The sequence below is a fragment of the Macrobrachium rosenbergii genome, chromosome 21 (assembly GCF_040412425.1).
Source record: "Macrobrachium rosenbergii isolate ZJJX-2024 chromosome 21, ASM4041242v1, whole genome shotgun sequence".
Lineage (NCBI taxonomy): Eukaryota > Metazoa > Arthropoda > Malacostraca > Decapoda > Palaemonidae > Macrobrachium > Macrobrachium rosenbergii.
The window spans coordinates 57,437,931-57,510,019 of NC_089761.1; the positions used below are offsets into that span (position 1 = coordinate 57,437,931).

Genomic DNA, 72,089 nt, shown 5'->3' on the forward strand with positions numbered 1-72,089 from the left:
TTCAAAATGAAAGGTCACTGCTCCGAGGAGTTAGCAGGATTAAGTCTATAATTGAAGGGAGCATGATATCATCCTACTTCTTTGAATCCGCAAAAACTAATAACAGCATCAATTATCACCGCAGATTTTCAGATAATATACTGTATGTTGAAATCATCAATCATGTAAGAGAAATTGAAGTCAGTTTGAAATTGGCAGTTAAGTATTGTAATTTTGCTACTGAGGGCTGTTAAAAAACATTTATCGTAGAGACTGTTGATGATTGCCTCGTGACATTCTCCATGGAGTAGAAATTATTGAATGTAAAGATTTCGTTTGTAGTGAATGAGTGCAACGTTTTTTTTATGTATAGTTGTAAAAGGCAGCCGAAGTCATATGAATAAAATACGAAGTTCGTTGAGGCCAGTTATCTAAAGCGCATGGGTGGGTAACGATATATTGTGTGAGGTCGATTAGACTAATCAGTGTGTGTGAAGGTCGGCAGGGTCAGTTGCATATTATGATTATGTTTGTCATTGAGATCAGTAGTGAAATAAGTAAAGATCAGTGTGATCAGTTGTGAAACTGTTTGAAATCTCCAGTCGTCTTCATGCCCCTGCTACTTTCACCCGTAATGATAATTAAGAATGATTGTAAGAGTATAATCTCTCTCTCTCTCTCTCTCTCTCTCTCTCTCTCTCTCTCTCTCTCAAGAGTATAATCAGTCTCTCTCTCTCTCTCTCTCTCTCTCTCTCTCTCTCTCTCTCTCTCACACACACACACATTTATACTCTTAAGAGTTAGGAAGAGTAATTTTTAACTTGACTTAAGAGATCAACAAGTTTGTTAATACGAAAATGTCCCCGTGCAAAGGAAATCTCTCATTTGCGAGATGTCCATTGCACGTGGACATTTTTCAAGTAATTTTATTATAATATAAATTCCAGTAAATCTCTACAGGTGGAGGATTACCTTTATTATTGTTGTAGTTTATGAGAATGTTTATTTTCATTTTCTCTGTTCCTTCTAGACTAAAGTAAGCACAGGTGGTATGCATATGCAAATTGTACTTATGTTTGTGTTTATTACCTATCCATTTTATAGGTCTATAAATTCTCTACACGTAATTTACTTTACAGGACAAGTAACATCTACATGTATTGAGACGTCATAAACATATGCCGATGAATATTAATTACCCTCATCCTCTTCCACCAGGACACTTTTCTATTAGTAATGATACTATATAGACAAATTGATTATGCAGATTAGCATATCAAACTACTGTATTTAGGACATGAAGTTGAGGTAGAGGTGCATTTTGTTGATGTCCAGTCTTCCACCTATTATTAATTTATATAAACAGAGGAAAACCCTTTACAATGTACATTTTTATATTAAAAGCTCGTAGGTGATACATTTTTTCACTGACTGTTGTTATTCGTGAGGTTATCCTCAAGTTATCTATGAATTATTCGCGCAACGTGTAATGGAGATCGAATCAGTTATTCTTTAGGGGCTGTACAACTGGAGCGTAAAAGATTTAATGAACTTCAGTATTTGCGATTTGTTCAGATAAGTCGTTAGTTCTTAACATTCACAGATTTGGTGTTTTCTTCTGGTGCCATCTGTTTGCTATATATGAACAGGATTTCTGTAGTAGTACCTGATACTTGAGTTCATTGAACGGGTAAAAGAATGTTTTCCACATGGTACAACTTGGCTCCAAGACCAATAGCGTTTAAACGATTTTTTAACTTCGAGTATAAGTAGGATTTTAGTTTAAAAGACCACTGAGCTGAGCGAGCGTAATATATCACTATAGAGTTGGTTGTCACGGTTTTACTAACCATTATAACCCAACTTTACTAACCATTTTGACTCAACTGTACTAATCATTATGACTCAGCTTTACTAACCATTATGACCCAACTTTACTAACCATTATGACCCAACTTCAGTAACCATTATAACCCAACTATTTTTTTTGTCTTTCTAAAATGTTGAATACGTTTCGGTGGCTTATAAATGTGTGTGTTTGTGTGTGTGTGAGAGAGAGAGAGAGAGAGAGAGAGAGTGAGAGAGAGAGAGAGAGAGAGAGAATGATACATAGTAGCAAGTTTTGCTGTTTGTTTTAATATAGAATGTAAAATGAAAGATGACAGAAAGCGCGCACCGTTCTTGGTGATTTTTCACTACTTTCATAATATGAAAAATTGCATTTTGGTATTTGCGTTTTAATAAGAATTCTTTGTGGGATCCATTTCCAGTTTATATAATTTTGACTTCGATCTTATTGTTGTTAATATAATAATATGAAAGAGAAATGCGGAGTTGCAACATTGACAGGTTTATTAAATTCCTGTCTTCAGAAGCGTGGAAACTTGACTGCATATTTTGTTCAGTGAGCGAGGAAGAAATAAATAATTTTCGATTCAGTTTTCATCATGTCTATTTTCCCCGCCTGGCATGAGATTACGGAATGACCGTGAAATGCTGCTTATATCAAGAGCGTATGAGACCGCAAACCTCGTCAAGACTGAGTGGTCAAAATCCCTCCCCACCAACCATTCCCCACATGCCCCCAGCACACCCAAAAAAGCTCCCTTATTCACATCGCGATCTTCACCACAAATTGCAAGTCACAAGGTGTAACTTGTATCTGTCACCTTTAGTGTGTATGTCGGTAGATCTAAGTACTCTATGTAACAACAAAGAGACCTGTTATCAGCATTTAAATTTGAAAACCACTGATAAGTGTTAAAGGTTAATTTGCTCGCTCTTTAGTGGATATCTAGATGTCTAAGAATGATAATTACTAAGTTCCAGTTATCTTTGTATTTCTAGATTATGATTAAAGCACTTGGAAGCACCGTCACGTTTATGCATGTTTATATAATGTTTTTTTCCGAATTTTCTTGTTTGTTTGCCTGTTTGCTTTAGATTAACTTTGATAGATTTTGTGTAATAAAGAAAAATGGATCGCTCATATTTTTAAAGTATTATTCTTTTGGGTTCGTTATCAATATCAATGTTTCGCTTGTCTGTTATGATCGCTCGCGAGCCGCGCATTGATAGATGAAACATTATTTATCGTGACGTTGACGTAAATAATTGATGACCAATAAATTTGCTTAATTACCTAAGGTATGAATAATAAATCTGCTGATTTGTGTCTGTCGTATAAGGTATGATTATTTACTTCAATTAAACTACTTCAGTTAAGTTGCTGATTAATCAAGAGTATTTTATTTAAATGTCTTAAGTGTTGGTATTGTGGTAATACATTAATTTACAATCACCTGTATCCTACAGGGATGACTATGATGGATACTACATTTTGTAAATCTATGACGCCACATTTATTTACTGTAGGATACATTCAGTTTTCTGGTATCAGTGATAGGCTACCAGCAAATCGAAATATTTTCAAACGGTAGGGTGCAGCCTTGATGAATGTATTACTTTGAATGATTTTCATGTAAAATCCATGGATATTCCATAGTGAAGATACTACATATGGGCATTTATTGTTGGTATAACGCTAGTAGTGCAGTCGAACCTGTAATTATATAAGGGTAGGTCACTGGTAATTCCGTATGGATTTACCTTTTTGCATGGACCTTCTTCGGTGTAGCTTCAGATGCAGGTATTTGAAGAAGCGAGATGTTCGTTTTCTCCTCCTCTTCATAATTCTGTAATTTGGAGGTAAAGTTTTGATCATGATGTTAAGGTGCTAGAGTTCTGTCCTTATTGTTAAGTATACCTTAGTTTTGCCAGATTGACAGTTCTCCTAGGGCTGGCCCGAAGGATTAGACTTATTTAACTTGGCTAAGAACCTTACTGTATTGGCCCGCATACTGTAAGGTATGAAGTCTCAGCTAGGTGGTTCAAACATCGAGTTAGACGACCTGAGACCTTTTCCTGAATAATCCTTTGTCTCTCAGGTTGCAGGTTAGTCGACTTTAGTGGAGGGCATAGGATTGACAACTTGTTCTGTACAGCAAGGATAATGCTCATTGGAGATAACTTTATACACACACACATACCCCCACACACACACACATAAATATGTATATATATATTTTATATACATTTTTTTATATATATGCACATATACACAAAACTGGAGGATTTAATAGAGCAGTCCATGTCACACAGTTCTGAAGTCTGCAGTTATTTTGGACCAGACGGTAAATGTTATAGAATCTAACTTCAGAAAAATCGCACACACACACACACACACACACACACACACACACACACACACACACACACACACACACATATATATATATATATATATATTATATATATATATATATATATATTTATATATATAATTTTATATATATACACACATATACACAGAACTGGAGGATTTAATAGATCAGTGCATGTCACACGGTTCTGAAATCTGCAGTTATTTTGGACCAGACGGTAAATGTTATAGAATCTAACTTCAGAAAAATCGCACACACATACACACACACATATATATATATATAAATTTTTATATAATATATATATATATATATATATATATATATATATATATATATATATATATATATATAAATTTATATATATATTTTTATATATATATATACACATATACACAGAACTGGAGGATTTAATAGAGCAGTGCATGTCACACGGTTCTGAAGTCTGCAGTTATTTTGGACCAGACGGTAAATGTTATAGAATCTAACTTCAGAAAAATCGCGAGCGACAATAAACGAAATCGACGACGTTTGCTTGATATCCAATTTTTTATGTGCAGCTATTTCCAGGGGATTCAATTGACAAAAGCAACACTCGCTTTGGAGGGCAAACATTTTGATGAATCAAAGACAAGGGACAGTAAACAAAGAAATTTCTTCTTTTCCTGAGTGATGTAAACGCAGCATGGCAGACACAGAGAATGCTCAAGAATTGGATACTGTAGTTTGCCTGTATGGCTAAGCCTCGGCATCTGTTGACATGTAAAAGTCAGTGCATATATATATGTATATATATATTATATATACATAGATACACATTTATATGTGTATTCATATATTAACACACACACACACACACACACACACACACACATATATATATATATATATATATATATATATATATATATATATATAATAAACATCAGTTTTTGTTTGGCAACAGGTACAGAGCCTCACGTATAAAGCCGTGTGTGTGTGTGGGTGTGTGTACATGTATATATATATATATATATATATATATATATATATATATATATATATATATATATATATATATATATGTGTATATGTATATGTGTGTGTGTGTGTGTGTGTGTGTGTGTGTATGTATATTTAAATTTTATATATATATATATGTGTGTGTTTATATCTATATCTATATATATATATATCTATATATATATATATATATATATATATATATACATACACACACACACACTTGTGACATCCATGAACGCATGATTTGTAAATGGGCAGTTATAATTTGCTTCAGTAAAATGTATGAAATTTCCGCTTTAAAAAAGGAATTCATTGCCAAATAGAAGTTATGTCGGTTAATGAAAATAAAACGAACTTTATAATAATACCAAAATTTAAGACTGTTTAATAATTCCCTTTTTCCTGTTACAAAGAATGGAAAAATCTTTCTCCAAGAAAAAATCAACTTTGATATCACATGAAAATTTTTTCAAGTCGAGTGTAACGGTTTGTGTGCTAACTCAAATTCTTGTAATGTTAGTTTTATCCGTTGATGCAAGAGGGCCTAGTCCGGAAACAGGTACAAAATTGAATTTTGCATACTCCACTCCAAAAGTACACTAATGTAACCATAACCTGCAGGTTTGCTGGTTTTCGAGTCTCTCAAATCAGTGTTATATACCGGTACCAACTTTTTTTTTTACTAAATGATTGTCAGGAATCGTTGGCTCCTAAGACTAATCACAATTAATTACTTTGATTTTGATAGGCTGCCGTGATATAATGAATAATGTTCTCATAGTCTAATTTGCAGAATGTGAGACAAGTCTTCCCCAGGCCCCATTCAAAAAGATAAAGATGGTGTGTAGTTAGTTGAAGTAACAGATTTTCTTGTTTTTACATATTTTCGATATTATGTTAGAAGGCGCGGTGGCCATGAAAAGAATATGTATTTATATATGTGTATGTATATATTGTAAGTTTCGTGTAACTGTTGCATATTTTCAGTGTCTGCTGGGCTTAGTAAGAGTTTTTTTTTTTTACACAAAAATTAAAAACACATATATTACACATAAAAATTAAATTTATATATATATATATATATATATATATATATATATATATATATATATATATATATATATATATATATATATATATATATATATATATATATATATATATATATATATATATATATATATATATATATATATATATATATATATGTATAGAATTATATTATAGCTGATATATTTTAACAGGGTTTCAGATTACTTTCGATTCCTCCTAAAATCGGGAATATAACATTATGCAGAGTTGTTTGTATTTATACTCCCAATATATATTATTATCATTAACTTTAAGATAAGAAAAATTATATATATTATATATGTGTGTGTGAATGTGTGTTTATGTGTGTGAACGTGTCTGAGTAAACTTAGATTGAGAATTGTCTTAGCCAACTTCAATTTCCATCGGAATGCCAATTTTAGACGATCATTAGTCAGTGATACGCTTCATAATTTTAATAGCTCAAGTATGAAACCCAAAACTTGTGTCAACGCCGTTTGGGGCTCGGATCGCTTACATTTATGTAATTTTTTTCTTATATATGTAATTATGAAATGGAAAGTAGTTTTGCAATACGATGTGTATAGATAGTTTTTCTCATTTTTTTTTATCTTAAAGTTAGTGATAATAGTAATTCTTTTTGGTTTGGGTAATGCTGTGTGCTGAAGTTGATATTTGAAGATACGTTTTGATGACAGGGTTAGCACTATATTATATTTTTTACCCTTCAGTTCTCATTTCTCTTGCTGATTATTTGTTTTTTGCACTTGATTTTTTTTTTTGTAACGGTTGAAGCTCAGTAGCATCCTTTTCGGCTGGTCCCATACAAATGTATAAACGTAAATAATAATAATAAAAATGATAACGGGGAAATCATAGTAGTACAGTTGAACGGATAGTTTACTACAATTTTATATTTTCTGAAAAACAGAAGGTGCTGGCTGGCTTATTTGCCATAGCCAGAGCCACTACCTCCATGACCGCTCCCACTGCCAAATCCACTTCCACCACCATATCCACTGCCGCCACTGCCGAATCCACTTCCTCCACTGCCAAATCCGCTACCACCACCATATCCACTGCCTCCACTGCCGAATCCACTTCCTCCACTGCCAAATCCACTTCCTCCACTGCCAAATCCGCTACCACCACCATATCCACTGCCACCGCCACTGCCGTGAGTTGGTTTGAAGGTAATGGCTGGTCCGTATGTCTGAGGATGCTGAGCTTCTCCTACGTAGCTGACCTTTGCTATGAAGCCGTTTTCATGATCAGCCGTGTACTCCACCTGCAACAATGATGCAGAGTCGTTAATTGGATTAATCAGACTTTAACGTAATGGAGAAATATAATTTTTTTAATAATTTAAAACATCTTTTTCCCAGATTTATTTCAGTCAAGATTTTTCATTTAAAAGTTTTCCGTCGTATTGAAGTAAGTTTCTGGAGAAAACTTTTACATTTCTTTCTTAGGAGTTTGAAAGTGCTGTTGTGAGGGAATGTGGAAGGACCAGAATTTTGATAAAACGACAAAGTTTCTTACATTTTGCTTTCGCCCGTCAGGCAGAACGATGGTGTAGGATCCAAAGACTACATTCCCGTCGGACTGTTCTTTGTGGCCGAAATTGAGTCCTTTGTAATCATCATTGACATTGTAGTTGAAATTATACGGCATGGGTTGCTGAAAGGACAAATAAGCTCATATTATTATGATAAATCATTAGTTGTCAAGTTCTCAGTTCAGTTATGTTGACTTTTTATAATTTTTTTAACCCCACAGTGTTTGTTCTCGTGTTTTCTAATGTAATTTTCCCTTTTGAGCAAGACTTCATTTAAAAAGAATGTACGTCACTTACGTTGTTGTAAGTTGCTTCAGCAACTTGAATGAATGTGGCGATGCAAGCCAAGATGGCAACAAGTACTCTCTGTAAAAGAAGAAGGAAAGGTTAGTTACTTGTAACGGAAGCTTTTCCTGTAAGCCTGTAGACTGCTATGGTAAAAAATTGTATCCGTGTACTTAGAAGTACATGTGTGAAAGTTGAATTGTTGCAGATTAACAATATTATGTGGTATATTGTTAGCTACATTGATTTTGTGTATATTTTTTTCATAAATGGGCCAAGCTTTAAAATTTCAGACAACCTGTTTGTAGGGATTTCATTTTTAGTGAATGTATGATCATTTAGTATCACAGACCTGATTTCCAGTTGCATATTGCTAAAAATTTGGAAAGCTGGGTAATCTTCAGTTACCTCCTGTTTTTGGGTTGCAAATTCATCTTGTTGAAATTTAGGTGTAGAAGTACTAGTATACTCGGAATTTAAATTTGTTCTGTCTGGAATTTTATTTGCACCATAAATTACGATTTGCTGGCATATTAAAGGATGTAGAATGTGAGCTGTTTTAGGATACTGTAGGATATGTGTTTCACGGCAGCATTGAAGTTAATGTAGGATTTTCATATGAACAATATCCTGAATACTATTCAGATAGATGTATAACAGATAAGATAAACTTAATACTCATGAAGAAAGAATTGTGTACAGACTTATGAGTATTCAGGGAAGAGTGTCACTGTTGCACAGTTTTTTGCTAATGAGGATGGCAAAGAAAGCAGTAGACCATTGTATATCAGTCTTGAGTGGAGGTAGATTTTCTTTTAATAGGATAATCAGATGGACGCTCCTTGTTATATTCTGAACTATTAGCCCTCTCATAACTGACTTCAATCAAGAGAAGAATTGATGACTGATGATGCCATCATGGCAACAGATAGCATGAATGCCTTAGTCCCTGAGAACAAGGAAAATAAAATTCTACTTAAAATTGAAGAGAGTTGTTGCCCTGTGAGACATGCAGGAAAAATGCGACGCTAATTTGGGCGCCATCTTTTACTGGAGAGACGCTAGAGATAAGGAGACTCAAGGAGAAATGCACACCAGAAAGAAACACTGAAGTAATGGGAGAAAATCTCAAAGATTACAAACACCATAGATTTGAGTATGTACAACATACTGAAGATGAAGAGTCGATATCTTTGAGAGGTGTTACCAGCAGCCATGCCTTCAGAAACAAGGGTTTAGCTACGTATAGATTAATAAAAAATAAACTGAATAATTATGGCGTGTGAGATAAGGAATGTCTAACACTCTTTTTACAACTAAATGTCATTTTGGACAATCAGATGAAATTCAGCTTGTTGCAGATTAAGATGTGGAACAGTTATGGACTTAGTATCAAGATTTCAAACCCTGATTTCTGTCTTTTACCCCCTTAGCTTCATGTATGTCACCATTTGTCCCTTTACTACCATGCAAAGAAATTTCAGTGCCAAAGCATTAGCAGTGTGAACTCTGGTGGTACATTGAATCGACCAGTCGTATTTATCCGAGGAGCTACTGATGACAATGCCACCCTTATTTCATCGTCTTCGTCTTTAAGTGTTCCTTGTCTTTGCTTATATTGCCACTAAAGTAGAAAAAACACATTCCCATGGATATGGCCTATAAGGGCAGTTTGCGATAAACTGCGGTCTTTCAATGACATGGGAGTATACCCTTACATCAGCATAATTTTAAAACGTATAGATCGGGCATAGTGTATATTCCTAATTTATGTACGATATATTTATCCCACAGCCTATTTGAGAATTGAACGCATGCATATTTGTTCTGCTTTATTATATTCAGTAAAGTGTTCTATTTTGAACACAGACATCCACAGCTACACATGCACACACACACATATGTATATGTATATATATATATATATATATATATATATATATATATATATATATATATATATATATATATATATATATATATATATATATATAAATATATATATATGCATATATATATATATATATATTATGATACAGTACACACATATTATCTGTTACCATGATTGCCCTTTGCTTGGATCTTCCTATCTGAAGGGGAGTGGAAAGTGGACTGTGGCAATTCGACGGCACCGGATGCTTTTATATCCAAAAATCGTCTTGAGTGTCGTCAATAGATGAATGGTGTCAGTCATGATTCAGTAATTAACTTTTATGAAATTCCGAAATCACTCGCTGACTATAAATTAAGTGTTACAGTTCTCTTTTTTTCTATGTCTTTCACCGAATGCGTTGAGTATAATTCACGTTACTTCATGATTTCTTGATTAAGGTTAATTTCCCGTCGTATAGATTATGTTACGGTTTAGAATTGTTTCTCTCTCTTTCTTCTATATATATATATATATATATATATATATATATATATATATATATACATATATATATATATATATATATATATATATATATATATATATATATATATATAATTATATAATTATATATGTATATATGTCTATATATACATATAAACACCTAAATATAACTTAATACAAATACACCTTAATATCGAATTTGCATTGCCTTGAGAATAACGCAAAAGGAGAATTATAAGTGGTAAGTGCATCTGCCTTGGCTAGGATTTGAACGTTGGCCTTTGCAGATGCACTTATCAAATACAATAACATTTGAGTGGAAGTTATTTCAAGGTATAGTGAATTTATGTAATACACACACACACACACACACACACACACACACACATATATATATATATATATATATATATATATATATATATATATATATATATATATAATGTGTGTGTGTTTTGAGTGAATGGATAATGTATGTTTGTATACATGCATGTGCATACGTGCTTCATGACGTATAATAGTCAACTTAAGAAGTTTCGTTGTATTCAGAAATCCTACTACGATTTTAAATATATTATTCAGGAGCATAATTAAATTTAGCTTCTCTTTGATAGACTTAGTGTGGCTCTTCACCTAGGTACGGGATGCAGTCTTGCTTAACTAAGATTTTTTCCGTTATAGAGTTATATCAATTTGATATATTGTAGGTATGAACGTTTTATGTATCTGTATTCCTACTTAGCTTACTTTTGAACCAAAAGTTCTTGGAATTTTTCTCTTTCTATCTATATATACATACATATATATATATATATATATATATATATATATATATATATATATATATATATATATATATATGTATGTATGTATGTATGCATTATACATGTACAGTATATAGATAGATAGATATATCGTTTGTTGAGTGGAAATGCCTTAGTATGGGATTATTTGGTGGGTATTTACAATGTTTTACCACCTCTCTCTCTCTCTCTCTCTCTCTCTCTCTCTCTCTCTCTCTCTCTCTCTCTCTCTCTCTCTCTCTGAATGTGGATGCCTACAGAAAGGTTACAATTGAAAACGTTATAACATGTCCTATCCTTGAACGTTAAGTAGATTCATAATCAGTGGTGTATTCTTTTCCACTTCCGGTTACTGATGTTCACTGTCGTAGTGTGGCATTCATTCTAGAGCCTCTTTATAGAGTATTTGCCATTTCAGCGTCTTTTAATGTGCTTTTCGCCGTCACTTCCCTGTGACCTTCCGCATGCTATTTCAGTATTCGTGGTCTGTCAGTTTTTCTCCCGCACTGAAAGCTTACTTCTGATATTCCTTCCGAAGTCGATTTGGTTCTGAGAGTAAAGAGCATCACAGCTACTTTGCATTATTTATACATAGTGCATTTTGTGGATGGAATGATCTAGAGTTGGTATACAGTTTCTGTTTTATAATTGCTTTATGTTATTTTTAACCTCTTACTTGTATTTAGTTTCAACTGTCACTATTTCTACCTACCTTAGTCTTTCTTTTTATATATGTGACTTATTCCCTACTTTGTTAATGTTATTTTTTTCGGTGGAAAAACCAAATCTGGCAAAGCTGCCCTGAGCCTCGACCAACTAACTGTTCAGACAAGTCCGAACCAGCAACAGTGTGCTAATGGACTTTACCCTTTAAGGTTAATAGACTCAGCTTTTATAGTCAGGTTACATAATTCAAGAAATACAGGAGAGGTTAGACAATTTCTCATTATTTAAAACAAACACAGCTTTCATTGAGTCAGGTTACATGACTCAAGAAACATTGAAGAGGTAGACAATTTCTCATTATTTATAACATCAGACACGGCTTTTATTGAGGCAGGTTAAATGATTCAAGAAATACTGAAGAGGGTAGATAATACCCCATTACTTAAATGAATTGCGTGACATGTTCATTATATCTATTGACCTGTGAGTTAAAGTGACTTATACCAAGTGCCAGTGGGACGTGAATCCTGACATTTACAACGTGGCCGAGAGAGTAGAGATGATACGCAGCCAAGAAGCCCTTGTGGCAGTGCCCGAAATAATATCTATAAAACAGGCGGAAGAAGGCGACCTGATAACGGAGCTGAAGTGAATACAAATTTGGAGAAATAGCCTGGTCAGTGTTCTGAAGGGATGCGTTTCATCAACCCTGCAAAAAGTTTTTGAACCTTCCTTGATGTGAAATCAAAGAATTATGGATAGGTCATAAGTGAAGCTGTTGCTGGAGGTTAATGTACAGCATTCAAAGAGCCCACCCAGCATCCTTAGCTAGTTTCAACTACGCAAAACTCTTATGTCATTTGCAGACATGAGCAATGTACTCCTTAATTCAGTGTAATATTTTACCAACTGTGTTAAGATTTCACTTGCTTATGCGCCGGTATACTTTTTGTTAAAAGATCCAGAAGATCTTAAACATCGTAATGAAAACTGTATTTTGCATTAAGTAGAGGTATTTTATGGTTCTTGAAATATCTGAATCTTCCTCGGTAGTGTAATAAATGTTAACACGTGTTTCCGCTTTGAGAATGTTCCGTACTTATGGCAACCGTTCTTGGTACATTACTCTTTAGAGATGGGTATTGACACACTTTGTGTACCTACTTCATGTCTCAAACATAATGTAAGGCAATTTTTTTTTTCCATTTTAACCATGGTTGTTAAAATATAACTGTATAGCATCAGAAGCTTTTGCGTGTATATGAGTCCTGAGTAATGAGTTAGACCTTTTTCATTTTGATTTTGGGTTAAATTTGATTCTTATAATCTGTGTTCATTCATAAACTTGGCATTTCAAGTGTTTATGAATTGTATGTATTTCATTGCGAAACATGCCAGAGCAGCTTTTTCGTACAATGAACTTCATTTTGTGAATTAATTTTACATTCAAGCCCAAAATATATAAAAGAAAATTCGTTCCACAGTTTTTCAAAACTACATAGAGGCTGCTTACATTAGACGCTCCGCTTGACTGCTTCGGTTATTGTTAAATCAATCAATCTTTCTTCTAGGTAGTTAAAAAACAGGTTAAATTTTTTCATCCCTGAACCTTGTTTACAAACTGGTCCAAGAAAATAAGGAATTTATCTTGTTAATTAATGTTAGAAAAGGCTATGCGGATTTGAGCTTTCGGTATTTAGGTTTTCAGATTGCATAGCTATGTTTCAGCTCACTGAGGAATGTTAGTCGTTGTATTTAAGGATAAATAATGGCATTTGAGTTTTCAGGGTTAAAAAAATCTTGTTAGGCAAAATAAAATTTATTGTTGTGGCATGTTACATTATTTGCAGCATAAGCACATTTATCACACCCTGTACATATACCCACTACTCATACTACTGCCCGTGTTCCCATTACCAAATCCATTATCACTGTTCCTATTTCCTTGGCTACCATACCCAAGTCCATTACCACTTAGGCCATTTTCATGCCCACCAGTGCCAAATCCATAGCTTCCAGTGGCGCCAAAGCCAAAAACATTGCTACCTTGCCCGCCGTGACCAATTCCATTGCTTTCTTGACCACCATAGCCAAATCCATCGTTTCCCAAGCCACTTCCTTGGCTGCCAGAATTAAATGCGTTGCTTCCTTGACCTCCATATCCAAATCCATCGTTTCCTAGGCCATTTCCTTGGCTACCAGAACTAAAAGCATTGCTTCCTTGACCTCCGTAGCCAAATCCATTACCCCCTTGGCCATTTCCTTGGTTGGTATTACCATAAGAAGACGGAAAAGTGATTGCTGGACCGTAGGTTTGAGGGTGCTGAGCTTGGCCAGAATATGAGACCTTGGCCACAAATCCTGTTTGATGGTCTGCTCTGTATTCTACCTGCAAAAGATATGTTTTTGGTGAAGCGTTAATTTCTACTTCTCTTCTCTCTCTCTCTCTCTCTCTCTCTCTCTCTCTCTCTCTCTCTCTCTCTCTCTCTCTCAGTATATATATATATATATATATATATATATATATATATATATATCTCTATATATATATATATCTATATATATATATATATATATATATATATATATATATATATATATATATATATATATATATATATATATATATATATATATATATATTATATCGTCTGAATCACAGGTTGAATCCTTTGAACAATAAACTTTCAGTATCAGTGGCATTATATACTTTCACAGAAGAATGATTTTACCTTACATTTGACACACACACTCACAAATATACATATATATATATACATATATGTGTGTATATATATATTTACATATGATTGTGTCTGCGTTCGTGTTTGTGCACGCGCGCATGTCATCATTAAATTGCAATTAAAGGTAAATCTCTCACCAATAAAAATGCTATTAGGAATTTCTCTGATGACAGTAGCAGTCACGTATGAAGACACTGAATGTCGGTAATGAAGCATCCTAATTTTTCTACACATCAACCTGTAAATATTATACAACTAATAACTTCACGTAAAGTACAAGCACCAAGCACCATTAGGTAACTCAGAACTCACATTTTGGATGCGACCGTCTGGAAGAACGACTTGGTAAGACCCAGTAACAGCATTCCCGTCGGATTTTTCCTGTTGCCCAAAATCTACTCCTTTATAGTTGTCCTTAACATCGTATGAGAATTGGTATGGCATAAGTGAATTCTGAAAATATGAATTTCATTAATATTGTCTTTATAGTTGTCCATGCGTTTGATAACTCCACCATATGTCGAGGTAATTGAAGTGGTGTTTGTAAAATCAGCCATTTTTTGAAAGAAAAATGACGGTAGTTATTGTTGTTAGAATATTCCTAGTTTTCATTTCTTTCATTGTGGAAATGGTAAGACACTTACCTGTCCATAACCAGACCCGGTTGATCCCACTGCATCGGGAAAGGACAGGGAGCAGGATATGCAAACCGTCAGTAAGAGGGCTGCTCTCTGTAAGATTCAGCGAAGGAAAGAATTGTCTAATGTAGTCTGCTCGCTTGTATGAGTGTTATTTAACTTGGTAAAAGTTAATTGTATTAAATCTCTCATTCACTTTTTGAGATAAACTGATTCTTTTTGATGGACATTTTTACTCTGTAGATAGCGGTAATTAATTAATCTATGCGATTCCTCACTATGAAATTACCTCTCTCTCTCTCTCTCTCTCTCTCTCTCTCTCTCTCTCTCTCTCTCTCTCTCTCTCTCTCTCTCTCTCTCTCGCATATTTGGATTTATTTTTAAAGTGTTTTATACAAAGCTCATAATTATAGTATAGTTATTCTTTTTCATTTACAGTTGTAATACTTACATTTCAATGAACATTTAAATTTCATTCCGGTGGTTTCAGAATTATAGTCTAATCAAGATATATTATTGTTATATTCAGGTATTAATAGTAGAACTGAGTTTTTGCAGTATAAAAAATTTTGGAGACAAAGAATTGTCACATCGTTGTGATAAATGGTCAGATCATTAATGCTTCATTTTGTTTCATGCAACAGCGTAAAAAGCAATCTAGAAAGTGGAATTATCTCTAAGTTATCTTTTTATAAAAAGAAAGCAACATAAAAGTTTTGGAGAAATTTATGAATTATTATTATTTATTTATTTTCTTTTTGTCTGCTCCAGTCATCTTAGTCAAGAGATGAAAGGATAAATGAAAATTATTACGGAAAATCTTGTAGAAGGACTTTTGATACCTTACCTTAAAGGCCACCATGACTCCCTGTTTATGGTAGGTTTTCGCACGTTTCAGAAGATTGACTGTTGAATGTGTGCAGACTGATGATGCTTTTATATTAAAGTCTTGTGGCGGTGCAAGGTCAGAGAGGCCGGTCATTTTACGTAATTGAGCTTTTGACCCCTTTTTGAAATCGCTGACTCTCACTATCAGCATAACTTGAGGTATGTCGTATGTTGCAGTTTCATTGGATGAGATACACCGGATTGGCAATTCAGTAGTAATTATAATAATAATCACTTGTAATCGTTTCTTCCCGAGGCGACAAAGCTTCAGCGCCTCAGAATCCGTAGTTCCATTGAATTTTCTTCTTTATCTCATTTGTGTCAGTATCATGCCTGTTCATAACTGCATGGTTTCCATGTTTCTTGTGTGAACAGCGATAGTCTGAATGTTATAAATGCCACTTACAGACTTGCCGTCGTCCAGGCAGGTCCAGATTTTCTCACCACTGGCCCTAGCGCAAGTACGTTGGTATGTCTTATTAAAGTAATTTGGTCTGCACTTTTGTATAGTAAGTAACCTCTAGGGTCGGGACTTACCGATCTGGCCCTATCATGATAAGGTCGTTTTCACGGCATAGGTAAATTTTTCCAAACTAGCTACTAATGATGTAGCCTGTTCGTTGGAAGATTAATTGCCGAGCAACTTTCATTTGCTTGCTACCCTGTTCTCAGAGCGTAAGCATCTTTATTCCACAAGGGCACACTGCTGACTGCTAAAGGTGTTTCATTATCTTTATTGTAAAATTGTGGAACATTCTTCCTGTCCGGGGTATGGACATTGTTAATGGTTCAAATGTATTTTTATGTTGAACATTTTATACACAACTAATTATGCTTCTCTTTTCATGTTAGGATTTTCTCATGTAGTCTGTAAAAATTTGCTCAGTAAGTTAATGGCTGCTGTAAATAATAAAAATACTATTTGTGATTATTTTTTTTAGCAAGCATTGGGCATGCAGTATCTGCATTTTTTCATCTCAATCACCAAATATCCACATCAGTGGTCATGTTTATTTGTATCAGAATCAAGGATATATTTTTCTGTCTTTTGTAAGACCAACATTTTTCATATTTCCTTTATGAATAGGAGAATTTCAATCCAAGAAATGTCAGATACGGGTTGTAGTGATGTTCTTATTTCTAAAAAGTTTATTTTCTCATTGCCGTATTATCTGATGCGTCATCCAAAATAACACTTTGATAGTGGTAAAATACTGACTGAGTGTTCTGAGAATCTAGATGCTTCCTATTATGGATCCGGTTGCGCTATAATACCGTTCCAGACTCTGGCCCAAAAAGTCTGAGAGGTTCTTTATCGTACCCTGGAAACCTACAGGTCAACAGTACTTCGGATATCTTGATGTTAGAGTGCTAGGGCATGATAATTAAACTTTCAGAGTCGTACGCCTAATAATGAATTAAGTGTGTTACAACCCATGAGGCAACTTTTTCCCCATTCACATTGTGATTATCCTCGTAAGGAATGCACGCGTCACTGACTCTCCTCTACTGCCAAGCTAGGAAATTCTCTTCATGATTCTTATGTACTGACTCATATATATATATATATATATATATATATATATATATATATATATATATATATATATATATATATATATATATATATATATATATATATATATATATATTGACAGGTCTGTTACTTCAATTTTGGTGAAAAATTTCTTCGGGCTTGGTGTAGAGAGGGCATTAGGTTGTTCGTCCCATTGGCCTTACGCCTTGGAATTTGAGTTGAGTACACCTAGATTCCGTGGTATTCGTTGGGGAGAAACAGAGTAACATTAGAAGTTGAAACGATGCATCCAAACGATGCTGGTCTAAATTTACTACATACGAAATTCCAGTCAGCTTTTGCTGCCAATTGGAACTAGTCTTTTTTTAGGGAAAAGGAACTGATAATTGTACTTTTACATACCTTGGGTCTCCTTGCTTTCAAGAGTAACTGCCTTCACCTAATGAGAATGATTCGTTAAAACTCAGTATGTAGAAAAAAAAAACTTTGTTTGGCATTTCCATTATGCTTGTTAGAGGTAAACCCAGCGGATAACTTTGTGCGTTAGTAGAAGTGGTGAATCTCACAGAACGACCCTGCTGGGGTAAGTTCGGTTTAATCGAACGAGGTATCCAGACCCTTTGCTTCGTGGAAATGCGCAATCGTTTCCATTCTGCTGCCGCCTCTACCTTTGCTGGTCAGTCCAGATCGACCAATTACCCATTTACAACTTGGTAGGCTGATAATGGCTTGCCTGGGTTTGAACCAGTGAAACTCTGACCATGGAATTGAGCAAAGCAAGCTGTTCCGTCGGCTTCCTTATGGAATGGCAAGGTTGATTTGTTTGTTATTGCGGGATGCGTATTGTAACCAGTTTTGGGTATTTGTTTATTATTGCAGCAATGCATATAAAAGAATGCTAGCCGTCTTATGTGTGTGTTTAAAATTTGGAAAAGGTTAGAGGCCATCATCTAGTATCACCAAAGCACTAAGGCAGTGGAAGTTTAGTTTGCGAAGATTTTATCCGAAAGATAAGTTTAACTAATTTTTAGGCTCACTGATTTTAGTTTTTTCACTTGTGTGTTGTTTATATACTGCATATTTAAAGATACAAGGAATGCAGGATTTCTGTGCGATGACACCTTTTTGTTTAAAGTGGTAAACCTTAGTTAAGATGCAATATTTACCATGAATAATACTGATTTACATTCAAGCACTTCTGTAGCTTCAGGTAACTAGTCTTCTGTTAGACTAAGGATAAATATGTAAATAAAATATTTTCTCGATATTCTCTGTATAATAACTTGTTTAATGAATTTATTTCGATAAAACAAAATTTTCTGCGTTTATGCAGTTACTGAAAACGTTCATTTTTAAGTAATGGGCCAATTATAGTAATTGCTCTCAGATAAAAGAGAAAATAACCATTTTTGAACGTTCCAGATACTCTGCATTTGTTATGACATTTGAAATATAAAGAGCTAATTAGAGCCCATGAAAATTTGCATATGTTGTGTTCATAGGCAGTGTAATTCTGTAATAAAGTACTCTAATATATAAATATATATATGTGTGTGTGTATATATATATATATATATATATATGTGTGTGTGTATATATATATATATATATATATATATATATATATATATATATATATATATATATATATATATATATATATATATATATATATATATATATATATATATATATATATATATATATACATGTCAACAATAAGTCACAAACTGCACGTGACAAATATATACGTAGACGACCATGAAAGGTGAAAATTAAAGACCAGGTACCAAGCGCTTTCGTGTATTGCGTACACTTCTTCGGGGTACAAAGTAAAATAAATAAAGAGAGACATAAACAAGAAAACTTCACAAAACAAAGATCAAAGCCACTAACAAGCTAAACATCATTACTGAATGCAATCACTAGTTTGAAGTTAAATTGTCACATACGAAACAAAAAATACTTTAAAAATACTTAAGAACTGAAACTACAGTTAGAACAGGCTATTGCTAAAAGGTAACATTGTACTTCCCTACAATTTTATGAACAAGGTAACTATCTAATTTAAAAAGACCCGAACTAATATTCATAAGTTGATTGTTAAAATGCTTAATAAAGGCAGATTCAATTATATTTCTCTTAACAATGTGGTTACAAAAATTATCTCAGATGAATTTTTCCAGTCTATACAATGGTTAAAATCATTCATATGTACAAATAAAGCACTTGTCAATTGGCCTGTTCGAACTGCGTAACGATGCTGTTTTTAGACGATAATCTAGTTCTTTACCAGTTTGACCAAGGTATTTATTACTACATCCAGCACAAGGAATCGTGTAAATACAGCCATTAATTTGTTTTGGGAGTTACGAACAATGATATTCTGAAGTGTCCCTGAATTCTTGTAAACAACAGTTATCTTGAAAATTTTCAGTAATTTTTAATGAAACAAAGATTTTACGTTATATGGAAGTGTCAAAATATTTTCTCTCACCAAAGGCTCCCTATTGTTATTGGAATAAAAAATGTTTCTCGCTTTCAAAAAGATTTGTCGATTAAAAACTTTGGGTATTTAACATAATTCCCACGTCGTAAATTTTACAAAATTCCGAGTCTAAAATTCCGGGCTGCATATTTAATGCCCTTAAAAACATGCTACAAAAAACTGAGAGTTTTACATTAACGTGGTGATCTGAATAATAGTGGACATAAGAACAGACGTTGGTAGGTTTCCTGTAAACATCAAACACAAAAGTTCTATCCCTTCTATGAACCAAAACATCTAAAAATGGTAATGAACAATTATTTTCCTCTTCAACTGTGAATTTAATAGAAGGTACCAAATGATTTACCTTTCAAAAACTGTTCAAATTTTTCGCACATGGGCCAAACACAGAATATGTCATCAACGTATCGAAACCAAAAAGAACCCCTTAGGCAAAATAGCAGGCAATATTTTTACTTCAAAAACTCCATATATAGGTTGCTAAGAACTGGGAAAGGGTTTCCCATAGCCATCCCAAACTTTTGAAGGTAATAATTTCCGTTAAAAACAAACTTGCAATCTTAACACATAATTTTATCAATTCTAAAATTTTGTCAGAAGCTAAGGTAAATCATGCCTTGTTAATTCGTCAGCTAAAAGGCCAATAAATCGTCAACTGGGACATTGGTAAAATAAAGTTACATCAAAACTGACCATTTTAAAGTCGTAATTTATGCAGCCTGAATTACTAATTTTTCAACAAAATCTGTATTATTCTTTATATGCGATTGGGATATGTTTCCGACAATAGGCGTGAGAATCCGAACCAACCATTTAGACAGTTTATATGAAACGCTACCAACAGAACTGATTATTGGGCGGACAGGATTACCAAACTTGTGTGTTTTAATAAGACCATACATATACGGTAAAGTTGCACACTGCAGAAAACTGTTTGATTAGAGCACCACTTTCTTTTGAGACAGTTTTTAATTTCCTATTGAAATTACTCTTAACAGTAGCTAGGGTTTTTTTTTCGTAGTTCTGGGTAAGTTACATTGTCTGACAAAAGATTACACATTTTCTAACATAATCATCTTTATCCATTATCACCCAGAACCTGGGATTTATCAGCCTTCGTAATATGAGGTCATTATCATTTTTCAAGTCACTGTAACACTTGATGAAACGTCTAGGAAACTAGTTGGTATTGGTTTCGACAGGGCACCGTAAACAATACCTTTGCAAATATTAAGCTCATCACTAGACAGACTACAATTCCTTTCCAGATAATTAAAGGAGTTGGCAACATCTACGTAGTCAACATTTTCTTTAGAAAACGAAGCTTAATCCGTAACCTAGAGCACTTGAGACATGTTCCTGTAACGGTCTACTTGACAAGTTTATCACAAAATCGGGGTTAGCATGATTATTCCAGTCACTGTTTTCGATCAAACCCTTCAGCTTTCTTTCTAGTCTGTTACTTACTCTGCGGCATAAGTTCTCAGGTTCCTATAACAATAATTCATAAGCGGATGTTTCAATCTACAGGAATGAGCATATGAAAACTGCGTCGTTTTTCACTCAAATTATAAGCATCTTGAACATCTATTTTCATATTTCAATATATTTCTGCAAGATTAAGCGTTGGTAGTCATCAAGGTCGGTCAGCCAATTTAAGCAATCTTCGTGGAATGAACGATTTTAGCACTACTTGTTCAATAAGCAGTTCCTCAGGAATCTGTAACGAAGCTTCAGCTTGTGGGCCCTGATCAATGTAGGAGCAGAAAGTCGTCACGATAGCCACCAAAGCAGGATAGTATACAGCAAAGTTGTAGAGTTCACGCGTGGCTTCCATATCAGCAATAAGTCACAAACTGCACGTGACAAATATATACTTGACGACCACATGAAAGGTGAAATTAAAGACCAGGTAATGCTTTCGTTATTGCGTACACTTCTTCGGGGGTACAAAGTAAAATAAATAAAGAGAGACATAAACATTTGTTTTGTGAAGTTTTCTTGTTTATGTCTCTTTATTTATTTTACTTTGTACCCCGAAGAAGTGTACGCAATACACGAAAGCGCTTGGTACCTGGTCTTTAATTTTCACCTTTCATGTGGTCGTCTACGTATATATTTGTCACGTGCAGTTTGTGACTTATTGCTGATATGGAAGCCACGCGTGAACTCTACAACTTTGCTGTATACATCCTGCTTTTGTGGCTATCGTGACGACTTTCTGCTCTACATTGATCAGGGCCCACAAGCTGAAGCTTCGTTACAGATTTCTGAGGAACTGCTTATTGGAACAAGTAGTGCCAAAATCGTTCATTCCACGAAGATTGCTTAAATTGGCTGACTGACCTTTTGATGACTACCAACGCTTAATCTTGCAGAAATATATTGAAATGGCGAAAATAGATGTTCAAGATGCTTTTATAATTTGAGTGAAAACGACGCAGTTTTCATATGCTCATTCCTGTAGATTGAAACATCCGCTTATGAATTATTGTTATAGGAACCTGAGAACTACATGCCGCAGAGTAAGTAACAGACTAGAAAGAAAGCTGAAGGGTTTGATCGAAAACAGTGACTGGAATAATCATGCTAACCCTGATTTTGTGATAAACTTGTCAAGTAGACCGTTACAGGAACATGTCTCGTGCTCTAGGTTACGGATTAAGCTGTTTTCTAAAGAAAATGTTGACTACGTAGATGTTGCCAACTCCTTTAATTATCTGGAAAGGAATTGTAGTCTGTCTAGTGATGAGCTTAATATTTGCAAAGGTATTGTTTACGGTGCCCTGTCGAAACCAATACCAACTAGTGTTCCTAGACGTTTCATCAAGTGTTACAGTGACTTGAAAATGATAATGACCTGCATATTACGAAGGCTGATAAATCCCAGGTTCTGGTGATAATGGATAAAGATGATTATGTTAGAAAATGTGTAATCTTTTGTCAGATAATGTAACTTACTCAGAACTACGAAAAACTTCTAGCGACTGTTAATAGTAACTTTAATAAGAAATTAAAAAGTGTCTTAAAAGGAAATGATGCTCTAATCAAACAGTTTTCGCAGTGTGCAACTTTACCGTATATGTATGGTCTTATTAAAACACACAAGTTTGGTAATCCTGTCCGCCCAATAATCAGTTCTGTTGGTAGCGTTTCATATAAACTGTCTAAATGGTTGGTTCGGATTCTCACGCCTATTGTCGGAAACATATCCCAATCGCATATAAAGAATAATACAGATTTTGTTGAAAAAAAATTAGTAATTCTCGCATAAATTACGACTTTAAAATGGTCGTTTTGATGTAACTTCTTTATTTACCAATGTCCCAGTTGACGATTTATTGGCCTTTTAGCTGACGAATTAACAAGGCATGATTTACCTTTAGCTTCTGACAAAATTTTAGAATTGATAAAATTATGTGTTAAGGATTGCAAGTTTGTTTTTAACGGAAATTATTACCTTCAAAAGTTTGGGATGGCTATGGAAATCCTTTCCCCAGTTCTTAGCAACCTATATATGGAGTTTTTTGAAGTAAAAAATATTGCCTGCTATTTTGCCTAAGGGGGTTCTTTTTGGTTTCGATACGTTGATGACATATTCTGTGTTTGGCCCATGTGCGAAAATTTGAACAGTTTTTGACAAGGTAAATCATTTGGTACCTTCTATTAAATTCACAGTTGAAGAGGAAAATAATTGTTCATTACCATTTTTAGATGTTTTGTTCATAGAAGGATAGAACTTTTGTGTTTGATGTTTACAGGAAACCTACCAACGTCTGTTCTTATGTCCACTATTATTCAGATCACCACGTTAATGTAAAACTCAGTTTTTTGTAGCATGTTTTTAAGGGCATTAAGGATATGCAGCCCGGAATTCTTAGACTCGGAATTTTGTAAAATTTACGACGTGGGAATTATGTTAAAATACCCAAAAGTTTTTAATCGACAAATCTTTACAGAAAGCGAGAAACATTTTTTATTCCAATAACAATAGGGAGCCTTTGGTGAGAGAAAATATTTTGACACTTCCATATAACGTAAATCTTTGTTTCATTAAAAATTACTGAAAATTTTCAAGATAACTGTTGTTTACAAGAATTCAGGGACACTTCAGAATATCATTGTTCGTAACTCCCAAAACAAATTAATGGCTGTATTTACACGATTCCTTGTGCTGGATGTAGTAATAAATACCTTGGTCAAACTGGTAAAGAACTAGATTATCGTCTAAAACAGCATCGTTACGCAGTTCGAACAGGCCAATTGACAAGTGCTTTATTTGTACATATGAATGATTTTAACCATTGTATAGACTGGAAAATTCATCTGAGATAATTTTTTGTAACCACATTGTTAAGAGAAATATAATTGAATCTGCCTTTATTAAGCATTTTAACAATCAACTTATGAATATTAGTTCGGTCTTTTTTTAAATTAGATAGTTACCTTGTTCATAAAATTGTAGGGAAGTACAATGTTACCTTTTAGCAATAGCCTGTTCTAACTGTAGTTTCAGTTCTTAAGTATTTTTAAAGTATTTTTTGTTTCGTATGTGACAATTTAACTTCAAACTAGTGATTGCATTCAGTAATGATGTTTAGCTTGTTAGTGGCTTTGATCTTTGTTTTGTGAAGTTTTCTTGTTTATGTCTCTCTTTATTTATTTTACTTTGTACCCCGAAGAAGTGTACGCAATACACGAAAGCGCTTGGTACCTGGTCTTTAATTTTCACCTTTCATGTGGTCGTCTACGTATATATATACATATACATATATATACTTATACTACGTTACACTTCTAAACCGAGCTAGAAACATATCTTTATTATGAAATTGGTTTTCACCATTATTATTAGTGTTAGTTTATCATGTTAATAATAATTTATTATTGTGTTTGGTGGGTCGCCATAGAGAAAAAACGAGAATGTTTGAAAAACGATATTTTTCCCCCTCTCCGTAAACTTATCGTCTCTATGTGCGTAGAATTTTCATTTTATGTAATTATTATTCAGGATGATTGTGACTTTATTTAATTACTTTTGCTTCTTTTTGAACTTGAAATAATTCCCTAAGGAATCGCACGTTAGAGCTGTAATGTCTCAAGCAGTTCATATTGGAAGAAATGAAGCAAAACGTAATCACTTAGATTTAGCAGTCATTATTTATCGCCATTCTGAGAAAACGTTAGATTTTTACTTTCCACGTGTGCACATAATATCTCAAGTTCTATTTTTTATGTTTTTTGTCGATTTTGTGTTCTTAAACGACTTCTTGTTGACAGTAGGTTTCTGAGAGTTCACGGACCGTTTTCTGTATATTTTTCACAACTCTTTTGAAGTGAAAGTTTCTAAGGAAGGAGAATTTTTTCTCTCATTAAGTATCTAACTTTAACTGGTAGGTTATTTTACTGGGCTTAGGGAATGCACCTTTCAGATGACATTAGCATTAATATTAATTTATAGTCGTGTGGAAAATAATGAAGACACTTATGAAATTTCATCTTACTAGGAGCTTTTGAAAACATTGGAAGTACAGTTCGTATGGAATTGTACATGAAAACCTCATTTAGATCGACTGCAAATTACATCATTACCGTATGCAAATAGTATTTCATCTAAATTACTGACTTTCAAAATTTCTGGTTAATTTTGCAGAACAATTACTTAAAAATGATGGAAGATGGGGTCGGAATTCGTTGACAAAAAAGATGAAATTTACATTTTCACTTACAGATAGGCATGTAGCCTTGACGATTGGGTCATTATCATTCTTATTGGGGTCAAATGATCAGGTTCTCATGTAAAATGGAATCATAACAGTAATACCTTGAAAGATGAACTTTGATAATAATTTCCCAAAATCTGAACTTCAGTAATCCTAAAAAAAAATCATGTAAATTTTGTGTTCAACTAATTCCCATTTTATTAATTGAATAATTGTTAAGGATCCAGTTCCTATTTCAGGATTTGCATTATTCGCGATTATAAATTTTCCTTTAATGATGGCGGGAGAAGATAAGATTATTATGCAAAACTGTCTGGAGTTTTCTTGATTTTTATGCCACTGTATTTTGAAACCTCGTATGTTAGAAAAACGATTTTTGGGGAGTGTATATTGTTTATTATTCATTTTACTTTGCATTTTTATTTTTTTTTTTTTTTGCCTAAGATTTTTAACCTGCATCCCCATTTACACCATCGCTATAGCTGGGGCCTTGTCCTCCTTGGTTATATCCGAAGCCACCATTGCCACTTCATTTACCACTGTAGCCAAATCCACTTCCTCCCTGGTTGCTGCTCTGTCCTACAAGGCCAGATCCAAAGCCTCTGTAACCAAATCCATTTCCACCGTCGGCAGTCCCTTCTCCTGCATTGCCATATCCAAAACCACCATCTCCACTTCCTTGGCCTCCGTAGCCAAATCCATTTCCTCCTTGCCCTTGGCCAGCATTGTTCTGAGATGGTCTGAAGGTGACAGCTGGCCCATAGGCCTGAGGATGCTGAGCTTGACCTTCGTAGTTGACTTTGGCTATGAAGCCTGTTTGTTGGTCAGCTCTATATTCTACCTGTGAAGGCATTCAAGTTCATTTACATTAATTTGCCTCTGACTTCATCTTGTAGTTAATTATCTGTAGTGATATACACTATTTTCAAGGGATTTATATGTTATAATGCATGCAATTTTTTACTGTAAACACGATAAAATTAATACAGTATAAATAAAGAACAAAGGAAGCCAGAATACTTACGTTTTGTTTACGCCCGTCCGGAAGAGCAACATTGTAGAAGCCAGTTACGACATTCCCGTCGGAATGTTCCCTGTGACCAAAGCTTAGACCTTCGTAAGGATCGTTTACGTCGTAGGCAAATTGATATGGCATGGGTGCCTGTCGGTGGTAATTATTGTTCTCCTTGTGATTTTAATATTAAAGTAAACATTTTGTGTCTATTCTTATTAGAGCCTAATAAAATATTAAACTTTTTTTTTTTTAAGATTGGACTACATTCAGTTGTACTGTATAAGGATAAGCTTGAAATTAAACCTATGCCCAGTTTTATGGGAAAGACGTTAATTATATTTTATTATATGTTAAGACTTACCGGAGAAACGAGGGTAATAAGAAAAAGTAAAATGTCACATACCGATTGGTAGTCAGGGTGAGATGAAACGATGGCAATGCAAGTCGCCAGCAACGTTGCGACCGTCTGTTTAATAGAAGAGGGGACTGTTTTAATTCCATGTTTTGGTTAATGAATTTTGTAAAACTAATTTTCACCTATGCATGTTTATTTAATGAACATTTTACACGTTCAGATTTTGGTCCTAATGCCACTCGTGTAAATGGGTTCCACTGTTAGTTTCATTTTTTATTTTCTACCTACGTAAACAAGTTATGAAGCCCAGATTAGGTTTATACTTGTCCAGATTTTAAGAATCTTTGTTCAGATGTCTTTTTTTCCCAACGGTAAACATTATGAGCTGAAAGTGAGTAATGAAGTAATACCGATAATGTACAATTTGTCAGAGATGAATAAATATGGCTCTGACATGTTTTAAGATTTAGATTTTTTTTTTGTGCCTGGTATCTACGACAGAGTGGTTCTTTCAGAAACCTCTGTTCAGTGGGATTTGCTCACATTTACCCCCCTGTCACTAGATTGCAAATCTTTGACCTTAATACAAGTTCCTCGTTGGGAAGTGGGTTCCGTTCTCAGCTAGCACTCTGCTGGCCGTGAGTTCGAATCTCCGACCGACCAATGAAGAATAAGAGGAATTTATTTCTGGTGATAGAAATTCATTTCTCGCTATAATGTGGTTCGGATTCCACAATAAGCTGTAGGTCCCGTTGCTAGATAACCAATTGGTTCTTAGGCACGTAAAATAAAATTAATCCTTCGGGCCAGCCCTAGGAGAGCTGTTATAATCAGCTCAGTGGTCTGGTTAAACTAAGATACACTTAATTTCTGACCTTAATAGCCATGGTGAGTTTCTAGGCGAGCTTTGTCGTGGGTCACGGAGGTCGAATATAATCTCTTGCTTGGCTGGAAATGCTTTTATACCTAAAGTCTTTTGACTTCGCTGGTCACTGAGGTCAGCGGTCATTTCTAAATTGAGGTAATTGGAGAGATTTAATTTCCAGTCATCATCGATATGAGGACTGTTGTAATTGTTGTGCATCTTAAAATGTAATGATTGTGAATTTGCTTCATTTGTTATTTTCAGTGTTATTACATAGTTATACTTAAGGGTAAACTCATGAAAAGGTGATATCTTCTCATAAGCACGTGATTCATGGATACAACCCGTATGAACTTCAGTAGTTAGTAGCGAAGCGTTATTGGTATAAAGAAAATATAAAATTTGTTATATAATGGTATTGCAGAGTGAAAAAACATGTGGTAATCAATTTGTCTGCAATTTTATATAACAAGGTTTTTTACGTAAAAATATCTGGAGGTATTCTTTGCGAAAATGGTAGCTCTAATGACAGAAAGTGTGAGGTTTCAAGTTACGGATTCGGTAAAGAAAATTAACCGATCATAGATAATTTTTTTTAATTAAATAAAAGGTTTTTTTCAAACATACATTTCAACAAGAGTTCATAAACTATTAAGGAGAACCCATTGCCCCCCACCCCCTATTTTTTCACTTCAGTGGGAAAGATGTAATCATTTGTTATTTGTACTAATCAGCTCAGAACGGCATGGTCTTGAATAGTGTCAAGAAAATAAGAAAAACAAGTAATTTAGTTTTCTTGTAAATATCATGAAGAGTATTGCCCATTTTATCCAGGATTTTTTTATTTTTTTGTATTTAGAATTTTAAGGCATGGTCATCAGAAAATTATAAAGATCACCTTTGAAATAGCAGGTGCATCTGATCCACTATTAGCCCTATTTATCAGTTGAGCTCTTAATTTTCTCAGTTTCCATTGCGAATGTAACACTAAGTAACTTGTTCCTTGATGTACTTCAACAAGGCTATCGTAAGTAGCAAGGGTGGGCGCTCTTTCTTTTTTGTAAATGAAGCAGACTGTAAAATTAATGATATTCGAATACTTGAGTTTGGAAATTAACAATGATCAATATATAAAAATTGATTAATTTTGTAGTTAGCTGTTATTTTTTCATTTATAAACATTTCCCCAAATGGTAGTAGCTTAGAAACCAAAAAGACAAAAGTTGCTGCCATTTTCTTGTGTTCAAGTTATAAACGCCGCAGAAAAATTCCACACCATCTGTTTCGTATTGCGCATATATAAGGCTCATGAGCATTTCTCTGAACACCTCTTACCAACACTGTGCCACCCACATCTGATCTGCATGGACCCTTGCGTTTCCTGGAAGGCGAGGCTTTTCCGCTCCGACGTTTGCTAGTCCATCTAGCCAGCACTTTCTTGGTCTTCCTCTCCTCCTTCCTCCGAATAGTGAAGGATACGTCCTCTTCACCAACCTGTCAGTCTCCACTCTCGCCACATCACAAAGTTCACCACTTCTCTCGCCTTACCATCATCCTTGACGCGTCTTCCCAAATACTCATATAATTCAGTTATTTTCATTCATTTACCAGCTATATTGATATTCATGTCTCCATCTTCCTGGCACTCATTTACACTTAAGAGACTACTCTCGCAAACACTCGCTTTCAATTTTCTCTTCTTAAAATTGTTTTCAACTTTTTTTACGCTGTTGCAGCTTCTCTTCATTGTCACAGCTAATACTGTAGGAATTGCAGACATCCGTTTCTTCATGCTCCATTCACGATTCATATCTTATGCCATAAATTTGCACCTGAATCTCCTCCTCTTTCCATGACTTCTTTCATTACTTATCCATAAAAATATTAGAAAGGGAGGAAACTTAACACGCCCTTTTCTTAAACCTGTTTTTAGTTTTCTGTAAAAGAAAACTATTGTGCCGGCTTTGCCTGTCCGTCCGCACTTTTTCTGTCCGCCCTCAGATCTTAAAAACTACTGAGGTCAGAGGGCTGCAAATTGGTACGTTGACCATCCAACCTTCAGTCATCAGACATACCAAAAAAAAAAGTCGCGGCTCATACAGCATTACACCGAGACCACCGAAAGATAAATCTGTTTTCGGTGCCCTTGATTATAAGCTATACAGAAAATTCGTTGCATCCGAAGAAACTAGCGCATTTTTTACTTGTATTTTTACCAAACTAGTCATTTTATATATATATAATATATATATATATTATATATATATATATATATATATATATATATATATATATATATATATATATATATATATATATATATATATATATATATATATATTCTAACCTAAGCTGTTCTTTTACTGTCAAAATTTATAATCGCTGTCGACAAATTCCGTTCTGGATCATACATCCTCCACCTTGTCTCTCTATCATTTCTATCATAAACTTTCCCTAGGTCCAGATATGCCACCAGCAAGCTTTCCCTTTATTATTAGCCTTATCACAACTGTTGCATGAGAAACATGTGAACCAAACCAGACTTATTTCTTAAAATTCAAGCCGCTCTTCCTCTTGCAGTACTTCTGTGTTCTGTCCCTTTTCGTAATTAAAGTCGTGCCCTTTGGACTCCTAGTATCTATTTATTATGGGTATTACTATTATTCTTATTATTCAGAATGAGCTAGCATTCATATTGGTCTTTAACGTTTTCTCTTTCCCACATGGATGTTTATTAGAAGTCACAGAGTCGACAATATGAAGTGTGATTGGAATGTTTATAGGAATGTTGCAATTAATGAGCGTGTTCGAGTCAGTTACAGAAGTTCTTTATGTGTGTTGATAAAAGGGACAGAAACCTTTTAAAGAAAGAACTTTTAAGAACTATCTGATCATAATTTTTATTCAACAAAAAGAACTCATAGCTTAGAAAGTGTTACTTAATACTATTGAACTGAATAGCATTTTGATCAAAGAGGTGCAGGGAATTCTTTAAAATTCAGCTCTTTGGTGAGATTCTTTTATAAGCCTCGCCGTAAAAACTCTGACGCATTCAATTGAATTTATTTGATTGAGTTAAAAAGACTTGAATGTTAATCATGGTCTCCTTTTTAATCATGACTCTTCTCGATTAAGCTCACATTAACACAGAAAACATTTCAAAAGTGAAGCCACTATTATTTCCCCAAGAAACGTTTTATTTTTTTCAATTAAATTCCATAAATGCATATTCGTGTTTTATGAATTTTTGAAACTTGATTTTATATTTATCACTAGTTGTGTGTCATCTGTATACACAATCTTTGGAATTTTTGATAATTTATTTAAACAAGATTTCATAACAACTACTTTGTCTGAATCATCCTGTAACTTTGTGTTACGCATTCCTTTTTGAATTTTGTTTTATGCTGGCTACTATTGCCAGCTTACCTTTAATAATCTTCCTCATTTCCTTAATGAAATGGTTAAAAACTTTCTCGTTTGGATATTAGCGGTTGCGATGGAAGGCCTTTACTTTCGTATGCCCAGACATAACTGCTTATTTGAATTTTCTTAGAGCTTTGTCACAGAACCCATTGGAGGAATGTACGCTGTATATGTGTATGTTAATTGGAATTATGTAACTTTAATTTTTTTTTTTAATTGGAAACCCAGTCGGTCATTGGCCCAAATCTATCTTCCGTTGTTCACTGTTAAAGCAAGGCGAAATTAATGATTGGGACTAATGATTATTGTCATTACTCATGTGATCTGAGAAACGGCGAAGAAAATCAATGATTATATCTATATGTATATTATCTCCTAAAAGGAAGCTTTCTCCAACTGATCAAGTTGGCGGAAGCTTCTTTTTTGAGATGATGTACATTCATATATAATTAAAACTAGAATATTCCACTAGTGCATCAATATACCAACTTAAACTGGTAAAGATCAGTGACATCTAAAACATCCATATATGAAGGGATATCTAAGCGAGAGCATTAATATAATTTCTCACTGGACTAAAATAAACAATTATTAATGTATATAATTTCTTTATTAGTGTTAATTTCTTTATATAAACATGATATTCACCATTTGTCGTAAGAGTACTGGTACCCACTCCTGTTGTTGCTTCTTTGAGCAAATCTGCCACCAAGCTCATTGCCATTTTGACCAAATCCTTTTCTTCCTTGACTAAATCCATTTCCATGCTTGTCCATTTTGGCTGTTCATAATCAGATCCACTGGTACTCTTGATAGAATCCATTTTCATTGTAGCCATTTCCTTGGCTACTGTGACCAGCTCCGTTGCCAAATTGACCATTTCTTCCTTGACTACTATAGCCAGATCCATTGCCACTCTACCCATATACCTGGCTACTATAGGTAAATCCAGCGTCATCCTGGTTGGTACCTTGGCTCCCATAGCCAAATCCAATACCACTCTCGCCTTTCCCTTGGCTATCGTAGCTTAAGTCGTTGCCACCATGTCCATTGCCAAATCCATTCCTAATCAGGCTTTTTCCTTGATCACCATAGTTAAAACCATTTCCACCTTGACCATTTCCAAGAGTGCTAGAGCTGAATCCATTACCATGCTGACCATTTTCTTTGCCACCATAGGTAAATTCATTGCTTCTGTAACCATTACTAAATCCATTGTCCCCCTGACTATTTCCTTGGCCACCATAATTAAATCCATTGTCTCCCTGATTATTTCCTTGTCCTCCATAGCTAAACCCAGTGCCACTCTGGGCATTTTCATGGCCATCATAGTTAAATACATTGCCATTCTGACCATATCCTTGGCCACCGTAGCGGAAACCATTTCCACCCTGGCCTTGGTTTGCGTTGCTGTGTGATGGTTGAAAGGTGATGGCAGGCACGTAGTTTTTAGGGTGTTGAGCTTCTCCATCAAAATTAACTTTAGCTATAAGCCATTTTGATGATCGGCTCTATGGTCGACCTGCGAGAGTTTTTAACAAATAGTATTACCTTTAGTAAATATTACTTAATTTATGTAAGATTTCAAAAGAGATCAAGCGTAATTTATCTCATACAGTGATAATTCACTATTTTTTATGACTTATTATTTACATCAGGCTTTCCTTCCCGATATTACACAGGGATATAGAGAAAATACATAGACCACAAAAAATACTGAACTCAATGACAGATTATGTACTCTTTGCCTACGGTCATCTGGAAGATCATCATTATACGATCCGTAGATTCCCTTTCCATCGGAATATTCCTCTTGGCCAAAATTGAGTTCTTTGTAGGCATCGTTTACATTATAGTCGAACCGGTAGGGCATTGGGGCTCCCTAAAAAGTATTAATATCCTGTTAAATTCCTGTGAAAGTTGAAACTTGATAGCTTTGGGTTATTAATAATATTCACACTTTGACTATAACATTGAATATTTATTAATAAGAATTAGTTTTAACTTTAGAACGAAATCTAGCAGTGGAATTTTAAGACTCGTTTATAAAAAATAAGGTTATTCAGAAAGGGAGACCTTTACCCGTTCATAGGAAGACTCAGTAACTTCGGGTCGAGCCAGTACTAAGGCTGTACAGCCCGCTAATGCAGCAAGTGTAAGCTGCCGGCGTGGAAAAAGAAAAATCGTAATCCACAGCAAGGCAGAAAGTCATTTTACAGTTTCTTGGATATGAAATCTTTACACATCTTTATAATTAATGATTTGTTGCTATCCATAGGTGTTGATAGTAGCAGTCTCATATGTATATATATATACGAGGGTAAGTCAAAAGTTCCAGGAAAAAATTGTTGAATGATGTATTTTATTAGGAATGAAACAACCCAAATACTTGGTAAACAATTATCTGTGATGTAGTGAATAAGACTTGTTACCTCAGTCATCCTCTTGCTACCGTGGTGTTAACATCTGCTTCAGAAAAGTAATGAACCCATGGAAAATAAAAATTTTGAGATGAGAGCTAACATCAAGTTCCTGACCAAGCTTGATTGGAAACCAGGAAAAATTATTGAAGCTTTGCAACAAGTTTATGGAGATTCTTCTCCATCTAAATCAGTTGTTTATGATTGGATAAAGCGATTTAAGGATGGTCGGGAGGACCTCAAAGACAACCCAAGAGAGGGAAGACCATCGACTGCAAAAATGAAAGAAGTGTGGCTTTGGTGCAGAATCTAGTGGATGAAGATCGTCGGATTACTATCGATATGACAGCTAATGAAACTGGGATCTCCCATGGTTCCGCATTTTCAATTTTAAATGAAAATCTTGGTTTGAGTAAATTTTCAGCACGTTGGGTCCCAAAAGCGTTGCGCGAAGACCAACTGCATCAAAGAGTTGAACTTTCTCTTATTTTAACGAAGATTGAATCAAATGAATCAGAGTTTTTTGACCGGATTGTTACTGGAGATGAAACTTGGATCCATCAATATGACCCAGAAAGTAAAATTCAATCAAAGCAATGGTTACCAAGAGGTTCAGCTGCACCAGTGAAGTTTTGAGATCTGCCCAGGTTATGGCAACAGTGTTTTGGGACTCCAAAGGAGTGATTTTGATTGATTTCCTTGAAGGACAAAAAACAATCACCGGGAACTACTACAAAGGTGTTTTGCAAAAACTGAGGACTGCATTGGCTAAAAAACGTCGAGGAAAGTTGCACTGCAGAATTTTGTTCCATCATGATAACGCTCCAGCACATTCATCAAGGGTTGCAAGAGAAGTCCTACGGAAATTTAGGTGGGAAACTCTTCCACATCCTCCTTATAGTCCTAATCTTGCTCCTTCAGATTTTTTCCTGTTCCCAAAACTCAAGGAACACTTAAGAGGAGTCCGGTTTGAATCTTTGGATGCTGCTAAACATGCAGTTTCAACATGGTTTAATAGAAAGGCCCCAAATTTCTACAAAGAAGGGTTGCAGAGGTGGAAACAGCGCCTTGAAAAGTGTATAGAGTTAGATGGTAGATATGTAGAAAAATGATGTTTGAATTTCCTTAAATAAAGAGTATATTGAATTTTCCTGGAATTTTTTGACTTACGTACATATAGTAAATGGTATCTAATACATACATACATACATACATACATATATTTGTGTGTAAAAGATGTACATCGATGCGACATTACGATGAACCCATATGCTATCCAGCTGTCACTTTTATTTTTCAGTCTTAATTTTTTTTTGTGTATTTTGTTGAGTATTTTCGTGCAACTAATATCACAGATACCGTTGGAATGGTGCTTTTGTTAAATGGTTGTAGTTATATTTTAATTGCAATGTACAGTATGTAGCCCCAATAGTACTATTTTTTGCATTGGTAATGATTCTCATTGGATCTACTTGTAAAAGGGTAATTTTGAATTCTAGTGACATGTTTCTGACTTTGGTGTGAGTTGGGAGATTGTGTTTGTTTGACCAGCTTACATCATGTCTTTTTAATGGTTAATGGATATTTCCTAATTTCTCTTGAAGGAAAATTGAACTTGAGTAGGGAAATGGAAAGGAGACTAAGAGATATATCCAGTAATATAGACTGCAGGGAGGTTATCGATTTTAAGAATGGACAAGTACTCTAACGTTGTAAAGAACAGAGTATATTAAATAAATCCGCATTACCTTAAACACTTCCATGTGTGTGTCTTCGTATGTCGTGGAAGGATGACTGTGAAGATGCCATGTCGGTAAGGACTTTTATACCAGAAATTTGTGTGATGAAATTTGTTCAGCGGGTTTATTTGTTGTGCTTATTTGGTATGAGGACGAAATTATGTAGGCTAAGTTTATTCCATGCCGCGAAAATGAAAATTCCTTGAATTAACGTGGCTTTATGAAGTTTAATTGCAGATTTTCCTTCTACACTCTATAAAACTGTTAATATTATCTCTCTCTCTCTCTCTCTCTCTCTCTCTCTCTCTCTCTCTCTCTCTCTCTCTTTATTTTTATATATATATATATATATATATATATATATATATATATATATATATATATATATATATATATATATATATATCTATATATTATAGACATATTTCGTATACATATCCTTATGCATATAAACTGTTTTTATATATATATATATATATATATATATATAAACTCTATGTATGTATATAAACATATATATATATGTATATATATAAATTTATTTATATATGCATATACATATTTGTCTCCAAAATCTGTATTAATACCGTCGAAATAAAAAGCTTTCTATCGAGGTACTGTGACCTTTGATTTCACAATCGGGGTATGAGGCTACTTGCTTGTAAATGGGATATTATCTACAATGTCCTTTTGCATCATACTTAAAATCGTTATTGAGACCTTGATTTTCAAGTGAGTGTGCTTAAGAAAATACCAAATTTATTCCCTTTGCAATAATTAACACGATGACATATAGCATGTGAGTTAGAAGCTCAGTGAATTTGTTAGATTTAAAATGTCACTTCGATTGGTAATTAATTACCATGGTGGAATAGGTAAAAGTCTAAAATGGGTTCGAGTAGGCGTATGAAGAAAAAAGAATGAACATGAACAGCATTTAGACACTGATTATTTGGTACTTTACAAAAAGAGGTCCAGTTTTTATACTAACAGCTACTCTGTCGGCTGAGATTGTGGTACTGGAATAAGGAAGACGAAGTTGCACTGAAACGTTATTTAATGGAACGAGTATCAAATTGGTAGGTATTCCCAAATGAAGCTCAGTCGCCACAGAAAATATATCCGTAATCATCTTCCCTTCTAAAGAGTTGACAAGTCTGTCTAGTAAGATGAAAGTTCTACGTTCTATAAGTAAACAACGATTGACATTCGCATTTGTGACTTTCTAGAAAAGAGTAGATTGCAGAAAGGATCCCATTCATAAGTTCTGCTTTTGAGACATATTTAATACATACTTAAAAAAATTCATAAGTTTTGCAAAGACACATTTTATTTATTCATTAGAACATAAACACGAAATGAAATAAAGCTTACTTACGTATGTGAAAGGGAGACGCCGATACATAGGCAATGCTGCTTTTTAAATAGTGCCATTCTCTTTGGAATTCTAAAAGGGGTGTTGCGAAAGTGAATATCCGTAAAACTGAAATTTTTAAGCTTGTAATTTGTTGCCATTCCGAAACATCTCGCATCTAAGAATTCGTAATTCAGTGTAGACACGGAGTTTGCTGGCTAATGCATCAAAGCGTCTTTTTTTCTGAGTAAATGATGAAACAAAAAGATTTTGAGGCGTAATGCATTTATTCGAACGGTTTTAGTTATAGACTTTATATTGTTGAATTTTGTTTTCTCGTTGACAGTGACTCTCAGACAATTATTTCTTATTCATTTTTGCATCTTTGTTCTTCGAAATTTGATGCAGTAAATTATTTTACTAACCAACAGTTGCAGGTTTCCTATTCGATGTTCTAGAAATTCAGTTAAATGCTTTTTAATCACTTGTTGATGTATGATGGTGCAGCATGTGAAATAGGAATTGATAGAGTAAGGTAATGTGCTCTCTCTCTCTCTCTCTCTCTCTCTCTCTCTCTCTCTCTCTCTCTCTCTCTCTCTCTCTCTCTCTCTCTCTAATGGCCCAAGTTTATTTCCCCAGTTAATCTGAAATAGACCTTTGGTATCTTTCAGCGTCATTCTCGACAGGAATTGGCCAAAGTGAAGGGAAACGTGAATAGCTCTTGGAATATATTTCTTAAAAATATTTCGTTATCATAAGTTTAAGTTTTCGTTCATGGTTTTTCAAATTTGGTAAATTTTTTTACTGGTTGGAGGTTTGTAGACAAGGTACTTTACATAAACATACCCCTCACTAGTTCGAGGTAAATGCTTCATACTGTCGCACAAGTCGTGATCTTTTTACTCCTCATTTAATACGTTCATAACATATTCGCAACAGTACATCTGTCTTTGGACATAGATGTTTGAACATTTGACCTCACGACTTTGTGGTTAAGATAGCTTATTTTGATGACGTATTGTGTGAATGCTGAAGGCTGCTCAGTGCCTTAATAGGAGACTTATTGCAAGCATATAGTGAAAAGTGACGGCCCTAATTGAATGAGAACTAAGTAGCTAAATGCATTTTGCGCAATTGTATTCTCAAAAAGGATTATGATTTTTATTCGTATCCCTAAACGCTTGCAAAATTTTAAAACTTCCAGATTTATGATATGAAATTTATTACTTTCCGTTTAATTAGATTTGGCATAAAATAAAAGGGACGTAACTATGATACTTTATAGCGTCTTTTTTATTACTACACGGCGCAATGATGTTGATAGTTCGTACGTTTCTTCACGCATGCATAAGGGTGCAAGTTGCGTTTATTTTTCCTGATAGGAAATATTTTATTGATTTTTGAACATTAAATAACAGACTTTTGCAAATATTTTTTCGTTGCTTAGCTTAGAGTGCCAAGGGCATACTTAACAGAAGCCGCTTCTAACCCAGCGACCTTTTTCCCCCTTGTGAATTATGTTATAATTAATGTCCTCGGGAACAGAAAGTTGGTAGTACTGTTATGAAAGGTTTTAAAGTTTTAAATTATTTTTCCATGTCGTGCACAGGCATGTACATACATACATGCATACATACGTACATACATATGTATAATATATATATGTGTATGTATATATACATATATATTATACACTATATATATGTTTATTTATATATTTAATTACATTAAACTTATCCTACCTATATATATATATATATATATATATATATATATATATATATATATATATATATATATATGTGTATGTGTGTGTGTGTGTGTGTGTGTGTGTGTGTGTGTGTGTATGTATAAGTGACGCACTGGCCACGTGTCATAAGCCTCGTTGACACGGGGCTAGTTTAGCAACCGCTAGTACTAGCGACGTATGAACTACCCCTCTACTTGCAATGTCAACGAAAAGTTAGTAAGCTTTTACTTGCTGGGATAGTCCCAGGATAGTGGCAAGTGAAGTTGATGTCCCGGCTACTTTACTCGCTACTTGCCGGTCACGTGACCAACTAGCAGCCACAACTGTCCACGTGTCAACGCCTAGTTGCCGCTTTGCTGGACAGTTGTCATCACCTTCCCCGAACGCAAGCATGTGCGAGAAGTGGAGTCAAATGAAATTTCCACGTTTTGGGAATTTATGAGGGTATGAATGCCTGTGGGATATAAGGCACATTGATTACATAAACAGAAACACGCGTGACATGGCAATGAATATGTTAGTTGAAGCTTTGATGAAGGAAGGCCTTCATGTTTCCCAACGTTGAATTTTTAAGAAAGAAAATTAAGGTTATTAAAAATGTTTATAGACAAGAACTAATGAAAACTGAAAAATCAAAGAGAAGTGGAGCAGGATTGGATGTCATAATACATAATATAATATAAAGTAAGCTACAACCTTTCACAGTGATGGTATACATGATTAATAAACGAGTAATACTAAAATAATAAGTGAGAGTGAAACTATAATGAAATTCATCCATCTTTGAAGCGAAGACCCGTCCACTATAGTCTTAAACTTTTGCTTGTGAGTAGTTATAGGTCTAGAAAGGGTAATAACATCACTCTAGTCTTAAGGCACTGGAAGGTGACATTATTTACCTTTAGAGATCTTTAATCAGGCACAAATAAAAGTTTAAGAACGCAGTGGCTTAGCTGCAAAGATGAACGAATTTCACTAAAGAATTTTTTATCTACTCATTGTATTATATTGGCTCAATGGAATTCATTTGCCAGAACGGCCCCTTCTCCAATGAAATATTCTGCATACTGCTCCCTCCTCTTTGCAGCTTCATTGCTGTAGTTGTTAAAAGACAGGAGTCTTGCGGAATGAAGCTCACTGTTCGTACTTCGCCAGCTCCCAGGATGTATTTCTCTGTATCTAAATCCTCTTGATCAACTGTACCATTTCCAAAATAATTTGTAGTTGATTTTGCAATAAGCCAGTTGTGAAGGTAGCAAACAGACTTGACCACAAGATCAATGGTATTTGTTTTCAAATTTATTCAGCCATACAAAATCCTAAATCTGGCAGCAAGAATACCAAAGGAGTTTTCAACCACTCTTCTTGCCCTTGAAAGGCGGTAGTTGAATATTCGTTGCTTCAGTGAAAGGTTGGCGTTGCCATCATATTACAAGGGAAAAAACAGTCTTAAATAACACATGAACGACTTGTCTCTCTGTTAGAAAACACAACATCAGTGGCGCAATCTTTTAATGCACCGTGTGATTCTACAGTTTCATACACAAATGTAGGCCCTGTGAGTAATGAATCACAATTTTTCCATTGAGAGTGTTGCTTCTTATGAAGAACTATAATGGTTTATATTACATTGCTTTGTCCTTAATATTCTCTACATTGAAATTTAATCAATAAAATCTTGTTCACAACACTATTTTTTCTTTTATTCTCCTAAATATTTTGTGATTTATGTGTGATAACTACATATATAAATATACAAGTTTGCTAGAAATAAACAATGTATAGGTGGAAATTGCAATGTATTTGCAATGTATTACCTGTAAGTAGTTGTTCAGTACATCATTGATTGCCTGCAGTACTTTAGGCAAAAGCTTTGAAATAGTGGAGGCCGGCACCCTGAAGAAGTGCAGAAAGTGATGCAAGACTATCCCCACTTGCCAAATAACGCAAGGTTATTTCAAATTTAATCCTTGCTGGGACGGCGTTTCTCATCGGTGTGTCCTTTGTAGATATGTGAGGCTCCACCAAATATCGCAGTTCCTCAAACGTCTGCACTTCCATGCGCATATGTCTTTTATATTCTGTAGGATCTTCAGTACCTAATTCAGTAAGTAGTGTACTGGAGCCTCCTAAACTTCCTCACCCATTTTGTACGTTTTTTCTTCACATTTATTTCTAATTCCTTTGCCAAAACAACAACTGCAGCATCAATTGCTACAGCCATGTCACTGGACATCTTGATGGCTACTGGCTGCAAATACTTTCCCGCCAAACTATCCCAGTGTCAACACTTACTTGCCGGGTTAGTTAACTTGCAGCTAGCACTAGCGGCTGCTAAACTTGCCCCGTGTCAACGAGGCTATAGGCATTGGGACCTGTCCCCAACTGGCTGTCGGCCTAAGAAACAGGAGATCAGCCCCTGCTCTCTGAGCCTACAGTGGCCCAGGAGGCTTTAATATATGTATATATATATATATATATATATATATATATATATATATATATATATATATATATATATATATATGTATATTCTTATTTATATATATAAATATATATATGTATATATATTTATTATATTTATTGAATTTTTTTTTATTTTTTTTTATTTAATTAATTTATTTGATTAATGTATTTATTTGTTTAATTATGTATTTGTTTATTTTATTTTATTTATTTATTTATTTTATTTATTTATTTATTTTATTTATTTGTTTTTTTTATGTAATTACACTGAACATGTCCCACCCACTTTTGCCTGTTTTCATTCATCCTTGTTAACCTACCCGTCTTAAAATTTCACGTCTGATTCTAACGAGTTTTATTTCTTGTTTTTTAACCTTCGTTTACTCATTCCCTTCTACTAGGCCGTGTGCCTTTCCAGTATTCTTGATATTCACGAGAAATTCTTTAATCGTCAAATAAGTACGTCAGATAAGTCGTACGTATATGCAGTCTCCTGTTTGGCTGTTTTGGTTTACTAATGGCCCAGAAGCCCTTCCAGAATTATCCTTTTCATTTTCATGTTTTATTAAAGGTATCATGATTGGCGGAGACATCAAAAAGGAATTAAGGAAACATCCTTACGATGACATTCAGAGAAGGCCATCTTGGCTTCACACACCGAGTCCCTGAACTTGAAGTCCAACAAATTCTTAGGAAGTAACTAAACATAGGAGATATAGTCGTCGGCGTAAGGACGTCTTCATTCCTGCCATGGCCCAAAGGATTTTTTCAAAAACATTCCGGAATCTTGTAATCAAGCCAGCAACATACCAAGTACAGGACCTGCGTGTTCGAAAATCTTATTTCTTCATGGTATTCAAATTATGCACACAGTGATCTGCTTTATTTACAGGCTGATAATCCCTCGACACTTTCAAAACTGTAGATCAGTTCCAAGGGGATCTTCGGCCACATGGAAAAGTAAACATTACAATGTCACTTTACATGGGAAGTTTTTTCATAAGAAACTGACGTAATGGACGAAGTCGGGGTACCAAGAGAAAGTTTCTTGGCTTCGTAAAATCCAAGTACAGTCTTAATACTGGTTGATGTCTCAATCAGTCTCACTTACTTTCTCAGTGAGTTAAAGGGATGCAACATTACAAAAAAAAAAAGGCACGGATAAATTTTTAAGGAAAATCAATGCTATGGATTTTTATAAGGGACCAAAAAGAATTAGTTGTATTTATATGAAAATAAGAACCAGGTTAAAGTTCAGTTTGAGATTCATCTTCTTTTAGCTGGAGACCGACAAAATGCATACTGGTTGTTTGGGAACCTGGAGGAATAGGAATGTGGACGGAAAATACCTAGCTGGTGAGACTTCGTAAGTCGACATCCTTGTGTTTAAATATATATAATTTAAAGTATATACAACACCATTTTATAGAACTTCATTTCCATGTATTTTTCACGTGTGTCTACCTCTGCAGCATAGAAAAAATTATATTTATCAGTTGTGGGTAGGTATTTCGCATTGTTGAATTTTATTGATACGTACGCGCGTGCATACGCACACACACCCACATATATATATAATATATATATTTTTTCTTTGCATCTTTTTCCCACTGCATGTGGGTCGATATACAGTATATATATGTAGTATATATATATATATATATATATATATATATATATATATATATATATATATATATATATATATATATATATATATATATATACACATGCATACATATCTGAAAACTTTGCATCCGAAAAAGGTTTTATAGAATATTTGCGTGGAATTCAGTTCTGAAGAAAGGGGATGATTTAAAATAGGAACATGTTTACATTTTGAAAATAATTTATTGCTCTTATTCATTACACTGCAGACTTAACTATTGGTCACTCACATTTAACGGCCATATCCGGATCCACCTGCTCCAAATCCACTGCCACCGGTGCCAAATCCACTACCACTTTGCCCAAATCCTCCACTGCCATAACCTGATCCACCTTGTCCAAATCCGCTGCCACCAACACCAAATCCAGCACCACCTTGTCCAGATCCACTGCCTCCGTAGCCACCTGCATTTCCGTCTTGTCCGAATCCGCTGCCTCCCTTACCACCACTACCGTGGGATGGCCTAAAAGTAATGGCTGGTCCGTAATTCTGAGGATGCTGAGCTTGACCTACGTAGTTGACCTTGGCCACATACCCTGATTGATGATCAGCTCTATATTCAACCTGTAAAAACATAGTGCCTAACGTTAATGACAGAGTTTCGGGTAGTATCCATACGAACACACACACACATATTCCATTACAAAGTTATAATCTACAAAATACAAACTTACGTTCTGTTTACGGCCATCAGGAAGTTGGACGGTGTAGGATCCGTAGACGGCGTTGCCGTCGGAATTTTCATGGTGCCCGAAGTCTAGGCCTTGGTAGGCATCGTTGACATTATACCCAAATTGATAGGGCATAAGTACCTAGAAAGATTTTTTTTATTATGATTATTATATGCCCATTTGCTGGTAAGGATAATTAAATTTTTTCAGTCTTTTTCACTGTTTGGGAATTTCATGTTGCAAAAGTATTAAATGTGGACTTTGATATTCTTTGACGCTGAATATTCTCATATCATGAATGTGAATATTAACTGAAAAAATGAATGTTCACTAAATGTGAATGGAAATGATGTTTGAACAGCCTTCGAGACAGTGACCTGATAAAGTTTATAAATGTGAATTGATTTCGTAATTTCAATTGTAACTTAACTCTATTTCCTAATCTAAATACTCACGGAATTTTGCCCGCTCCCGTATCCATCGGGTCTAGCGAAGGCAGATGCGACGACTGTCATTAAAACAGTTGCAGCTATCTGTTAGGAAACAAAGTGGAAAATCAGTTGAACAACTGGATGAAAATGCTTCTTAAAATCTTGTTATGTAATTCACGGAAATTTTCATTGGGCAAGCTGCTTATATAACCATTTCATATTTTAAGTGGTCGATTAATTGTTGCCTATAAGGACAAATTCAGTTCATTTATTTAATGATGGGTGTGTTTATGTAGTTTTTCAAAACATTTTATGATTATGGACGAAAATATTTCCATAATTTACCGAGTTTTTAATTGATCTTGTCTGGCGCAACACTTCTGAAATCTAAGAATGCCATAACTGTTCTGCCTCAGTCCCATAGATTTGCATATGGTGAAAAGTAAACAACTGCCACACTTCACATGAAATGGTTTTCAAAATTAATGAAATTGCGTGTTTTCAGCACTGTAACGGCAGCTTTCCATATCCAGTTGACGTTTATCTAGGGAGAATTATTGCTATAAGGCCAATTAAATTAATTACTATACAATCTTCTGAAACAAAGGTGGTATCTTGTTTGTCTCATACGATCATTTTTTTTATATATATATATATATATATATATATATATATATATATATATATATATATATATATATATATATATATATATATATATATATATATATATATATCTTTCCCCAGGTAAATCAATCTTTTTGACCCGTACTTTTACGTACACCTTTCCTATCAGATTTATATGAGAAGGCTCATACAGCTTCATCCGCTTGTGCACACAATTTTAAAAGAAAAAGAGAAAGAACAGGGCAAAAAAGAGATTGGGACCTGTCTAGTGGGAATCGATAGACTTGCGTCCTGAAGTAGGAAGGATGAGAGAAATATCGAAAACAGAAACTTGGTCACATTATTGACCCAAAATGCATCAAACTTAGTGGACTGGGGTAAACGAATTTCACGTATTTTTTTTTTTGCTAAAATATCGATTTTTTTACCTTTTCTGGTTGCTTTACAGGATATTCACTTGATAAATAGTAATGTTTAGAAGTCACGTGCAATTGCTTTTACAGCGGTACAACATACTAGTCATGGTTGTAGAATCTTTCTTTGTCGGTACGTTACCTGAGTGGCCATGTCTGCTGGTATGATTATTTTCGTAGTGTGTTGTCGTGAATCAACGGAGGTTAACTGATGAAGTTTCCAAAAACTTGGTGCCTTTTATATCAAAAAGAGTGTGTACAGGAGGTGCGTGAACGAGGTCAACCATAATTTATTTTTCTGTTTTTTCTTATCATGTCTGCATGACTTCGCTTTTGAATCTTGCAAACATTCACTGTGTCGGTCTGAATTAGATTAAAACCATTTAGAAGATGACGGGAAGTTCCTAATTATTTTCTCGATTAAGTCACTGATTTCGGGGTCATCTTACTGCATCAGATGTGGCAATGATGTAGGTAAAATGAACTGCATTTTGGAAGTTTCGCGGATGTCTGTGTGATCGTCTTTCATTTTGTTAATAGTGCGTAATGGTCCAGTTATATGTGTATATATATTTATGGATATATATATTTATATATATAATATATATATATATCTATATATATATATATATATATATATATATATATATATATATATATATAATTTATTAATAATCTGAACATACAGAACAGTACATATAAGTATATCATTTATTTTATACACGCATACACTCTCTCTCTCTCTCTCTCTCTCTCTCTCTCTCTCTCTCTCTCTCTCTCTCTCTCTCTCTCTCTCTCTCTCTATATATATATATATATATATATATATATATATATATATATAGTGTTTTATATATGTGTAAAAAAAAATTATGTACATGTAATAGTACTTATTTGCACTATTCAGTATGTTCACATTATTAATAAATTTTATAATAAGTTCATGAAAGGATAAAATTATATTGAGGCTGTTGATATGAATTAATATTTTTTCCTTCCAAAAGCTGTGGGTACCTTCCCAGCTAGGCTTCCTTCATCAACTTTCCTCGAAGAGAAGACTCCCCTTTCCAAAACTTTGGAGGAATACTAACTAAGGTTTTGAATTTTTATCGCAAATTAAGCTCCAGGTTATAGAATATTTACTAACTTTTTGTCGGTGCGGACAAGAAGTTGCTTGGTTTGTAGATAACTTCGTCAAGGAACAGTATTGAGGTTCTCAATTTTTCTTGCGCCCTTGAGCGCTCTCACATACATATAGTCACCTGTGCATATGTCAGTTCCTCACTGGACGGGTGGTTATCGTTCTCAGCTAGCACTCTGCTGGTCCCGCGTTCGATTCTCCGACCGGCCAATGAAGAATTAGAGGAATTTATTTCTGGTGATAGAAATTCATTTCTCGTTATAATGTGGTTCGGATTCCACAATAAGCTGTAGGTTCCGTTGCTAGGTAACTAAATTGGTTCTTAATCCTTTGGGCCAGCCCTAGGAGAGCTGTTAATCAGCTCAGTGGTCTGGTTAAACTAAGGTATACTTAACTTTTTTTTGTTCATAGGTCCCCCGATACATGTAGCTTTTACACTCGTGTTATTCTCATTTTGTTCCTCGTTTGAAAACACGGGGATTTGCTTGCATGCATGCATGCGCAAGTAAACTGAGTGGCATGGAAAAAGTAATGAAATTCAGATACTTTCAGGGTGGAGAGATATAAAAGAAATGCTGAGTGTTCGCCATAATTTGATTAAGATTTCATTGCTCAATGCGATGGATGAATGCCATCGCTTACTTCTTTCGCAAATGTCATTGTACGTCCATTTTCGAAAGAAGCCACTGGAGATCTCGACTGTAAATCCCTTTCAGTTCTCTTGAAGTAGAGAAATGAGACGGTTTCAGTGATGTTTTTACTTAATCTGGTTTGCATTCAACAATCTTTCGTCATTTCAAACATTATTTTTGCTCATCACGTTATTATTTTTATTGTTTTACTTATTATTATGTTCAAAATTGCAAGTGAGAGTATATAATATTCAAAAGAAAATGAAGGTGTAATTACAAGGAGTATTATCAGTTTTACTTTTTATTTTTTAGTTTTCGTAAGTTTATCTGTATAGTCTCTCTCTCTCTCTCTCTCTCTCTCTCTCTCTCTCTCTCTCTATGTACGTATGAATGTAAGCATATATATATATATATATATATATATATATATATATATATATATATATATATATATATATATATACACACACACAGTATTTGTTCACTTACTTATATAATTCACTGAAAATAATAATTTCGAAGAAAATATAAAATTTAAAGAAGGATTAGTAATGATCTCAATCCTTTTTTAACGGCTAAATCATGGTGTAGTCTGCCGTCCAGATCGCTTATCAATAAACCAAGTTGAGAGGATTCATAAACAGCAGCATATCATCTCCTGAATCATTCTTTGGAATATTTGTCCTCCACACCTACCTCCTCTGTGTATATGAAATCATTTATTTTAATTCTCAACTTTTAGGTAATTAATATGAAGGTATTTTTTTATTTCTGTAGTTATTGTTGAAAAATATGCTAGTAACTTTGATGACTGCATGCCCTTTTCCTCTTTGTCTTTTGTTGGTTGGAAGATGGTATGACGTTTTGGAGGCCTTTATGTACTTTCGAGTTGAGCTTTCCTGCTTTCTTTAGTTATGCTGATTATTCTTTGGAGCGAAGTTCTAAAGCGCTATACACACATGATACCCCAACCGAAAAATAACAGCCTAATGTTTCACAGTAGACTCCGGTTTTTTTTTTTTATATATACTTCAGGTTTCTTAGTATTCTCCTGCTGATGGTAGGTAAAATCACATGGTTGTAAACTTATTTTGTGTATATTTGTATACTTATTTCAATATATGAGCACACTGTACATTACTTAATATATTGTAAACACCAGTGTACATTTGATACTCCAAAGCATTTTATGTTCTTTACCATTATATGAAAATGTTGAATATTTCGACGTTCAAATATTCACGAAATATAATATGAAGCCTTATTTGTAATTTGGCAAAGCCATTATTCCAGGAAGAAAATGACTCAAGACTATTTTAGAGCAATTCCCATAATGTAAAGACAATTTTCTGCAGGTAATTCTTTTGGTATAGTCATTGCATGGTTTTTACAGAGTCACCGGAAGTAGAGAGAAACGTTTCTGATGTTTAAAATAAGTGATATTTTGGGGATTTATAAGCTCTTATTGTAGGTTGGAGGCCTATAACAAAGGTTTTTTTTTATATTTCCACTGTAGTCTACTGCCTTTTTTCCATTTTCTTTTATCGTGGTTGTTGGTGTAATGTTAGTGAGTTGCTGCGAATTTAAGAGAAGAAAGCCTTGTTTAAGACAAGTGAATGTAAAGTCAAGTGTTCAGAATTCCTGTTCTACGTTTTGCGAATATTCTGAGAGAGAGAGAGAGAGAGAGAGAGAGAGAGAGAGAGAGAGAGAGAGAGAGAGAGAGAGAGAGAGAGAGAGAGAGAGAGAGAGGTTTCAACTCCTGTGCTAGAGGGCAAGGCTTGGAGTTAAGGAAAGAAAAATAAAACTTGACATCATTTAGTTAGGTTTTAAGGTTTTCTTGTTTTCTATCAGTATTGCTGAGTTGTCAAATATTGCATTGTAATTTTTTTGAAGTTGTAATTTTGTAATTTTCTTCATCATGATGGAAGCGCACTCGCACGCACACACACATACATATTATGTATGTATATACATACATACATACATACATACATACATACATACATATGTGTGTGTGTGTGTGTTGGGCGAACTTTTTTTAACTTTTTTATTGTGGGTGGTTTTTATTCTTGAACATATACTTCTTTATTAGCTCCTTTATTTTATTGTACGTGACAGTCCTTGATTGTAAGGAGCATGAAGTATTTCTGTTATATGCATATGGGAATATTTTTATGAAATAATGGGAGCTAAAAGTTATAAGAAAAAATTCATAGGTACTGGCATTTTTTTATAGAAAGAAAAAGTCTCTTAGATGTCTGCTATCAGTAAAACTAGTATTTTCGTTGAGGAAGAGAGGATAGAGACTGAATTTGATAAAGGAAAGTACAAACATTTCTTGAGCGTTGCCGGCGGCATTTTGCTGTTAGATTCGGGGTCCTATGTTGTTAATTGCTTTATGGGAGCACGTATTGTTGGAGAAAGTAAGTCTCCCATTGTTGTTTAGTAATTTAGCTTTAAATGTTAAGTATTTTATTTCATTCGTTGATTGGTGATTTCTTTTTCCGGAGAGAAAGTTGATTCATCTTCGTTAGCATTTACTTTTTCTTGCTCTTTTTTGAAGATAAAATTGGACCTTGGCAGATTTTAGTAAAACTGCAGGGAGTGTTTTTCTTGTATTGCGACTAACTCTTTAACGCTAAGGAAGGTTTGCAGTCGAAATTCTTGAAACTGCTCTTTGTTTAGTGTTGTAACTGGCTGTTTACGCTTGTAACTTAACGTACTGTTGTCTCGCTTGGCAAGGTTAAAAGTGTCTGAAGGTAGTTTCATACGAAAGCATTTCTTGGCTTGATTTTGTATTTTGGTGCAGAATGAGAATGAGTCCTGAATGTTCGTAGTCCTTTCCTCCACAGATCGACACCTTTGTTAAGCCGGTTGATATAACTCGCATTGATTATATCAGCACTTCTGTCATGTAACCGCGCTGACGATTGTACGATTAGTATGTGCTAGCAGTGTTATGTAGTATATAATGATCCAGGAACAAAAGTTCTTCACTGGATGGGTCGATATCGTACTCGCCTAGCGCTCTCCTAGGCCCGCGTTCGATTCTCCGGCCTGCCAGTGAAGGATTAGAGGAATTTATTTCTGGTGATAGAAATTCATTTCTCGCTATAATGTGGTTCGGATTCCACAATAAGCTGTAGGTCCCGTTGCTAGGTAACCAGTTGGTTCTTAGCCACGTAAAATAAGTCTAATCCTTCGGGCCAGCCCTAGGAGAGCTGTTAATCAGCTCAGTGGTCTGGTTAAACTAAGGTATACTGAACTTTATCTAGAAACAAATCATACGCCCTTGTTGATGCCGAGGCCTCACAAAATGCCGAAAGAAAATTTGTCGTTTGACAGCCCTCATGTTTGTGCATATCTTATATGTAGTTTATAATTGATTGCCTTCATAAGTTCACTAGAAATGATATTCAGCTTTCTGATAATGTATGGGTAAAGTATAATTGTTTTTCTGCAACTATTAGTTTTCCCTGAATTTCTGATCTTAAATTAATGATTAAGGTTGTTAGTCATTTGGTAGAAACTGGTTTACGTACTTTCATATGGACAGATTCCAAGAATCCCAAGAGCGTGAACACGGAGTTCCAGTGGTTTGTCTGATTTGTGGTTAAGACAGTGATAAAATGATTTATCGGTTTCCTAGTTTCCTTAATTGGCTTCGTTGTTGCTAATTCGACCACTCTTCAGCATCCAGAGAAACCATTTATTTTTGTTGTTTTAAAGAGTTGACTGATTGATTATTGTATTTGTGTACGCCTCAGTATTATATATATATATATATATATATATATATATATATATATATATATATATATATATATATATATATATTATTATATATAGTATATGTGTGTGTGTATGTATTTATGTATGTACGTATGAGAGAGGGAAGAGTAAGGTCTTGGTTTAAGAAATATGCTACACGGACCTTCGCCCTCAGGCGGGTGACTATCGACTTCATTAGAATATTCGGTAGACTTATTTTTTACGCAGGAAATGTTAAAAAACTTTTGTTTGATTTTTTCTTTTGGTGGTGGAAGGTCTGGTTCATCGTTTGGCATGATTTTGATCCCTTTATCATTTAATTATTTTGTGCCTACTTACAGTGAATAGCTTTTGCTCACAAGAGAACAGCATTAATCACGGTGACGAAGTGACTCTCTCGGTTATCTTTTATTGCGTGATTTTTGCTGAGCCCTGTGATAATGAACATTTGAAGCAGCTTTTACTTTAAATACCATTAAGAATTACTCATGCGGAGCAATATGTAATTACCCATTGTCAAGGAGTGTTCAACCCTACCTGGGTTGCAAGAAGTGTTTATACTCGAAACAAAGGGATTAATTAAGAGTCACTCAAATGAAAATCTCTCTCTCTCTCTTGCTCGGTGTCTGTGTGTCTGTCTGTAGTCTCTCGCGCGCTCCCAACTCCATTTTTACTTTTAACGGTAATCCTTAGTCTTACCGTTGTTTTATTGCCTAGCTTTACTGACGTGGTCGTTCTGAAGCACTTCGGCGTTAATGCCATATACATATATGACTTGTCATGGAGATGAGTTACTTTAATCAAGTTTAATTAACCAAAACACACGCTGTAATGAATATGTTTTTCAGATTCTGTAAATTACACAATCAGCATATACACACATACGACAGTATATATATATATATATATATATATATATATATATATATATATATATATATATATATATATATATACGAGGGGTCAAAAGTTCCAGGAAAAATTGTTGAATGATGTATTTAGAATGAAACAACTGGTAAACAATTATCTGTGATGTTAATATAGACTTGCCAGTCATCCTCTTGCTACATATATGACTTCAGAAAAGTGAACCCATGGAAAATAAAAATTTTGAGATGAGCTAACATCAAGTTTTGATTGGAAACCAGGAAAAAATTATTGAAGCTTTGCAACAAGTTCATGGAGATTCTTCTCCATCTAAATCAGTTGTTTATGATTGGATAAAGCGATTTAAGGAAGGTCGGGAGGACCTCAAAGACAACAAGAGAGGGAAGACCATCGACTGCAAAAATGAAAGAATGAGTGGATGAAGATCGTCGGATTTATCGATATGATAGCTAATGAAACTGGGATCTCCATGGTTCCGCATTTTCAATTTTAAATGAAAATCTTGGTTTTGAGTAAACTTTCAGCACGTTGGGTCCCAAAACGTTGAAGACCAACTGCATCAAAGAGCTGAACTTTCTCTTGCAGTTTTAACGAAGATTGAATCAAATGAATCAGAGTTTTTTGACCGGATTGTTACTGGAGATGAAACTTGATCCATCAATATGACCCAGAAAGTAAAATTCAATCAAAGCAATGGTTACCAAGAGGTTCAGCCGCACCAGTGAAGTTCAAAGTGGCGAGATCTGCCCAGAAGGTTATGGCAACAGTGTTTTGGGACTCCAAAGGAGTGATTTTGATTGATTTCCTTGAAGGACAAAAAAAAAAATCACCGGGAACTACAAAGGTGTTTTGCAAAAACTGAAGACTGCATTGCTAAAAACGTCGAGGAAAGTTGCACCGCAGAATTTTGTTTCATCATGATAACGCTCCAGCACATTCATCAAGGGTTGCAAGAGAAGTCCTACGGAAATTTAGGTGGAAACTCTTCCACATCCTCCTTATAGTCCTGATCTTGCTCCTTCAGATTTTTTCCTGTTCCCAAAACTCAAGGAACACTTAAGAGGAGTCCGGTTTGAATCTTTGGATGCTGCTAAACATGCAGTTTCAACATGGTTTAATAGAAAGGCCCAAATTTCTACAAAAGAAGGGTTGCAGAGGTGGAAACAATGAAAAGTGTATAGAGTTAGATGGTAGATATGTAGAAAAATGATGTTTGAATTTCCTTAAATAAAGAGTATATTGAAATTTTCCTGGAACTTTTTTGACTTACGTATATATATATATATATATATATATATATATATATATATATATATATATATATATATATATATATATATATATATATATGTAATATATGTGTGGTATACATACATAAATAATTATATGTATGTATGTATGTATGTATGTGTTTGTACGTGTATGTATATGTGTGTGCGCATGAGGACCATAGGGAGAGAATTTAGAAATTACAGAGAAAGAAGTGTTCACCTAAACGGATCAGTCGTAGGACTCAAATGAACAGTTGCCTAAATTTCTGTATATCGAAATAAGGAATTTGAAAACATCAGAAGCTGTAAGTGTTAGGCTACATATTTTAACGAGCTACATCTGATTCAGTTCTTCCGTGCAAGGAGACATTTTAAAAGCACTTCAAATGTAAAACTAGTAATGCAAACAGACACTGATAAGGTCGATGCAATTCTGTGTTAACTGGGATTAGGAAAACTTGTTCCATCGGAATGGAGGAAATGTTTACGAGCATATTTTGAAATATTGAAATTGATCTGAAATAAAAAAAAAAAAATAAGTAAAAAATGCACTCGAGTTTTCTGTTCAGCGCATAATGCTGTATGAAACTCTCAGCCACTGCCCATGAAGCTCTCAGCCGTGGCCCATGAAACTTCAGCCACGGCCCGGTGGTGGCCTGTGTTGTTGGCACCCATAGCGGTGCCAGACGCATGACCATGGCTAACTTTAACCTTAAATAAAATAAAAGCTACTGAGGCTAGATGGCTGCAATTTGATATGTTTGATGTTTGGAGGGTAGATGATCAACATAGCAATTTGTAGCCTGCTAACCTCAGTAGTTTTTAAGATCTGAGGGCGGACAGCAAAAGTGTGGACGGGCAGACAAATAGCCATCTCAGTGTTTTCTTTCACAGAAAACTAAAAAAATGGAGGGTAAAGTTGAGTTCCGACAAAGTGTATATAGTCCGATGTGTAATAAACGAAATTACAGAGACGTGATCCGTATGAATAGATTGTTTGATAAGTAACTGAATAATTAAGATATAGCTAATGCACGCATAATGAATGAGAAGAAATGTTATATGAGTGGAAACCCTGAGAGTCAGGATGTAACCACTTTTGAAAACAAACAAATTCGTTGTAAAATAATTATTAAAGCAAATGAAACAGGAGATTCGTGAGGTAAGCAACGGATTTATTTTCAAGCCTTTTAAAAACAGTTAAACTGTGAGAGTCAGGAAGTAAACCACCAGCTCTTAATGCAAATCTTGATTACCCCCAATTGAAGGGTTCACATCTATGAAAACATATACTATTTATCGTAGGCCTCATTTTTGAATGATTGAAATTTCAAATTGACAAGAGAGGCAGACACAAAACGTAGACAAAAATCTCTGTACATGTGAGCGTAGGGGTTTGGCTCATTGCACCTACCAAGTCATGCTATGTCTGCATTCATGCCTTTCTTAATTCAATGATTCACGGACTATGGAAAAGTGGCAGAACTCATTACATTGAAATTTTCTACTGTGTCGACCAGTTCACACACACACACACACACACACACACACACACACACACACACACACACACACACACATATACACATATACATATATATATATATATATATATATATATATATATATATATATATATATATATATATATATATATATATATATATATATATATATTTAATCACGTACATGAAATAGTTTGCGAGTCTGTTTATTCGTGGTTCAGTATTTTGCCCAAAAACTCATTTTTGTTGCTTCTCTAAAATATCTAATTGTTATGCCATAAATTAACATGGAACCCATTGTTTATGAAGTTCTGTTTGTAGAAGTAACCCTTGTGTTTCTCACGAGTTGGCAAGGGAGGACGCATTTTATTAATCTTATTTTTTTCTTCGCCGGGGTTTTTCGTTTCATAAAATAAGAACCGTTCTTATGTAACGGGAAATGTGAATTCTTCTGGTGTGTATTAGTCGTTGGTAGGGGGAACGATGGGTGGGTAGTTGAGAGAGAAAAAGGAGGGGCCACCGCTGTTATGTAAAGGATGTCTCCATTCTTGTTCAAAGATGGGAGAAAGAAGCGTCTGGTTTTTTATCACCTTTCGATTTTTGTACATTTGCTCATTCGTCTGTGATCTCGAGACGAAGGGTTTTCTTTTTTAGTTTTTCTCTCCTTTCTTCGTCCTAAAGAATATGTGGACACGCACACTGGATCCGAAGTTTATCTTCCTGGGTATTGTCTGGAAGATAAGGTATTCTGTGACTTGGTGCTTCTTATAAGAAAAAAAAATTAAATAAAGGAGGAGAGTGATAGAAGAAAAACTGAGAAAATCTAATCAATCCGAAGAAGTCAAGACAGATTTGGGGTCTTCTTTTTTCATGTATTAAAACATTGATTCATAAGGTCTTCTTAGGAGTAACTTTGATTTTGAATATGAATTTGTGAATTTAGCAATAGTTCATTCTTATGTGTGCGCATTTGGAGACATGACTTGATTATACTAAGATTTCGAAATTCGCTGGCTGCAGTAAATAATCATATCCAACGAACTGACTAAATACTTCGTAACTTTTCCGCAACATAATTTCATTAAGAAATAACTTTCTTCGCATTAACACATTCCATCTGTGAAGACTGAAGCAATAAACTTATTTATTGGACATATTGACGAGATGTTATTAGCGATGCCGTACAAAAAAAGAGAAGCTGTTGCGAGAAGTTTCGGGTTATTGCCTCAGAAGAGTTTAATCGTATAACTTGTCTGCTTGTGTTCTGGCAGTCGGTTGTGGTTGTAGTTATGGTGGCAGGATATGGTCACGAGCATTGTTGTCAATAATTGTCTTCATGTTTTAGTTACTCAGTTTCATATGCATAAAGGGACTATGCAAATTACTACGGAAGCTTTGTTGGATTAGACCATGTAAGTACTCGCATGACCATTTAGCTCTTCTTGTGGGTGCAGTTGCAATGAACGCATTGTTTCGCTGTTCTCGATGGGTTAGGAAATAATATATACTACAACTTACTGCTATCTATCTTTTATTTTACACATTATTCATGTAGATTTCATTTTATTTGGTGTCTAGTGTAAAAACATCTATTACAGGACTATTTTCCTTTGAAAATTCCGAATAAGTTGTTCCAACTTTGATTGTTCTACAATGTATAAATTGTGATTTTCCAGAAGTGTTTGAAATAGACCAGGCGGTAGTACCTTGGCTTGTAGAAATTATATAAAAAAAATCACTTCTTGGTACCTAATTGAAACAGTTAAGTTCATGGTTCAATAGGCTGTAGTTCATTTTTTATATTTTTGAAACAGATTTTATTAGTGAACTGGATGATAAGGTTGGCCACTGTATGTGACATCAGCAACGAAGCCGTTGTATTGGTCAGCCTTGTAGTTCACCTGCATTGGAAGAATGGAAATTATTAGCCATGTGTATAAATAGGAGTCGAAAAATGGAAATTATTAATCATGTGTATAAATAGGAGTCGAAAAATGGACATTATTAGCCATGTGTATAAATAGGAGTCGAAAAATGGAAATTATTAACCATGTGTATAAATAGGAGTCGAAAAATGGAAATTATTAGCCATGTGTATAAATAGGAGTCGAAAAATGGAAATTATTAGCCATGTGTATAAATAGGAGTCGAAAAAATTAAGGAAATTATTATCCACGTGTATAAAGTTAAGTATATCTTAGTTTAACCAGACCACTGAACTGATTAACAGCTCTCCTAAGGCTGGCCCGAAGGATTAGATTTATTTTACGTGGCTAAGAACCAACTGGTTACCTAGCAACGGGACCCACAGCTTATTGTGGAATCTGAACCACATTATGACGAGAAATGAAATTCTATCACCAGAAATAAATCCCTCTAATTCTTCATTGCCTGTCGGAGAGTCGAACGCTGGGCCAACAGCGTGCTAGCCGAGAGCTCTACCTACCCCTCCAATGAAGAACTGGCCATGTGTATAAATAGGAGTCGAAAAAATTAAGGCATATATCGTTATTGTGATTTCCTTAACCTTTTAGGGATTCAGATGAGTTTCCTTACTTTTAACCATGTACAAAGTGGACAGACGCACTAACGGAGACAGACAGTGAAAGGAGGGCAAAACTGCCCCCAATTTTTTTTTTTTTTTTCACTATTCGCAAAAAAAAGTCGTTTGTTTATATATATAATGCACTGAAATAATATTATTTTGTTACTGTGCATGTCATATGTTTTATGGTATATACATCGCCTAAATACTCCAAAGATACCATTCCCAGTTGCTGTAGAAGAAAATGATCAACTTACCGTTTGCTTACGGCCGTCAGGAAGATCGACGGAATATGAGCCATAAACTTTATTTCCATCGGATTTCTCGTGACGACCAAAGTTATTCCCGGAATAAGGGTCCTGGACTCCATACTCGAAGTGGTAGGGCATCAGGGGCTGTAGAGGGACCAAGGGAAATAAATATTCAATAATTAAAGTTTTGGTACCATTGCTGAGAAAATAAGAGTTATCTGGAGATAGCGTTGTAAATGTATTCGAAATATTTTTGTATGTTCCTCAGAGAATGGGTAGGATAAAGACAATTATACATGAGTTACGTTATCATTATTTTCTGAAAATTTGGAAAATGCATGTTCATTTAAGTAAGTTCAGAGTATAGTTAGCATTATTAAACCAAAATAAAGTGATAGGTAAAAAATGAGTAATCATGTGGTGTATTATATGTACAAATATTCAGACTAAATTTATGATGAGAACACAAATTAGAGGTTCTCGTTGCAAAAAATTAGCTTCTTGAAATAACTCTCTTCAAACACTTCGGTGTTTTGGATGTCTTGATGTTAGAGAAAAAGAAAAAGCTGGAACTTAATTGCAATACAATTTTTTCTTTACATTGTTGAATTTTTTTCAAATCCTGCAAACTGATGGCGATGAAGAAAACATTATTGATGTTGCTTGTAGATTTTTATTTTCAAAGAAATAGAAGAAAATGTCACTTACCTTTTGCTGGTACGGTGCAGGCTGGTAGGGGAAGGCGAGAGAGACGCCAACCATTGCCATAGCGACAGCTACAATTACCTGTATAAAAGAACCAAACGGAGAAACATTGATATTTCATGTCTTCCCCCAAGACCTTATTACTTCTATCTTTCCAGGGGAGGGAGGGATACTTGAAGCTCTCATGTAAAGAATTATGAGCAGTTTTACTTTATCCCTAATAATCATAACTTTATATCTTCTGTGATTGAGTGGGAGGTTATGTAAAACTTACCCACAAAGAAAGTATACGTCATTTATGTCGGTTTCATTGCCCATTCCATTTTTTAGGAGAACAGACGTAGCAGTAAAAAGTATATAACGCATTCTGCAAGCCAACGTACGTTTAGTTACTTACATTATGACAGTTTGTCTTTGGAAGAGCGCGATATCCTTTTTTTGTCTATGGATTGTAAAGCCATGTGTTATGTTTTCTATTAGTTGACAGTGTTTGAAATTTTATTTTGGAAAGGGCAGAAACTAGTACACAGGCGTTAAGATTATTTTTAACTCTTTGGAGAGATAAAATTTTTTTTAAGATTTTACCATTTACTTATAAATCAGACAGAACAAATTTCTGTGCTATGACACGAATTCTTTTGATCAGTCCAGCCATTCCTTTTTTATCAGATGTAGTAGATTATAGTGAAAAAACGAAAACAGATACACTTACCTTCATCATTTTGTCTCGAGAATGAGGATGTCGACCCTGGGAGAGACCCTTCTCTGATCTTCGTCAAAGGATGAGTGACGATGACTCTCGCCAGCCCTTCAACTTTATATTGATCTCTGGAATCCCCCTGCGTCCGAAGGGTGACCTTCGGGTGAGTCCTTTTCCAAGGGTTTTTCCGATTTCTTGCCGGGGAAATGTCCCTTTTGTAGCAGTTTGTACTTTTTTTAGATTTCCTTTTGATGGGAAATCTTCTGGTTCTCACCGTTGTGAAACACGTCTCTCTCTCTCTCTCTCTCTCTCTCTCTCTCTCTCTCTCTCTCTCTCTCTCTCTCCTTTATGTTTTTGCGTTGGATCTTTGGGGTTTTTCATTGTTTTTCTTGTGCCGAGTTGTCCGTTCTGATATTCTTCGGGAACGTCGTTGTCACCAGATTTACTGTGGAAACGCTGGAAATTACATCAGAGAAATAAGTCTGTAGCCCTTAAAGAGAAATACCCTTTCTTCCCCCTCTCGTTGAATTTGATATTACAAGTAGTCCGAAATTGGCGAATGGTTATGAAAATCACAGATTTTTTCATGATTAAATTAGTGGTCTTTGTGTCTGTTTATAAACAATGAAGCCATTTGGCGCTGTTCATAGTGTAACGAAGCGAAATTGATTCGTCGTTTTTTTTTTTTTTTTTTTGTAGCTTAGACTTTTAAGTCCTTCAGTTACGCTAGGTTGAGGTTTCTATGGTATTTTGTTGTAAGGTATGGTTTTGCGTGGATCCTTTCGTGGTGTCCTTAATTTTAATTAGTTTAATAGTTTGTCTATGACATCTGTTGCTACGACACTTCAGAATATAAATACGTTACATTTATTCCGAGCCGATAAACATTTTTACAAAGATAGATAATGAGTGTGAACGTTCCCTTTAGGACATTAAAGATTCTCCCTCGCATCCTATGATAATTCACTACTTCCTTGTATTCTCATCATACTCTGCTCAGGATATTGTTTTAGCAATATTAAAAGCACCAGGCAATCACATTTAAGGAGGCTGGAATCGTTGGATTTTTATTTCGTTGAGGACCAAGTCTTAGCTACCACTTAAATTGTTTGTGGCCTTCATTCTTGGGAGAAGTTGTTTTAGCCTTTTTCATATTCAGGCTGGATTTTATTCTCCATTTCTTGGGATATTGTGAATAAATAACCAATTTATATGCAAAACGCCGTCGGCATTGTTGTTTCTCCATTCTGTTCTTAAGAACGGAGAGATTGTTCGCGAGTTGAGCCAAGAAAGGTCTGACCAGTTTTTTTTTTTTTTTTCTTCCCTTCTGTCTTCGGGTGTCTTCACTCGAAAGTTAAAGGATCTGTGTTTGTTTGACGTCGTGACTTCTGTCAAATTATTTTTTGGCTAAAATACGAAGAAAAAGAAGTTAATTATTCTGGTCCTGGAGACGTTTCGGTATCGTTTTTTTTTTTTCTTCATCAGCAATATATTTGCAAAATTTAATTCTGACCACTTTTTATTTAATTTGAGTTATTGTACAAATCTTAGTTTTCGAAATCTGTCGGTTAAGGCCAACCAGTTTTATATTCTGGTAATGCAACGTTCATGCCAATACATTTTTTCCTAAAGTTCAATACGTATAGCGTTTATTAATTAATGTAACATTTCTTTTGTTTAAATCTACTACACGGACATCAAGTGGCATTGATAAAAGTTTAACTCTTTCGTTGTCAAGCTCGGCTACTAAGGCCGTTTGCCCTTCACCTTGGTGTTCTAATTCCGTACGTGCGTGAAGTGGCTGGAATGCGTCGGCTAACAAAACAATGGAGAAGCAACAGGAAACCCCCGGGAAACCCTCCGCCATTAGACTCAGTTGGGGAATCTTTTCCAGGAAGTTGGGCCATCTGCTACAGTTCAGTTGCTTGGTATGATATGAAATTTGAAGACTGCTGGCACGCAGGTTAGAACGAGAGTACCAAGTTTGAGATGACTGGTTGCACGAAGCATACCTCAGTCTCCCATATCCGTTGCAATTTTACGTTTTCTTTCGTTACGAAGCACGGTTTTCATTCTTGCAAATGTATCACGTTGCAGGGATCGCAAGATCTAGCGATTTTATTTCTCAGATACTGTGAATTAGTAGGCCTATAATATCTGATACGGCTTTCAGTGATGGTTTTTGTTGTGTGTTTTACCCGTTTATCGAAATTTCTTTTTATTTCCGTATGCATACAGTTATTATTGAGTGTTTTTCCTTGTTTATGGTTAATAATTCACGGAAACTTTCATATTTGGGTTCTAAAAGTATTTGATTTGTGTCTTAGAGGCCAGTTTTTGTGGCGGTTTTTAAGTGGATAGAACTTCACGCTTAATCATTAATCACTTTGTTGATTTTTTATCACTCGATTTGTAGAGCTGAAAAAATAATGAGACAGTACGGCAAAAAATAATGATAATTCTAATGAAATTTTGTATAGGTTTTGTATTATTTCTTGAGGCACGCTATATCCGAAGTTGCTGACGTATTATTACTAGTTGTATTAGTCGAAATTTAGATCATTACTTAATTTTTTGGGCACAATGTTAGCATAAATATCTTGAAAAGATTTTTATGTAAAGAGGGTTTTCTGGTATGTGCATTTATGTGTGCGTATATAATATATATATATATATATATATATATATATATATATATATATATATATATATATATATATATATATATATATATATATATATATAAAACTTTGTGTGTGTGTTTTCTGTGTGTGTTAGTGGGTTGGTGGGATTTTTATGCTGGGATTAGTGCTTGTATAATTTAAAAGAAGAGATTCATTTACTATTGATGAGCAGTGACATCTGGTTCAACAAGTATTACACTTGAGGTTACACTGTCCATGGCTCAAGTTGAATCCTGTTGAACTGTGGAGCCTTGTAACTTGACTTCTCATCCACTGAACTTTCACCTCGTTGCGTTTTATATGTGCTTTCCTTCTTGAGCGTTATCGGCTTTCTATCTGTGAGCTTTTCAGACCTGTTTTTGCTGTATGTCTGTCATTAAATGTCTGGTTGAAAGTTGTTATTCACGGTTATTACATACATTATTCCAGTTTGACGTCAGGCTGTTGATTGCTTATGTATACCGGTTTTCTCTGACTGAAAAAAGCAGTTATTTTGATCAGTTTCCGATTAAAGGGGGCGTGTGCAGGAATTTTAGAAAGGCGGTTATGTAACAAAAGCCTTTCCCCTTAAACTCGTCAATCAGTGTTGACGGTATAGGTATATGGAGTCATATAGTACAGTTGACTTAGGATAACTGAACGGACAGTTTACTGCTTTGTTTAAAAAGTTAAATTTGTCTTTTGAGTTGGTTAATTAAATGTTTTCTTTTCCTTTAAATTTTTAAATCTTCAAACTCCACATCCTCCTTCCTCCGAATTTGTGATTACGTGTTTTTTATATGTATATTTCTCTTAATGATAATGTAATTGAGCATATTTCTAAGATCCACATCATTAGGCATATGTAGTTAGCTTCAGGTATGCAGAAGAGCAGACATATGTCGTAAAAACTCTGCAAAATGCTTTCAAGAGATAGTTTCTAAGATTAGACCATTTTGCAGTCATCGAAGTCTGTAAAGGTTTTCTTCTGTATTATTGCAAATAATTTATCAAAATTCGATCTCCTGTGTGTTACATTGCTTTTTTGTTATACACACACACACACACACACACACACACACACACACACACACACACATACATATATATATATATATATATATATATATATATATATATATATATATATATATATATATATATATATATATATATATATATATATATATATATATATATATATATATATATATATAAATTTCTGACTCACATCAGGATCAGAACCAGGTCATTCAATTGAAAGGCAAGGGCTCTGCCCAAACGTGATTGTGTTTTGATTATCTCTCTCTCTCTCTCTCTCTCTCTCTCTCTCTCTCTCTCTCTCTCTCTCTCTCTCTCTATATATATATATATATATATATATATATATATATATATATATATATATATATATGTATGTATGTATATATATATACATACATACAGCATATTTATATTATACATGTATATATTATATGCATATATATTTATATATTATGTGCATATATTTATGCGTGCATAAAATTATTCAACCATTTACCCAAACAAGGAGTGGCTTCAAGGAAAGGGAAGGACAGTGATCATTACCACGTGGATGAATCCTCTGTGCTGAAAAGTTCAGTAACACTAGCTGCTTTATGCACCTACGTAGGATGCGCACCAGCAGCTCGTTGAACCCCGTACACAGAATGCGTCATTCACCTCATGGCTTGCAGGCACTGTATTACTTCTTTGGAGTCGTTGTGTTCCCTCTCTTCCAAAAAAAAATCTTTTAAACCATCTGTCCATCCCTTTCCAAGTGTTTCTCTCCTCCTTCCTTCGTACAATTTTACTGTAGATGTTTCTTCTTTTCTCTGACATATCATCCTCTGTTCTTTCTGTTATATATATATATATATATATATATATATATATATATATATATATATATATATATATATATATATATATATATATATATATATATATATATATATATATACATACATATATACATATATGTCTGATTTACTTAAAATGCAGCAGTTAGACTAGCTTTTAACAATTTCAGTGGAACACTAGCGCTGAGTAACAACTCTCGCTGCTGAGAGGGAAGAGAACTTGTTTGGTTCTAAATTAAATCCTGTGGTAGTCATTGCGATGATTTATACAGTACACACGCTTTTGGTTTTCTTTACATAAGTAAATAAAGCTATAGATTATTTTCCATCAGAGAATTGTGATAGTAACAAATTGTACAGTTTGGATGCTGATATTATTTTTATTAATCGACGAACTTTTGAGCAAAGGATTGGAGAGAGAGAAAGAGAGAGAGAGAGAGAGAAGCTCTCAGCATCAGTGAAAGTACAGGAAGGAAAGCTGCAACATCTGTCATAGCTCTCTCCACTTGTAGTCAGTTTCGTTTATTTAATGATGTGTAATTCGCGTGTTTAAAAATGCATACATAAATACTTACTTAGATGTGATGACAGACAGATTTCGGACAAAGATGTAATGACAGACAGACAGACAGATTCAGGCAAATGCTTAGTTTATTTATGTAGCAGTTCTTAAGTACTTTGCCACTGAAGTTATCGCCATTACTTGTTATATTCGTTGGTAAACATGTCGACTACAGCATGTATTTGAACACGTTCGTAGTTTTCACTTCCATGACGATTGAATTCGGAATACTTTGAATGATTAGGGAAAATGAGAGAGAAGAGTTGGAATTAACCGATGATTCATCCCGGAAAAACCTGCCTGCCTAAGGAAGTCGGGAACGAGTTATAAAAACTTGTCTTGCAATATCTTGTAAAACCAATTAGATGACATTGCTTAACGATGCCTGCGCCTTAGTGTGCAACGTTTGTTTTTTTGAGATACTGATCGATACAACTGGATTGAATGAGGAACCTGGTTTATCTGCCAAGAAGCTTTCCTTGCATACTGTGCATTTGCTATGCTGAGTTTTTTTTTGCGAAAGTCAACTTTTTGTCGTGTATAAATATGAGCTTTCTGTACCTCAAGCTGTATTTTATGGACTGATCGTGGCATTTTTATAGGCTTAAGCTGTACATTCTGCAATTTTACGTACATAAAGCTATTGGTTATTAACTGTGACTTTACTCTTTAATTTTGCAGTGGCTCACTGATACTTCATTGCAGTGGATGCGATGACGAAAGTGTGACTTTTTAAGTAATGATTGTGATCGCTGACTGTGACTTTAGGTAATGGTTGTGATAACTGATTGTGATTATTTAACTGAGTGGTTTTGACGGTGTCTCTACTGGGTGTGGCGTTTGATTCTGACGACTGCAGTCATTGATTGTAGTTATTTATCGTAGCTTTTACTCACTAGCTTTTAATATTTTTTCTTTTTTTAATGATTTCCCTTCTTGGTATTTATTAACCCATGGCGAAGTTGCCTTTCTAATCTAGTTTTGACTTTTGAATTACAATAACCTTCAACCTTTTAAACAGTTTCTTCTCTCTCTCTCTCTCTCTCTCTCTCTCTCTCTCTCTCTCTCTCTCTCTCTCTCTCCTTACACACACACTTTTTTTTTTTAAGACTCGCTGTGAATTTCTCTTCTCCGATCCCTTCCATTACATTTCAGTTACCGAAGATATTGTCCAGTTTTTCTTACCTCATGGTTTCTCGTAATGTGCCTGTAGCAGATGTAAATGGAAGGCTGTATTCAGAAAAAATAGATGAAGTCATTATTTTCCATGGGTATGTTTTGTTTTCCACATTCTGTTTCAGACATCATTGAAACTTTGTCGTTGCACTATTTTTGTAGAGACCAGTTACGAAACAAGGTTTTGTCTACTCCCGGATTGTCAGTGAAAAACGCAGTAAGGTGACCATTAGGTTTTTTACTGCTTATACAGAATAAACTCGGTGTTTATATATAGTTAGAAGAAAATTTTTATTGACATGGAAATATTGCCAATGTGGATTTGCCTTTATGTGCTCTCTGTCGCTTTCATTTCTCAATGAATCATATGCATCTGTGTGTGTGTATGTGTCTATATATATATATATATATATATATATATATATATATATATATATATATATATATATATATATATATATATATATATAATGATTATAATTATTACAATGCCCTCTTAACTTCTCAATTCTTCGTCCTTTTTTTAATATGCTTGTAACTACGAAGCCTTAACATCCAAACGCAAGAATGGTCAGGTCGGTAACGTGACCTCCTTGTGGTTGTGGTGACGCGGGTTCGTCTCCCGCGACCGGCAATCACAAGTCTCTTCAGTTTCTTGCGTTTGGATGTTACGGCTTCATAGTTACAAGTATATCCAAAAAAGTGCGAAGAATTCGAGAAGTTAAGAGGGCATTGTGGCTATTAGAATTACATACGTGTCTGGTAAAAGTGACCAGTAGATTCTACACACACACACACACACACACACACACACACACACACACACACACACACACGCACACACACACACATATATATGTATATATATATATATATATATATATATATATATATATATATATACATATACTTATTATTCTTCTCTCGTTTTATTTAGAAAGAAAAGTGGTCTCTTTTACTTCTTAGAGGAATTACCGTTTTCACTCCGTGGCTGGAAGATAAAAGAGTATTTCTTTGTACTTGTTGCTGACAAAAATAATTGTTCTTCTCTGTTGTTACTCTGTATTCATACTTTGCAAAGATTTATTTGTTTACTTTTTACGAGCATTGTTTTACCTTTTCACCTTCCGGGATTTTTCATTCGTCGACCTGCAAACATTATTGCTTCCAAGTAATAACGCTTGTTGAGGAAAAAAATCAGACTTAAATAATTTTTTTCCTTTCGAAAGAAATTGTAATATTTGTGAATGATATAAGACACTGATTGCTGTCAGGTTACAAAATAACAAGAGCGATGAGGAATCTCTCTCTCTCTCTCTCTCTCTCTCTCTCTCTCTCTCTCTCTCTCTCTCTCTCTCTCTCTCTCTCTCTCTGCGATTTTAAGATCTCAAATTATTATTACTGTTGACTTGAAAAACAAAAGGTGTTGGTATAAGCAGTATAAGTGTGTCACCCACCAGTGTAATTCTGATTATCACCCTTTGGTAGTGTCGATTGCTGTTGAGATGAATTTAATACAGATATATATATAATCATTTTCTAGTAATATTGAAATAACGATAGTCATTAATATAAAGGTTACTGATATGTTTATTTTAAGAACTATGTTTCCTGTTATATCAGAAACATTTAAACATTGCGTAAAATCAACATGAAGAAGTTACTGATATAATGAGTTCTGTTTATGGCTTAAGATTAGACGAAAAAGGAGATGATTATTTTTTTTATCATAGGAACAAACGGGCTGGCAGAAAGTGAGAGAGAGAGAGAGAGAGAGAGAGAGTAAACGGGAATAACATAAAGAAAGCAAAATACCGCCGTGAGTTATTTCTAAGGACAGCTAGACTTGTGTCTTGCTTATTCCTTGGCAGGCGAGGATTAAGTTTCCTTGTGAAAATGGTGAAGGATAAGAAACGCAAATAAACAAAAGACGCATCAGATGAAAGTTTATATGTTCTGTGTATTACGTTTCCCCAAGAGGAGCTGAAATGCTTATTATTTTGGTTCGCTGGTATCAAATCTCGTATATTTGTCCCACAGTGCAACTGGTCTTTATTTTGTTGAAAGGGTTTACTATCGTTTTTGTGTAGTGTAGTGTTTTATATCGTTGCATTATACATGTATGTATGTATGTATGTATGTATACGTATATGTGTGTATGTATTTACATGTCGTTTTGTGTATATATATACTTATATGTATGTATGTATATGTATTATACATATGTGTATTATAAACACACACATATGTATATACACACTGCATATGTGTGTATGTATGCGTATGCGCGAGTGCGCATATAATTACTTGCTGCTCGTATTAGTATTATTGCCAAGAATTATATTTTCTTGTGGTATAACTGGCAGATATTTTATTGCCATTATGCCTCTCATATTTATATTGCACGTGTTCGTTTGCCATCAAACTTTTTAAAAATTTCCTTATTCCCCTTCCTCAGTTTTATAAAAACACATGCACTCTTTTAATCAGAGATTTTTACATTTATTGCATCTATGTTTTGGCATATTTCCGTTGTAAGCAATGATATGTACTTGAATAGGAGCCCCTCCACTTCTCTCTCTAAGGTAAATGTTCGTGAAGGAAAGACTATTTGTACCAAAATATTTATTGAAAAACTAAAGTGACTAGTTAAAATTACAAAATCAACAACATGGTAGTTCACAAGAGAGGCGGTGGTGTGCGGGTTACCAGTATCCTGCAGGAGACGATTATTTGTATCACAAGTTAGGGTTACTGGTATCCCAACTGCGGTTCATAAATTGGTCTGAAGGTAACAGGAGGTCCGTAGGTCGCGGGGTACTGGGCTTGGCCGTAATACTGGACTTGTGCCACGTAGCCTCCGTAATCATCAGCCACGTACGTTACCTGAGGAAAGATGAAAGAAGGAATGCTGATCAGTTTTACTTTGTATGTGTTTGTATTTTCACAGTTGGGGGAGTGTTGTCATGTATTGTCTCTCCGGTTCCGGTACTATGGCATGAGGTTGCCACCCCCTCACCCTGCTTCAAGGATGTTCAAAGACGTATGTGCTGACGGCGTTAGGAATTTCTTGGTTGTCACCCAGTCAAGTATTACCCAAACATAGGGTGACTAATTTTACTGACTGAAACACCAACGTTATTCCAAGTGCGTTACACCATCACGCACACAGACGTGTGTGTTTGTGTGTGTATATATATATATGTGTGTGTGTGCGTGTGTATAGTTATATGTATATAACACAAATTATGTAAACAGCCCAGCGGGAACGTGGTTAATGTTTTGTAGATTAAAACATATGAAGTTTTCCTATTCATTTTTCCTAGCTGAAATGTCATCAGAACTCTCCACCAGCCATTTTACGTGCATTGTGCACTGCACTGTCCACCTCCATCTTGCAGTATATTTCCTTCCTGAGCCTGTAGTCTCTTTTCGTCCAGGTACTCGTATGCATGATCGTTTTGAGGCATCTCAGCAGTGTTCTATTCGGTCTGCTTGATCAAACTGTATCTCAACTTTGTCTTTTTCATATGTCACGGGTTAACTTCTTTAACAAAACTGAACGTATGCTTAATATTATTGGTCACATAACAAATGCCGTTTAGTTACTAAGAAATGATTGCTGGTACTGTTAACCCTTAAGAAAACCGCATAATGTACATCCTTGTTTGATCATTATTCATTTCGAGCATCTTTTTTACTCTCTCTCTCTCTCTCTCTCTCTCTCTCTCTCTCTCTCTCTCTCTCTCTCTCTCTCTCTCTCACACACACATCTTTATAAGATGAAATGTTGTTTGTGTCTTAATCACTGTTATCTTTGTGCAAGAAGATAATTTATGAAAATTACTTTGTAAATTATTCCGGAACCACCAAACACTTTCCCGTGGCGCCTATAACGTTAATTTTTGGAATAAATTTTGAATTTCTTATCTGTTCATTTTTGATAACGGGTTTTGCACATATTTCCAGGAACTTACGATGTCTAAACCTTCAGCGTTTACGACAAAAACCTGGACGTGGTACCTGCAACGTCATTTTTCTTATCCAGATTATGGAAGAGTTTAAGGGCAAAGTCCGTTCCAGAATCTCGTGAAGAAAGGTTCTCTAAATGGTAAAGAGAAACAATTTATCGTGCAAAAAATACTTACAAAGTACAGCACAACAGGCAACCCGTGCGCCGTATGCGTATCGGGGAAAGCCCTCTCAAATGAATGGCATTGGCATTGGTGTCATACAGTACATACCTTTTCCAACCTATTGATTACTAGACAAACGTCATTCATCAGGGTTGACATGGTACTCAGGTAGTATTACAAATTATAAATGCTTACAGATAACTATATAGGAGAATTATAACATATTAAGTGGGAATTACAAATGGTAAAGAAAAACGTCATTGGTAGAAAAAGAAACAAAATCAGAATTGGTTTACCTCCTTTCTTGATATTTCCGTAATGAGGAAGTAATTGATGAAGAGAGGATTGGAAGACTTACCACTTGCTTCCTGCCGTCAGGCAGTTGGACGCTGTAAGATCCCTTCACATTTTCACCGTCTGATTGCTCGCTGTGGCCAAAGTCTGCTCCGGCATATTCATCGTTCACGGCATATGCGAATTCATACGGTATGGTGGCCTGGGAAGGGAGAGAGAGGGAGAGAGGGAGAGGCAAATATGGTTTTGTAGTTTAGTATTCTGCACACACATACACACACACACACACACACACACACACACACACACACATATATATATATATATATATATATATATATATATATATATATATATATATATATATATATATATATATATAATATATATATATATATATATATATATATATATATATATATATATATATTATATATATATATACAGTATATATATATATATATATATATAGTATATATATATATATATATATATATATATATATGAAGTATATATATATATATCTTTATAGCCTATATATAGGAAGATAAATTGCCAAATATCCGTCAGACCATTTTCACTTTTTTTCAGTATCATGGTGGTTCCTTGCTAGGCTACCTTTACGGACATGATGCGTTTCGTTAATAATCTCTTAAAATTGAATGGTAAATGTCCGGTGCAAGGTAGTTCAGGCTAGAAATTCATGTGCTTGATATCTTGAATGTACCGTAGATCTTATCAGTGGGCCAGACTTAACAAGTTGAGGGGTATATATATATATATATATATATATATATATATATATATATATATATATATATATATATATATATATATATACATACAATACATATAAATTCAAATTAAAGTAATTGGAAATTATCACAGACTGTGGACTGTTGTTGTAGGTACTTAACTTATAACTTCCACTTACCTCATAAATGGGCTGTGAGTGATGTATCACGTCTGCTTGTGTATAGAGATCCTCCGGTCTGGATTGGGCTGAGGCAAACACCAATAGCAAAACCAGTACCTATCCAACATTGAAAAATTACGAGTTTGTATTTTATTGTATGCATATTTTTCATCTTTAGTTAAATGATTTGCATTATCAACTTATATTACAATCGTTTTTACTTACACGTTCCCCATTTTCTTATGATATCAAGAAATCAACACGAGATATCGCACGGTTTTTAAAGCACATTGGTCAGTTAATTGCTTAATAACAGTCATTTTTATTTTCCTCTGTGAATTTATTGTTATAATTATTATTTTCGTTATTATTATAGATAATATTCTTGCTGCATTCTAATTTCGAAACACCGATATTCAGAATTGATCTTCACTCGCATTTAGTGAAAAAGCATTCACAATATTATGTGTTAAGACAGTCGAGACACGAGGTGTGTTTTCAAAGCTTTTCATTCATTATGACGTAGGGTTTGATGATTTTCCTTGATCTGTGTAGAACAGAACTGAAGCAGAAGTGTAGTTGTGTGTTATCACTGTGTATAATGACGCACCCGTTTATTTAGATGTCCATGTTGTGACGTTGATTTAGAGAGGATGGAGAGAAGAGACCACATTATTGAGAGATGGATGGAATTGTTGTGTGTGTGTGTGTGAGAGAGAGAGAGAGAGAGAGAGAGAGAGAGAGAGAGAGAGAGAGAGAGAGAGAGAGAGAGAGAGAGAGAGAGAGAGAGAGGAATTCTTTAATTCTTTTATATGAAAATGAGAGGGGGGAAATGGGAGAAGAGATATGATTGTGACAAGTGATCCTTCATGATAGCGTGAAATAAATTTTTAGTGTTAAAGAGAGAGAGAGAGAGAGAGAGAGAGAGAGAGAGAGAGAGAGAGAGAGAGAGAGAATTTGCTTGTGAGACAGTGAACATCCAGTTGACCTACCTTCGTAATCATGTTGAATTGTTTGAAGCAAGCGAGAGACTGTGGAGTGTGGCAGGAAGTGTGCCTTCCTTTATACCTGTTTCGCCTGTTATACTTTCCATGCCACCTGACCTTTTAGTCTTAAAAATGCTGATGTCATAATATTTGAGAGAGAGAGAGAGAGAGAGAGAGAGAGAGAGAGAGAGAGAGAGAGAGAGAGAGAGAGAGCTCTCCTTTGAACTGTAAAATTATGGAGATGATGTTTTGTCCTATAAGAGCTACACCTCACATTCATCGGAAGTTATATCAAATCAGGATGACAACTCATATTATAATTGTTGAATCTGTTGAGGAATGTGTAATGTCTATTTTTACATACCTTACTTTTTTCCTCCACGTCAAGTTCTTTGGTTGACTTTCTCGTTAAATGCTAATTATAGCCATAGTTTTTCCTTTTATGAGTGTTTTTTAATAAGGCACTTCCGCGTGCATATGGTTGACAGCAGCAAGAGATAAGTGCACGTATTTTCCTCACAGTCATTTACATAACGCAGTCACTATTATCTCCAGTCTTGAGAATTTGGGAACGGTTTGCACCCGTGAGCGTGAGCTGCTTTTAGCGGAATTAGGTGAGGAAGAGATATTTAAAGAACAGTGAAAGTTTTTCAGGTTTCCTCCTGCTAGGCACTGTGCCATTGGAAATAAAACGACCGAAATTTGTGTATAGTGCGGTAAACAGGGTGGCCTGTGTTCCTGTTTATTGCTAAAAACAGAAGAGTTTAGTTATTTCCTCGGGTCAGGAATAAGAAAAATAATGTACATTTTGTGGAATGTCGTTGCATAACTTTGGCCAAAAACCTTCTTGTGGAACTGAATACAAAAATAGAGGTAAA

At 34.7% G+C, this 72,089-nt stretch overlaps 4 protein-coding genes across 4 annotated transcripts; all 4 read right to left on the reverse strand.

Moving 5' to 3' along the window:
• Nucleotides 1-6,766: 6,766 nt before the first annotated feature.
• On the reverse strand, nucleotides 6,767-22,102 carry LOC136849502 (pupal cuticle protein 36-like). The gene is made up of 7 exons (XM_067122848.1): nucleotides 21,959-22,102; nucleotides 15,338-15,424; nucleotides 15,006-15,146; nucleotides 13,820-14,338; nucleotides 8,116-8,184; nucleotides 7,803-7,940; nucleotides 6,767-7,548 (listed from the first exon to the last, which is right to left on the reverse strand). Exons 1-7 carry the CDS (start codon nucleotides 22,100-22,102, stop codon nucleotides 7,207-7,209), a joined length of 1,440 nt encoding a protein of 479 aa, XP_066978949.1. The 3' UTR covers nucleotides 6,767-7,206.
• Nucleotides 22,103-43,185: 21,083 nt separating this feature from the next.
• LOC136849504 (pro-resilin-like) lies at nucleotides 43,186-45,343 on the reverse strand. Its single transcript, XM_067122849.1, has 4 exons — nucleotides 45,332-45,343; nucleotides 44,174-44,251; nucleotides 43,722-43,859; nucleotides 43,186-43,611 (listed from the first exon to the last, which is right to left on the reverse strand). Exons 1-4 carry the CDS (start codon nucleotides 45,341-45,343, stop codon nucleotides 43,279-43,281), a joined length of 561 nt encoding a protein of 186 aa, XP_066978950.1. The 3' UTR covers nucleotides 43,186-43,278.
• A 10,568-nt stretch (nucleotides 45,344-55,911) lies between these two features.
• LOC136850212 (cuticle protein 19-like) lies at nucleotides 55,912-58,756 on the reverse strand. Its single transcript, XM_067123849.1, has 4 exons — nucleotides 58,611-58,756; nucleotides 57,902-57,979; nucleotides 57,200-57,337; nucleotides 55,912-56,298 (listed from the first exon to the last, which is right to left on the reverse strand). Exons 1-4 carry the CDS (start codon nucleotides 58,617-58,619, stop codon nucleotides 56,218-56,220), a joined length of 306 nt encoding a protein of 101 aa, XP_066979950.1. The 5' UTR covers nucleotides 58,620-58,756; the 3' UTR covers nucleotides 55,912-56,217.
• An 8,748-nt stretch (nucleotides 58,757-67,504) lies between these two features.
• Nucleotides 67,505-71,256, reverse strand: LOC136849628 (cuticle protein-like). The gene is made up of 4 exons (XM_067122934.1): nucleotides 71,218-71,256; nucleotides 70,244-70,342; nucleotides 69,374-69,511; nucleotides 67,505-67,765 (listed from the first exon to the last, which is right to left on the reverse strand). The coding sequence occupies exons 1-4, from the start codon at nucleotides 71,227-71,229 to the stop codon at nucleotides 67,631-67,633; spliced, it is 384 nt and encodes a 127-aa protein (XP_066979035.1). The 5' UTR covers nucleotides 71,230-71,256; the 3' UTR covers nucleotides 67,505-67,630.
• Nucleotides 71,257-72,089: the final 833 nt, after the last annotated feature.

What these genes read in the sequence shown, in the direction of transcription:
- LOC136850212 (XM_067123849.1), bottom strand. An exon ending in CTGCACCGTACCAGCAAAAG is followed by an intron (nt 57,338 to 57,901) that starts GTAAGTGACATT and finishes GTCCCTCTACAG; the next exon opens with CCCCTGATGCCCTACCACTT. An exon ending in CTGACGGCCGTAAGCAAACG is followed by an intron (nt 56,299 to 57,199) that starts GTAAGTTGATCA and finishes CTTCCAATGCAG; the next exon opens with GTGAACTACAAGGCTGACCA.
- LOC136849628 (XM_067122934.1), bottom strand. An exon ending in ACTCACAGCCCATTTATGAG is followed by an intron (nt 69,512 to 70,243) that starts GTAAGTGGAAGT and finishes CTCCCTTCCCAG; the next exon opens with GCCACCATACCGTATGAATT. An exon ending in CTGACGGCAGGAAGCAAGTG is followed by an intron (nt 67,766 to 69,373) that starts GTAAGTCTTCCA and finishes ATCTTTCCTCAG; the next exon opens with GTAACGTACGTGGCTGATGA.
- LOC136849504 (XM_067122849.1), bottom strand. An exon ending in ACGGGAGCGGGCAAAATTCC is followed by an intron (nt 43,860 to 44,173) that starts GTGAGTATTTAG and finishes AAATCTTTCTAG; the next exon opens with GTACTTATGCCCTATCAATT. An exon ending in CTGATGGCCGTAAACAGAAC is followed by an intron (nt 43,612 to 43,721) that starts GTAAGTTTGTAT and finishes ATGTTTTTACAG; the next exon opens with GTTGAATATAGAGCTGATCA.
- LOC136849502 (XM_067122848.1), bottom strand. Translation starts at nt 22,102, where the DNA reads ATGGAAGCCACGCGTGAACTCTACAACTTTGCTGTATACTATCCTGCT. An exon ending in CCGGGTCTGGTTATGGACAG is followed by an intron (nt 15,147 to 15,337) that starts GTAAGTGTCTTA and finishes TCATATTTTCAG; the next exon opens with AATTCACTTATGCCATACCA. An exon ending in GTAGTGGGTATATGTACAGG is followed by an intron (nt 8,185 to 13,819) that starts GTGTGATAAATG and finishes CTTCTTTTACAG; the next exon opens with AGAGTACTTGTTGCCATCTT.